The 70,618-nt window shown below is 48.8% G+C and overlaps 6 protein-coding genes across 8 annotated transcripts in view; 4 read left to right on the top strand and 2 right to left on the bottom strand.

The window, feature by feature from the left end:
- LOC122375025 (serine-rich adhesin for platelets-like) overlaps positions 1–4,699 on the top strand; it is a gene marked incomplete at its 5' end in the record, with an annotated part of 5,930 nt that extends 1,231 nt beyond the window's left edge. The window contains 2 exons of the mRNA XM_043354166.1: positions 1–1,075; positions 1,472–4,699. The exon at positions 1–1,075 is cut by the window's left edge and continues 1,231 nt beyond it. Of these exons, the coding sequence (XP_043210101.1) occupies positions 1–1,075; positions 1,472–4,192 (3,796 nt within the window). The remainder of the gene's footprint in view (positions 1,076–1,471) is intronic.
- Positions 4,700–7,934: 3,235 nt separating this feature from the next.
- Positions 7,935–9,628, top strand: LOC122375023. The gene is made up of 3 exons (XM_043354163.1): positions 7,935–8,169; positions 8,588–8,683; positions 8,836–9,628. The coding sequence occupies exons 2-3, from the start codon at positions 8,617–8,619 to the stop codon at positions 9,528–9,530; spliced, it is 762 nt and encodes a 253-aa protein (XP_043210098.1). The 5' UTR covers positions 7,935–8,169; positions 8,588–8,616; the 3' UTR covers positions 9,531–9,628.
- A 2,247-nt stretch (positions 9,629–11,875) lies between these two features.
- LOC122375022 (cell wall protein DAN4-like) lies at positions 11,876–17,861 on the top strand. The gene is made up of 2 exons (XM_043354162.1): positions 11,876–12,272; positions 16,488–17,861. The coding sequence occupies exons 1-2, from the start codon at positions 12,206–12,208 to the stop codon at positions 17,483–17,485; spliced, it is 1,065 nt and encodes a 354-aa protein (XP_043210097.1). The 5' UTR covers positions 11,876–12,205; the 3' UTR covers positions 17,486–17,861.
- Positions 17,862–19,725: 1,864 nt separating this feature from the next.
- LOC122375024 (ATP-dependent RNA helicase DDX42-like) lies at positions 19,726–41,280 on the bottom strand. The gene is made up of 12 exons (XM_043354165.1): positions 41,149–41,280; positions 39,099–39,335; positions 38,288–38,477; positions 37,728–37,828; positions 37,264–37,366; positions 36,791–36,931; positions 36,266–36,422; positions 35,482–35,621; positions 30,390–30,519; positions 29,912–30,010; positions 19,925–20,060; positions 19,726–19,729 (listed from the first exon to the last, which is right to left on the bottom strand). The coding sequence occupies exons 2-12, from the start codon at positions 39,302–39,304 to the stop codon at positions 19,726–19,728; spliced, it is 1,407 nt and encodes a 468-aa protein (XP_043210100.1). The 5' UTR covers positions 39,305–39,335; positions 41,149–41,280.
- A 3,340-nt stretch (positions 41,281–44,620) lies between these two features.
- On the top strand, positions 44,621–49,368 carry LOC122375021 (uncharacterized protein PB18E9.04c-like). The gene is made up of 3 exons (XM_043354161.1): positions 44,621–45,003; positions 46,185–46,400; positions 47,553–49,368. The coding sequence occupies exons 1-3, from the start codon at positions 44,817–44,819 to the stop codon at positions 48,383–48,385; spliced, it is 1,236 nt and encodes a 411-aa protein (XP_043210096.1). The 5' UTR covers positions 44,621–44,816; the 3' UTR covers positions 48,386–49,368.
- A 137-nt stretch (positions 49,369–49,505) lies between these two features.
- Positions 49,506–64,029, bottom strand: LOC122375019 (protein IWS1 homolog). Of its 3 annotated transcripts, none has more exons than XM_043354159.1 (12): positions 63,945–64,029; positions 63,295–63,361; positions 61,952–62,251; positions 60,894–61,611; positions 60,228–60,446; positions 59,711–59,932; positions 59,152–59,364; positions 58,468–58,630; positions 57,897–57,987; positions 57,529–57,640; positions 56,830–56,987; positions 49,506–50,817 (listed from the first exon to the last, which is right to left on the bottom strand). In XM_043354159.1, exons 2-11 carry the CDS (start codon positions 63,354–63,356, stop codon positions 56,865–56,867), a joined length of 2,223 nt encoding a protein of 740 aa, XP_043210094.1. In that variant the 5' UTR covers positions 63,357–63,361; positions 63,945–64,029; the 3' UTR covers positions 49,506–50,817; positions 56,830–56,864. The 3 variants fall into 3 exon arrangements, with proteins under 3 accessions (XP_043210094.1, XP_043210095.1, XP_043210093.1); XM_043354160.1 differs by having other exon boundaries at positions 63,295–63,363; positions 63,948–63,981; XM_043354158.1 differs by lacking the exon at positions 63,945–64,029 and adding an exon at positions 63,634–63,792.
- Between the last annotated feature and the right edge of the window lie 6,589 nt (positions 64,030–70,618).

Here is a 70,618-nt window from a genome sequence, read left to right as displayed (position 1 = left end):
TACGGAGCCTTCCACTTCCGAATCCACTTCTCAAACAAACACTGAATCCTCCACTTTAGAATCGACCACTCAAACATCCACGGAGCCGTCCACTTCGAACTTGACCACCCAAATCTCTACGGAGGCTTCCACCTCGGAATCAACAACTCAAACATCGAAGGAGTCAACCACTTCGGAATCTACACCTAAAATATCAACGGAGGCTTCTACTTCGGAATTCACCACTCAAACATCCGCAAAGTTTTCCACATCAGAATCGACGCCTAAAACATCTACGGAGGCTTCCACTTCAGACTTGACATCTCAAACATCCACGGAGCCTTCCACTTCAGAAACGACAACTCATAGATCCACGGAGCTGTCAACTTTGGAACCAACACCTCAAACATCCACGGAGACTTCCACTTCAGAATCCACAATACAAACATCTACCGATACTACCACTTCAGAGTCAACCACACAAACACCCACGGAATCGTCCACTTCAGAATCAACCCCTAAAACAACAATGGAACCTTCAACTTCCGAATCGACTTCTCAAACAAACACTCCAGCCTCCACATTAGAATCGACAACTCAAACATCGACAGAGCCGTCCACTTCGCAATCAACCATTCAACCAACCACGCAGACGTCCAGTTCGGGATCAACACCTCAAACATCCATGGAGACTTCCACTTCGGAATCGACCACTCAAACATCCACGGAGCCTTCTACTTCGGAAACTAGCACTAAAACATCAACGGACACTTCCACATCACAATCGACCATTCAAACATCCACCGTGGAATCCACTTCAAAATCGACCACTCAAACATCTATGGAGCCTTCCACTTCGGAATCAACAACTCAAACATCCACGGAGCCGTCAACATCGGAATCAACCACTCAAAAATCCACAGAAGCTTCCACCTCAGAACCAATGACTAAAACATCAACGGAGGCCTCCACATATCAATCAACCACTCAAATATCCACAGAGGCTACTACTACCGAATCGACCATTCATATATCGACGGAGGCCTCCACATCGGCATCGACAACTCAACCATCCACGGAGGCTTCCACTACGGAAGCGACCGCTCAAACACACGGATGCTTCCACTTTGGAATCCACTATTCAAACATCTACGGAGCCTTCCGAATCGACTTCTCAAACAAACACTAAATCCTCCACTTTAGAATCGACCACTCAAACATCCACGGAGCCGTCCACTTCGAATTGGACCACCCAAATCTCTACGGAGGCTTCCACTTCAGAATGGACAACTCAAACATCGAAGGAGTCAACTACTTCGGAATCAACACCTAAAACATCAACGGAGGCTTCTACTTCGGAATTCACCACTCAAACATCCACGAAGACTTCCAAATCAGAATCGACCCCTAAAACATCTACGGAGGCTTCCACTTCCGACTCGACCACTAAAACATCCACGGAGCCTTCCACTTCAGAAACGACAACTCATAGATCCACGGAGCTGTCAACTTTGGAACCAACGCCTCAAACATCCACGGAGACTTCCACTTCAGAATCCACAATACAAACATCTACCGATACTACCACTTCAGAGTCAACCACACAAACACCCACGGAATCGTCCACTTCGGAATCAACCACGAAAACAACAATAGAACCTTCAACTTCGGAGTCGACTTCTCAAACGAACACTCCAGCCTCCACATTGGAATCGACGACTCAAACATCCACGGAGCCTTCCACTTCAGAATCGACAACTCAAAACCCCAGGAAACGTCAACATCGGAATCAACCACTCAAAAATCCACAGAAGCTTCCACTTCACAACCACCAACTAAAACGTCAACGGAGGCTTCCACATCTGAATCAACCACCCAGAGATCCACAGAGGCTTCCACTCAAGAATCGACCGTTCAAACATCGACAGAGGCCTCCACATCGGCATCGACAGCTCAACCATCCACGGAGGCTTCCACTACGGAAGCGACCGCTCAAACATCCACCGATGCTTCCACTTTGGAATCCACCACTCAAACATCTACGGAGCCTTCCACTTCCGAATCCACTTCTCAAACAAACACTGAATCCTCCACTTTAGAATCGACCACTCAAACATCCACGGAGCCGTCCACTTCGAACTTGACCACCCAAATCTCTACGGATGCTTCCACCTCGGAATCAACAACTCAAACATCGAAGGAGTCAACCACTTCGGAATCAACACCTAAAACATCAACGGAGGCTTCTACTTCGGAATTCACCACTCAAACATCCGCGAAGACTTCCACATCAGAATCGACGCCTAAAACATCTACGGAGACTTCCACTTCGGAATCGACCACTCAAACATCCACGGAGCCTTCTACTTCGGAAACTAGCACTAAAACATCAACGGACACTTCCACATCACAATCGACCATTCAAACATCCACCGTGGAATCCACTTCAAAATCGACCACTCAAACATCTATGGAGCCTTCCACTTCGGAATCAACAACTCAAACATCCACGGAGCCGTCAACATCGGAATCAACCACTCAAAAATCCACGGAAGCTTCCACCTCAGAACCAATGACTAAAACATCAACGGAGGCCTCCACATATCAATCAACCACTCAAATATCCACAGAGGCTACTACTACCGAATCGACCATTCAAACATCGACGGAAGCCTCCACATCGGCATCGACAACTCAACCATCCACGGAGGCTTCCACTACGGAAGCGACCGCTCAAACATCCACGGATGCTTCCACTTTGGAATCCACCATTCAAACATCTACGGAGCCTTCCGAATCGACTTCTCAAACAAACACTAAATCCTCCACTTTAGAATCGACCACTCAAACATCCACGGAGCCGTCCACTTCGAATTGGACCACCCAAATCTCTACGGAGGCTTCCACTTCAGAATGGACAACTCAAACATCGAAGGAGTCAACTACTTCGGAATCAACACCTAAAACATCAACGGAGGCTTCTACTTCGGAATTCACCACTCAAACATCCACGAAGAGTTCCACATCAGAATCGACCCCTAAAACATCTACGGAGGCTTCCACTTCAGACTCGACCACTAAAACATCCACGGAGCCTTCCACTTCAGAAACGACAACTCATAGATCCACGGAGCTGTCAACTTTGGAACCAACGCCTCAAACATCCACGGAGACTTCCACTTCAGAATCGACAATACAAACATCCACCGACACTACCACTTCAGAGTCAACCACACAAACACCCACGGAGTCGTCAACATCAGAAACAGCCACTCAAAAATCCACAGAAGCTTCAACTTCGGAACCAACAACTAAAACACCCACGAAGGCTTCCACATCTGAATCAACCACTCAAATATCAACAGAGGCTTCTACTCCAGAATCGACCATTCAAACATCGACTGAGGCCTCCACATCGTCATCGACAACTCAACCATCAACGGAGGCCTCCACTTCGGAATCAACCACTCAAACATTAACAGAGCCGTCAACTTCGGAATCGACGACGCAAACATCGACGGAGGCCTCCACTTTGGAATCGATCACCCAAACACCCACGGAAGCTTCCACTTCTGAATCGACTACACCGACACACATGGGATCCTTTGAACCAGAATCAGTTGCCATTCAAGCTGCGCGAGTATCTCGTATGCTAAATTTGCTGCGTAAGCTAGCAGAGTCCGACGAATGTCCGACACCACACCAGGTGGATCAGACGCTGAACGAAGCCAGCCGAGCCCTAGAAAAGGTGGCCAATGAAGAGTTTACACAAGAAACGCTGGACGAGCTCGTTAATAGCACCAGTAATGTCAACACCACAGTCAACTGTGTTCAAAGCAGTCAGACTGTGCTAACGGGGGACCAGAAGAATTCGGTACAGGTGTCCATCAAGAACGCTGAAAAGTCCGCCGACAAGGCCGACGACATTATCGACAACATCGTCCAACCCGACGCCGACGCCGCTGCCCTCGCTGGCTCTCAGCTCTCCGTTTGTGATCGCTCTCATCGCCCTCAGCTGTTTGCTGGCCGTGGGCACAGTGGTGGGCGTAGCACTGACGGTGCACCGTTCCGTGCGCACCCCGCCGCGCCGCCGGCGACCCCGGCCGACCGTCACGGGCCGGGTCAACGCCGGCCACCGGCCAACCAGCATGCACACCACCGAGCTGGACGATGGTTCGGCCGGCCGGTGGCGCGCGCCCGTCCCCGAGCCTGACAACTTTGACTTACTTTACCACGGAGCCATTCCACGGGCGCACTTGGTCGATCGGCCAGGCATCGAGCCGTAGCAGACATCGCGACGAGAGTTCTACATATAGCGCCTGTATAACATGTAAATGCATAACGTCTACCGCGCAGCCCGCTGACTGAGGGGCGACGAGTGGGTCAGCAGGTCCTGGAAGTCACTCGGTGATGTCTTGTAGAATGAAGTGATCGAGCAGTGACCCAGTGACAGTAGCCGTCCAGTGACTGAGAACTGACTCAGTGATAGCTGAAAGGTCGGATAGCAGTGACTATGCGCTGATTAGAAGTAACGGAGCCATTACAGCACGGTGATTGTAGTGACCGATCGGTGAATGGAAAATGGCATCCACGGCAAAGAATGAAGCCAACCGCGGTATAGGCTCACCGACGCATGTGAGCCCTGCTTTATTGCCGACGCATGTGAACCTCGCTGTATTGTACTATATTGAACATATATATAATAATCGTATGAATTCGTACCAGTGCTGTTATGGCAATAAATGAGATACCCAACAAGCAATGCAGTAGCTACAATTGCTATATCGAGGCGTGAATGATTGGAGTAAAGAAATGGGGTAGGAGGGAGGCAAAATCCGTAACACGAAACGTTACGACACGCATGCCAAGGTTACCCAATATGGTTGAAGCCAACTGCCAAGGTTACCCAATATGGCAAGAAGTATAATCAAGCATGGACATAAAAACCTCACAGACCGTTCTAGCTCATTGTCGCAAATTGACGTCGTTGAATTACTGAAAAGTTCAAACAATACATACTGATTATTTGCCGTATCGTTCAAACACTATTTGTCAGAGCAAATACAAAAACTTATAGGCAAGACACTGCAAGCCAATCATTTGCAGCGCACCATTACCAGCCCCAAACTGCCACTCATCCGGTCAGTTCGGGGTCGGCGTTACCGGGGAGCTCAGCCTCTGGTCCTGTCGCCCCGCCCTGACACGGTACCACCTCAGCGACCTGACGCGCGGCACACTATCAGCGTGTATCTTATCGAGCGGCCGCCGAGCCAGTTTACAACCCCTATCATATCCTGGTCGAGGCCGAGCTCTCATCATGGCATGCGTAGAAGCTGGGCCCGCTGAGCCACCCGCGGACTCGCGCACCCAGAATGGACACTACGACAGCATCAAAAGGCGGAACTATCGATGATAAGCTACACTTACTTGTCTTCATAGAAAATGATTGCTTGCACGCAGAAACTCATAATGTGTATGACAGGCTTCGGATGAATGGCGTAATGACTTATTTCATTCAATTGATTTCGTAAGCTGATCCTACTTATAGGCAATCCAGCCTCTAGGTCAAGGCATAGGAACCAAAATGCGCAATTGATAAGCATAGAAACCTTGCAATAAATTGGCATAAATATACCTACACCTGAATTTATCTTATTTTATATGTGCACTGCGCATTAACCTGAGATCCAATTCTCTCCCTAGTCCCTTACAAAGATTAGTTAAATATTATCCCAATAAGTACCAACCTAGGGACAAGAGCAGAGTCCTAGGCATTTTTTCTTTATAAATTTAGCTTGAATGTTTGAATGGACGGATTGACAGAGCCGGAGCCCACGCTAAGCAGAGCTTGTTGCGTAGACCCCGACCCCTACCGTCCGATCGCGCAATTCCGGGTAACGGGAGGATTTATATACCAAAATTTAACGTGCCCTTCAAAGCAGGACACGGCCTGTCCCACTCAACTGACTTCAACTGGCTGCGGCTGCTCCCACCAACCGCAGACCGTCCCCGTCAGGAGTCTCAAATATCGAGCGCCGGAGCGTCTCGAACCCGTGCTCTCACTACCGGGAGTCCAATGCTCTACCAACTGAGCTACGGGACAGGCATTACATCATTACCCTAGCCTAAGCCGTCCTCTTTCTCGTAGGGTCAGCGGGAAAAGTCTCAGGTGACAACGTATTGACCATAGGTAAGTATTTTGGTTTCTCAGCTCATACAGATACAGCAGGGTCAGTCCCTACATTGTGTGCACCAGTGCCACCTAGTGTCGATGATTGAAAATAGATGTTCCGAGCCTCTCCGCTAGGGGCAAACGGGATACAGCAGCTAAATTATTGTAAAAACCAATTACACGCAGTATTCGGAATCAAGAACATGCATGATTTTGCCCGGGCATCGTGTGTAAAACAACCACGTTACCTAAAAAAGGGGTGTGAGCTTAATGTCTGGGCAGGGCCTGACTCGGTACCCACAGGGAGTACTGGGGTCAAAACTCAAATGTCCATTCACTCGTATTTGCAGCGACTAGGGCGCTGGATATGTTCATTGTTCGCTTGTTTAGTAGTTGACCCATACATCTTTGCTTTCCTCAGGACAAACCCATCCACACGCACCCCATGCCTTTATTTATGGGCTGGCGATCACTCCCACCATCCAATCTGGGGTGAGGGCAATTCTTCGATAAACGGTCACCCTCTCCGGGTCAACCGTTTGAGCGGCAGTGCGGGCTGTCCCATCCGGACATTTCCGTCCCACCGGGACAGTCTCTGCCGCTGCGGCGCGCCGTCGGTAGTTCGGACAGTCTGATGTCTACAGTCTACACCCTATCCTATATCATCCCATAGCTCCGCAGTGACCATTTCAGGCCAAAAGAATCCGCACCCCACAAAAACAAACAAACAAGCAGTTGGCCTAAGCATAACGAATTATTCGCTGGCCGCTTAATTATGCTCAATTACGAAGCGAACCCATTACGTTAGTCGCCATGCAAAAATAGTATGCGCCTAAGCGTAAGATAAGTACAGAAAGAAATATTTAAGAATGTTCGCTTGGATGTGCTATCAAGCAAATGCGAATAGTTTGGGGTGAGTTTATGTGACAAGTGCTCATTCCGTCACACCCAGCCAGTAGCGACCCCTACATCGGTCGGCACCAGCCACCTACAGGTCTGACCAAGCGACAAAATAATCGAGATAACGATTCCCAGCACATTTCCTGAACATTGGCTTCATAAATACACACAAACAATAAACAAATATTTCAATTTTACTGTGGGGTCAATCACTTGGTAGAGCGTTGGACTCCTGGACTCCTGGTAGTGAAAGCCCGGGTTCGAGTTGCTCCGGCACTCGGTATTTTGAGACTTCTGACGGGGATGGTCCGCGGTTGGTGGGAGTGGCATTGGCCGCAGTCAGTTGAAGTCAGTGAGTGGGGCAGACCGTGTCCGGCTTTGCTAGCACGCTAGCTTTAGAATTTACATTCTCCTGCGACCCGGTATTGTACGCTCGGCAGGTAGGGGTCGGAGTCTGCACAACAAGGTCTGCTCAGGTAAAGGGATCATTAACATCGAGCCTAGCTTTTGTTAGATCCAGTAGAGCGATGAAGAATAAAGCACCAAATAACTCCGAATGGGGGACAAATTTCCATCCGGACACCGCTGCCATCAGGTGACAAGGTTTAAATTTCCACGCTAAATCATGCAACCTTATCAGGTCAAAGTCAAAATGAATAGCAAATACAATTTGAGTTGAAATTATGCATTAGTAATAGCGTCACTCGGGCATTTATGCAAAATGTGCATTCCTGACAAGTTTACTCATTGTAGTCTGATCCATCCTGACAAGCAATGCTGCTGGCCACCGCACTTAATTCCAGGACGTGAAGGGGTTTCAGTCCCAATTCTCCCGCCCCCATATCGGCTCACCGATATCGCTATTTGTCTCTACCCAGGAGGACTTCAGCGAGTCTGAGTCAGCACCCCTGTCACGGGCGCGGGCGCCTATAAACCAATCGCGTTCACACCTATCTTATCAAGATATTCGGAAACATTCACAGAGATAGGAGCGTGCTGCCTTGCGTCGAGTCAGACGTCATACTATCCTAAATCGCGGTGTCGATATAGGAGGCTGTCGCCGACGGTCCGGCCACAGTGTCGATCTGGCCGGTGACCCGTGGAGACCAGCAGACCAGGTGAGAGAGAGAGAGAGAGAGAGAGAGAGAGAGAGAGAGAGAGAGAGAGAGAGAGAGAGAGAGAGAGAGAGAGAGAGCCAGCTCAGCCACCCGGCCGAGTTGGGGCAGGTTTCCACACCTGACACATATACCAGCTGAGGGCTGACGTAGCTATTCTTCAAATAGCATTGGACAATACCTTCGATCCACTGCAATGTGCGTCATTTTTCTTTTTAGCTTAAACTTCAAAATACATACAATTAAATTAAATCGTACATATTTCACATGTTACATATGTAATCCACATATTTATTACAATTAAATTACAACTGTTTGCTTTTCCAATAATCTATCAGCTTCAACCCACTAGTGTGTGACCTATGCAGCTGCCTCCCCATGTTGAGCTACATGGGCTGAAGCACCATTTCCCCGTTCGCAGGAACCGTGCGAACTCTCGCTGCCAGCGCCATGGGTTCACCAGGATGTAGCCGGCAGTGCTCGGCCCTGCTCTCCCTCCTCCTGCTCTCCCACACCGGTGAGTGTACGCAAAGTAACCAATAGAAACACTGGTAGATGGTGTAAACGCGTGTGTATCCGTGCGTTTCCCTGGAATGACTGCTACAGTCTGTCACAAGTAGTTAGCTGTCTATCCGAGCTGCGTCCGACACCCTTCTGTTTCTTTGGCAGCCTCAGCGGCGCGACTGTCGGCAGAGGCCACAGTGAAGCTGTCGGAAGACTTCAATGTCCTGGCTGCCATCGAGACCGAGGTGAACGCCATGAACACGAACCTGCAGGAACTCTCGAAGGCCATCGACAGCGTGCCCTCGCCGACGGACGAGCCGTCGCCGACCAGCGAGCCGCCGACGGACGAGCCCTCGCCGACGGGCGACTCATCCGACACGGTCGAGGAGGGCCTGCCGCGGCTCGTCTTCGCCCGCCGCTTCCTCACGCTGGAGCTGGAGACCAAGACTGCCGACAACTGCAACCAGTATGCTGACATCGAAGCCACCGTCGACGAGGCGCAGGACGCTCTGAAACTGGTGTCCACTCAGCAGTTCTCTAACACGACCCTGACAAGCCTGAAGGCGAGCAACCTGAAGCTGACCGCTACCACCCAGTGCGTTAGCGACAACAAAATCACACTGGACAGCGCAATGAAGGAGCAGGTGAAGGCCTCCATCACGGAAGCCGAGACGGAAGGCGAGAAGGCGTCCGACACCGTCGACCAGTACGTCAACCCGCCGACGCCGGCTCCCGCGGACGACTCCGGGTTCCGTTCGGCCACCATCGCGCTCGGCGTGCTCTTCTCTCTGGCGGTGGTGGCCATCGCCGGGCTGGCCATCTATGCACAGCGCCAGAAGTCGGGCGGACACATGAGCTAGGCGGCCTAACCCTCACCCATCATCAGATCGACATCAGGGGGCGACGAGGGCCGCCACATCGCTGATCCCGCCGCGGAACTGGTCATCAGGCGTACAGAGTTTGGTGACTCGGACTGACAGGGTCGAACCCAGGGTGCACATGTCGCCAATGAGTGCAGTACGTCGGGACTGGGGTGGGATGAGAGCTGCTCCAAACGGGTCTCGACGCCGGACGTGCAGGTCCTCGCGGCACTCCCGTCGGTTCCATTCCGACCCGAGCGGCCGCGGTGACGGTGCAGCGTCCAGGGTGACCGTCCAGGGCGCGATGTGCTTTCCTGATTCGCCGAGAATACTGTGATGCGTCTGCGCCGGTTGATTGCTTTGAAAATATGTGTTGCAACTGCACCAAGTGTCGCTGCCAGCTTGAATGAATGTTTGTGATAACATTTAAATAAATTATTCAAAAAAGTACTGACTGTGAGCTGAGATGAGCTGAAAATAAGAAAACAGACAGCCAGGCATTATAAGCCAACAACAAGGGGTCCCACAATGTATCACCTATGTGTGTGTCATAGAAAACGCCATCCTTGTCCATCAAAAACTAACTATTCGTTCAGAGAGTAGTTATTCTGAATAACAGAAGCCTTGAAGTCTAAGTAATATTGCATTTAGCATTTAATCGATATAACCAAGCGATACTCAAACGACCCTGCTATCTCCGGAAGGAATGTGATTAATCAATTCATCATACACCTTTCAATAGTTCAATAGTTTCAATAGTTAGGACAAATAGTTATCAGAGCGAACAGCTAGAGGCGGATTGTATTGGAAGTCGCGACTTAACTGGCTCATTGTCTAATGTCTATTACGATTGGCCTTGGTTAATCGCATATGACGCCCCGGACGGGAATACAAGACGCGTTCCGTATACGAGTTGGCCGCCGCCTGCGGGTCGACTGTGCCGCGCGACAGCAGTGTACTGCGGTACAGTCTACTACTCCTAGCGCTTTTCTATTTGTTGAGAGGCTATTGATCCTCTCTCTCTCTCGACATGGAGAGGCCATCGCAGAGCTATGGGATAATAGGATAGGGCGGAGACATTGGACTGTGCGGACCACCGACGTTGCACCGCGGCGGCAGAGACTGTCCCGGTGGGACGGAAATGTCCGGATTGGACAGTCCGCTCTGCCGCTCGAACGGTCGACCGGGAGAGGGTGTAGGACCTGTCCTCACCACCGCCTCTCTGGTGGCGGTCTTCCAGGACAGCAAGGAAAGCGTGGGGGCCGGGGGGGTTCGAGTGGATTCACAAGGACGGATGTAACCCTCCTATCGCCGGAGTGGCGGACGCCGGGCCGGGCCGGGACGGAAGGTGCGGTCAGATTCGTGTGGGCTGCCTGTTATCGCTAGTCCTTCCAGGCCTGCTGTGATAGTGTTTGTTTGCATGACCGTTTTGAAAACGTCACTACTTTGGAAAAGTTCGCCATAGGATTTCAGAGGGCGAGTAAAAATACAAGTATTGATAACATAAAAGGATCGAGCACTTCCGAAACAAGTGTGTAGGATTTAAAAAACAGATTAGCGTTAATTAGTACAACTTTTTGCGTTGTTCGATGGCCAAATGGCAAAACCTATTCGTTCGATCTGCGTATAGGTGGCGCCAGTGAGAGGCATTCCGGCAAAACCTTCAGCATATGGGCAAAACGGAATGCTGATCCCACTCCACAGAGTCAGTCGGTAAAACATTCGCTATTCGCCATAACTGATTGAACTGGGGCAAAACCTTTGACGATTTGGATAAATGCTTTATGCTGTTAACAGAAGGATCCTGTGTTTCCACAAATCCAGCTGTTCAAACTCATCAATCAATCATCAATCATCAATCATCAATCATCAATCATCAATCAATGAATTCATTTTACTTCATCATCAATGACTTCATTTTACTTAACAATGCTACCAATGGCACTACAAAAGGTGCGAAAAAATACACGAAGGTGTGACAACACCACGCACTTAAACTCAAACTGGAGCGAATACGTTACTCATTTCAAGTTCAGTAAAATACGCATGGCTGGTCATCAATTAAGAACGACGCCAAATGCGAATAGAGAGGGTTTGTCAACTCGAGATAGTTGAGTACTGTGCGAACAAAGTCAACAAATGGGTAACTAGCAGCCCCGAAACCCTTGAGCAACATCAGGGTAACCGGTTAAGTCGCCTGTTCTTTAATCTAAAAGTCAAAGGTGGTGATAAAGTTGTAACAAACTATCAAAAGATAAAAAGGTAAAGATATCAATAACAATCAGAAGTAGGTAATGAGAAGGTAAAAAGTAGTTACATATATAAGATTACGAGGGCAGAGAAGTGCAGTTTGTTTGATGATCACTCAGTAGCATCACGGCCACAACCCGCTGGCGCTCCTAGATAGACATATATGATAGCGTACATATCCGGCCAATCCGTAGCACCCGTTTCGATGATCACTTTCCCACTGGTGGGCCATCCAAACCCATCCGTCTGTCTATCTAATCACGCTCTTCAGTTCGACTCTAATGGACGATTAGGGGACCACATCCGGCGCGGCAGCCGGTGCCACCGTCAGTTGCGCTCGTCGGTCGCCGGCTCCCGGTCAGCTGGATCCGCCGCCGTCGCCCGGGTCATACACAGCTCACCGAGAGGCCACCGCTCGGGTCACGATGGTTTCCGCAGGACGCCGCCGGCCCTGGCTGGCTCTCATCCCGCTGGCCCTTCTGCTGCACGCAGGTGAGTTGGAAAAAAAAAACACAGGAAAACTACTTATCCTTGTTAGTCGACAATGAGGACACGACGGCCGGACGTTCGGCGAAAGGAGTGTAAGTTGTAACTGCAAACATAACAATGACGCGGTGTTCGGGATAGTACAAATATTAAAATATGAAGGTTAAAATCTGCTCTCACCGTACCGTTATTATCACCGCAGAGATTAAATAGGTTTGATTTAAGCACGGAGACAGCTGCAATCAGCTACTCTTTATGGCGCATATGCGTTAAAACAAATTTTAACTACGAGTCCCCCCCCCCCCGAAAAAAATATAGAGTTCATTTCGGTAGTTCGAACGGGTTATTTGCTAAGTTGGGCTACCGACGCTTATCAAGATCTTATCTCTTTAGTCTGCTAATTCTTATGCAAGATCGATTCAATGCAACCAGAGTCAACCATTGAAGAAAGCTAATAATAAAAAATAAAAGCTGAAGCCTCGAAGACAGACCAATCGAGGGACGGCTGGCAGCTCAGTAAATCGAGTCCCGATAGTGGTTGTTACAAGACCAATTGCACAATAGCGCCGTCAAGTAGTCAGCATGGGAGCGTAGGAGCTAGGAACGTACTCAGTGGGCCCCCGTTATCAATCACATTGGGACCAAAACTCCACTAAACGAATGAGACAGGTGGAGTGCAAAGGCATTGGCGAGCTCCTCCCTTTGGCACCCTTTAGAAACTGAAGAAACTTACCTACAAAATAAAAACATGGAAAGAAAGAACACATCCTTCTATTGTTGAAAAGTGAGAACACACATAAATATTTACGATACTTTTACACAAAACATTCATAATCTACACCCAACCACACAGTGAGTCAGGTAAGGTTATTTTACATTAGGTAAGGTTACGTCAGGTTAGAATAGGTTTTGTTAGTTCTGCTTGAAGTGTACCTGATTTTTGGCATTGAATGATTGTATGAGCAATTTTCTAGATTGACATGGTTTCTGACAACATGGTGTGGCTCTTATTCAATTTTGAGTCTAGGGTGCAAAAGTGGAATACCACTAAGTTATTCATTAGTACAACATATGCGGTAGGTGGACCGTGGATACATACATAAATAAAAACAAGGAAAATAAGAAATCGTGTTATTTCCCAGGCTTCCCCGGCACGATCTATCAAGAAGTCCTATTATCGATGGATGCGACTGATTGATGATGATGATTTGGAGTGAAGGGGCGCACCAGCTGCGAGGCTATATCGCGCCCATTTCTTATTTGACTTCCTCAGTGTCGGGCGTTAAAAATCACCTGAAGGCCGGAGGCCGCAATAAACGAAAAGAGGCGAGAAGAGTCAAGCAAAAAGGACTCGTCACCTAAGACTGCTCTCAAAGAAAGTTGGGCTCCGCGCAGGCCCAGAAACTTCAGCCGCTCAGCTTCCAGTCTTGGACACTCCAGAAAAACGTGTCGGACGGAAAGTCTGTCGCCACATCTCGCACAAACAGGTCTTGGGCCGACGCCAATAAGGTGTCCATGGGTACCGAAAGTGTGTCCTGTGCGAAGCCGACAGAGGATGACCTCCTCTCGACGCGACTTGCGTGACGCAGACAGCCAGGTTGCCAAACCCGGTTTGATGCGTAGCAGCTTGTTTGTCTGACATTTGCTCCAAGCCTCCTGCCACTTTCCGCGGAAGAATGAGCTCACCGTAGGGAAAAAGTCCCTGGCCGGTAGAGGGAACCGGCGGGAGCAGGGCTGCCGCGCCGCATGGTTCGCAGCACGGTCCGCCCGCTCATTGCCAGCTATACCAACATGGCTGGGAATCCAGCAAAAAGTCACTGAGGTACCCTCTCGGTCGAGAGCCGTCAAACGGAGAAGAATCTCCTGTACGAGGGGGTCAAGTGGATAGAATTGTGTCAAGGACTGGAGTCCGCTCAATGAGTCGGAGAGGACAAGATATGACCGAGCGGGATGAATCTGGATAAAACATAGAAGTTTGAGGACGGCGACCAATTCGCAGGTAAAAACGGATGCATGTTTAGATAAAGTAAAACATCGCACAGCGTCGCCGCAGACGAAGGCACAGCCAGCACCGAGGTCCGACTTGGACCCATCGGTGTATGCCACGGCATGGCCTGAATATGATTCAATATGTTCCAATGCCTTCGCCTTGAAGGCCAGAGGCAGAATTTGGTCTTTCCGTGTGCCTGATAGGGTTAGGTCCACAGAGGGGACAGATAACCTCCAAGGCGGTTCAGGCAGGATAACAACTCGCATGATGTCCCGAGTGCTTAGGCCACAATCTCGGAGGAGATCGGCCGTTCGGGTGCAGAAAACTCGAGAGCGGCTCCTCTCGTCGCCATCAAAGACTGCTAAGAGCGACCTGGAGAAAGCCGGTCCGTGAGCAGGATGGGAAGGGAACTGACGAAGTTTGATGGCGTATCGCATGCCCAACATCTGCCTTCGTAAGGCCAGAGGGGGCTCGTTCGCCTCAGCTAACAAGCTGACGACAGGAGTAGTTCGGAAAGCACCAGTCGCAATGCGAATCGCTGCGTGGTGGACAGTGTCAAGGATAAGCTTGGATGAGGATGCAGCGTTGTCATAGATAAAAGATCCATAGTCCAGACGGGACCGCACCAGAGACCGATAAAGAAGGAGTAGCGTACTACGGTCAGCGCCGTAGGACATGCGAGCGACACACTTCAGAATGTCAAGAGCTTTAAGACATCTGTCACGGAGACACTTTATGTGACTTCGGTAAGTGAGTCGACAGTCAAGAGTCATGCCAAGGAACTTGGCCTCCGCAACCACTGGTATGGCTTCACGGTAGAGCCTCACCACCATGGGTGCAGTGGGGCGACGCTTACGGGAAAACTGCATGCCTACCGTCTTTGCAGAGGAGAACCGGAAGCCGTTCTCCTTGCCCCATGCCTCCACTCGAGCAACTGCCATCTGCAGCTGTCGCTCCATTGATCGAGTCGACGCCGCACTGCACCAAATAGCGAAATCATCGACGTAAAGAGCGCGGCCGATGGCTGGAGAGAGGACCTTTTCAATGTCGTTGATCATGACACCAAAAAGCGTCACGCTGAGCACACCGCCTTGTGGGACTCCATTAATCTGGGCGAACCGCTCAGATAACTGGTTGCCCACACGAACACGGAAGAAACGATCACCAAGAAAACTGCTTAGAAAATGACCCATCGTGCCTCGAATGCCTAGCTTATGCAGCTTCTGTAAGATACCGAATCGCCAAGTGGTATCATACGCTGCTTCAATGTCGAAGAACAAGGCGCCTACTTGACGACCTTGTTTAAAATTCGAGCGGACAACTGAGTCAAGAGTAAGAACGTGGTCGACAGTACTCCGGTGCTTTCTAAAACCACACTGAGAATTGGCAAGAAGTCCGTGCCGCTCCAGATGCCAGGTAAGTCGGATATTCACCAGCTTTTCCAACAGCTTTCCAACGGCGGATGTGAGCGCAATTGGGCGGTAGTGCAGAGGGTCCAAACCGCTCTTCCCTGCTTTTAGAACAGGGATGACAACTGCCTCCCGCCAGGAGTTTGGGTAAACACCCGTCATCCATAGGAGGTTGAACAGCTGAAGGAGAGCATCCAGAGCAACCGGAGGGAGATGGCGAAGCATCTCATTGTGGACAGAATCCGGGCCTTCTGCGACACATTTAAGACAGCTTATAGCTGACTTGAGCTCAACCATTGTAAAAGTATCGTTGTAGCTCAAAACGTCGGAGGTGCTAAAATTGACCCCAGAAGCTTCACAAGACGAGCGGTGCCTGACAAAGGATTCGTCGAGGGACTCATCACCACACCGCCGATAGAGGGCGCGGCCTATCTCCGAAGCAACGGCGTTTGGCTCCATGATGTCCCTTCCATCCACCTTCAGCACGGGTAAGGGTACAGAGGAGTGCCGGCCCGAGATGCGCTTTATGCGCGACCATACTTCGCCGATTGGAGTAAAACGATTAAGAGTGCTGACATATCGTTTCCAAGATAAGATCTTGGCCTCTTTGATAGTGCGCTTGGCAACCGCTCTGGCTCTCTTAAAAGCTATCATGTTGGCCGTGGAACTATTCCGCTGAAAGGCACGGTAGGCACGCTTTCGGGCACGAATTGCATCAGAGACTGATTGAGAGCTAACCAAACCGGTAAGCTCCTGACAATTCCTATTTCAGAAATCCCATCTCAGCGCTACGTCCACTGACGCTCTGTCACTCCGTTCCAGGCTCGGCGGCCCGTCTAAGCGCCGCTGCGCAGGACGACGAAGGGTTCGACATTCTCGCCGCCATCAAGGACGAGGTGGATACCATGAACACAAACCTGGATGAGCTCTCGGCAGCCATCGATAGTGCGATGACCACGACCGAGGCCCCGGCTCCAACGACCACCGGGCAGCCGTCACCCACTCCAGCGCCCACCACCCAACCACCGACCACCACAACCACAGAGGCGCCGACAAAACCGACGACGACGAAGGCACCGACAGAGGCACCGACAACCAGGACACCGACAACTACGGAGCCACCCACAACCACGGAGGCACCTACAACCACGCAGGCACCAACCACCACGGAGACACCCACAACCACGGAGGCACCTACAACCACGCAACCATCGACCACCACGGAGCCATCGACTACCACAGAGGCACCAACAACCACGGAGTCATCGACCACGAGTGTCACATCAACGACTGGAGGGGATGAAAATGGCACGAATCTTTCAGGTAATGAGGACGTTGACGTTTTACACAGGCAGATCAGAGATACTAAGCAGCGTGGACTATTGGTATCCAGACGTCTTCCCAGTCCCAAACTCAGCGACGTTCCTTGTAGTAGCTTTGCAGACATCCCAGCTACGCTGGACAAGGCACAGGAAGCGCTTGACCTGGTCGCCCAACAACAGTTCGCCAACACCACCCTGGAAAAACTGCAGGCCAGCAACACTGATCTCAACTTCACCACCTCCTGTGTCGAGCGTAAAGAAATCAAACCGGACGACAGCACGGCGATAAAGGAAGCCATCTCTGCGGCCGAGACGAGCGGCGAGGCGGCCTCTGACACCATCGACCACGCCAACCCGACGACGCCAACTCCTGAGGACGACTCCGGGTTCCGTTCGGCCACCATCGCGCTCGGCGTGCTCTTCTCTCTGGCGGTGGTGGCCATCGCCGGACTGGCCATCTATGCACAGCGCCAGAAGTCGGGCGGACACATGAGCTAGGCGGGCCAGAACCCAGCGCGTGGCTCCACCACCCCCACGGGCATCTAATCGGCCGACTCTCGGCTGTCTGGAGGGGCGCGGAAGGCGAGGTTCTCCTATCAAGAAACATTCGTAGAGTAATCCTTGCGGACTATCTCGCATTCAGCTTTGTATCGGCGAGACGCTTATTGTGCTTTGTACTGAGTGAGTGTAAGCGCAAGTCGGCTGTTTGACTCAGAGAGTGGGTCTCGTGTTTGTTGAAGCGTTGTTGACTTCCGCTCGTACTGTGCCTGCCCACCACAATCCCGCAAAGCGAGTGGTGTAAATTTACCATTACAATTGCCATAAAGCTTCAAAATATGAACAAATGATGTCAATAAATCAAACAGTTACACCATATGCACCTCCTACTAACTTCAACCCCGGTGCCCACACTCCGACTTTGGATCGCGGGGCGGCGTAGGACCCGTGCCATGTCTGCGCGCGGTACGGGGCGGGTCACCACCGCGGACTTATCAGCACCTATCGCATCATGTCGACACGATCAATACCTGCCCATATCGCGGGCGGCGAGCGGACCACCGGCAGCTGACTGGTCCTCCACGCCACCGCAAGACATGCGAGACAGGCGTGAAACCAGCTGACACACGCACTTAGTACTACTCCATGTTTAAATAGTCAGACCGTGCAATAATAAAAAACGTTTGTTAGTACCTAGGTCGCCCATGCATCGCAGCATTCATTCCCCCTGCGTTTGGCAAGTATGGGGAAACCGCTATCTTATCTGACAGGTCCGGCCTGATGGCCGTTAAACACTGCTGGAGGGTTGTGGGGGGAGGAAAGGCGAGAGGGGGAGAGGGAGGAGTGAAACAGAGAAACAGAGGCGCGGGACTTTGGAGGGAATGGAGGTTTGCCGGGGAAGAGAAACTTTAGTGAAAGGCTAGATGACGGATGGGAAATGGGGGATAGAAGGAAGGGAGTTGGAGAGTGTGAAGAAGGAGAGAGAAGAGAGGGAGAGAGGGAGAGGGAGAGAGAGGTAGATGAGAGAGAGGGAGAGAGAGAGGGTGAGAGAGAGAGAGAGAGAGAGAGAGAGAGAGAGAGAGAGAGAGAGAGAGAGAGAGAGAGAGAGAGAGAGAGAGAGAGAGAGAGAGAGAGAGAGAGAAGATGGGAAGTGCTAATAAAGAAAATCAGAGAAAGATGAGGCAGAGGAACACACACCACGCCTTCGTTCAAGAAGTGCTTGGCTGTGGTATTCGAGGAACGGCTCAAACTTCTAGACAAGTGCCCTAGTTCGCGACGCGACCAGACAGGTGTGATTAACAACACCCATTGAGCAATACCATCTGATGCAATCAATGCCGCATTGCCAAAGTCATAAGATCAAGCCATCAAGTCATTACCAGCATCTTAATCCTGCGCTAAAGCCCATTGCGGAACCGAAGTACTTCAGTCTAGATGAGATGGTAGATTGGTGGCGTCACTTTACACAGAGAGCAAGGAGCTTGTCGTCTGAAGTGTGAGCAAAAGCGGCACCACTCCATAAACCACCACTCTTGGGATCCCCAAGACCCGATTTTTTACAGTTAAGTGTCTTATAGCAAACGTGGAGCATACGCTGTGGGTGGCCGCTTCAACTTGATGCAGCAAATATCCGTCCTCTTGTGCGAGTGCCAAGTATATAGTGTTTAATAGGGTTTGTTCCAGTCGCACTTCCTAACACCTCTAAACTCCTCTAAGAGTGCTTCCCTGTTGGCTGTTACAGTGGCAGCTTTAGCCCAGCCAAGGAGGGCCCTGCTCCAACCTCCTCTATCTTGCTCTTGGAGGAGTTTAGAGGTGCTAGGAAGTGCGACTGGAACAGACCCATAGCCACACGCTACAACTGGCAAACTGCCGTACGTTGGACTTGACAGCATTGACCGAAGTTACGCTACAGACATTCCGTAAATGCTGGATATTTTTCCGCATTTACGTCATCAGTGACATGAAGGTGCCCGGAATCTGATTGAGGCGAATAGGCATTTTCCAACATCGGTGCAATTTAGTGCACAAAATGCCTGCACCATGGATAACCAACATCAGGCTGGAGTGGGTGGGTGGGGGTCGGTGAAGCCACTCGCTAGGGGAGTGTTGGTGGTGTCCCGGTATGACTACAGAGCCTGAATGATGACCAGTGATCGCACAGGACAGTACCTGCATGGTGGATACAGAATCGCTAGAGAGGGGACCGTTGTTACCTGTCGATGGGTCAGGGGTCTCGAGCATTATCTGCACGGTGCGCGCAGGGTCGGAGGGGGTGGAAGGGTCAGTTAGGTCACGGGTCATGGACAGTACCTACCGGGGTCTGTCGGCGAGGGTCCGTTGGGGCCTGTCGAGTGTCCATGGGTCAGGGGTCACGGACAGTACCTGGGCCTGTCGGTGATGGACCGTTGGGGCCTGTCGGTTAGGTCACGGGTCACGGACAGTACCTGCACGATGCGCACGGGGTCGGTGAGCACGTCTCTCGCCAGCCGTTCGACGCGTTTCTTGAACGTGGCACTGAAGAGGAGGGTCTGCCGGTCGGGCCGCACGTGGTCGCAGATGGAGCGCACCTGTGGCTCTGGAGGACACACAGACACGGGGGCGCGTCAGCGGACACCGGGAAACGTACCGGTCACTTCCCGGGACACACCAGACACCAGACACGTCGTACAGCACGTCGGACAGCACGTAGTCTTATCAAATATAGGGCTAAAGTGTGTTACCTACCTTATGGCTATGATTAATTGTAGGGTTGCAATGCTCTAGCTTACGGTTATGACTTATGATTAAATGCAGGGTTATGATTATGGGATATGATCCAAGGGTTATGATTAAAGGTAAAGAGCAAAGTATTCACATTGAAGTGATTTCCTGTGACGCATTAACCCGCGAGTTGCTGGGGGGGGCGTTAAACGCCCTCACTTTTTTCGCCGGGCCATAGCATAAAAACGGCGCGCCGCAGGCGCGCCAAATTTTGGGTACCTGTAGAGAATTGATTGAAGTTTATTGTGACAAAGTTTCAAAAATATCGGTCGGAAAATTTTTGAGATATCGAGGTTTTAGTGACGTCATGATTTCTGAGTTTTCGACCAAAAACGGCATATGTTCAAAAAATCATATAAAATCACAGAATAGACATACAGACATGCCGTAAACGCCATTAGACTGCCAATACCATGGTCAATCAAATGGTTATCTTCGATTATTGATTATCGTTCCGCATTTTCAATAATCTTGAACTGAATCTTGGCAATTTTTCGTGACTACTTCACGACCATGATACATGAAGTTCTTAAATTGAACTTTTTGAGCCAAACACGTACACATATGATAAAATGAATGTCACCATCGTGTTCTACGTCCCAAATTACATATAAAACATGTGTCACAGGCTGCGAATATCAGTTTTGATTTTCGGGGATATGTGCCTACCCGGTTGACCTGACCTTGACCCTGACCTATGCTTGACTGACCCCTACATGGAGCTGACACTCTTGTAGGCCTTATAAGATGGATTGTGCACCGTTTTGACAGAGTTTATGGCGAGAGGCGCCCATTGCGAAGTCCTGAAGTCCATGCTACTGAAAGCCCGATTTCAGGTGTTTGACCTGACCTTGACCCGACCTGTGACCTCAAAATTCAACTTTAAAGTACTCATCTGAAGTGTCTCGTCGCGCTCTTTCGTTTGCCGCCTCGTGCGTTTCGCTGCGCCTATTGGTTCTCGAGTTATCGGCTGGGGGCGTTTAACGCCCCCCCCCCCCCCCCAGCAAACGGTGGGTGGCGAAATACCCCAGCAACTGCCGGGTTAAAGTACAGCCCACTGCTAAAGTAATGTGCGGTTTTACCAATCTCAACGGATGGCTTTGACTGTCGATTTTTTAAAGGTAGTGTGCCACCTTTGAAAGATTTCCCATTTTATTTTTCCTAGGATAAGAAGCTTCTGTTTTTACCTAATATCGCAAAAAAAAAATCAAAAATGGGCCTGGAATAGTGCCTTTTTCGCCTAAAAGTTTATCGGTTTTTCGATATGTATAACAACTGTAGTGGGCTGACCTGCAAACAGGCGTCGGCCACAATCGCGAATGCGGCACACATGTGACAATAAGCAAAGGTCATTATAGAGTTACGAAGTACGGGAATGAGTTATCAGCTGTCTAATCGTAGACAACACAATGTCGAGCCTTAAACTGTAAGCCTGTATTGGTATTGTTTCTTTTATTTGGCTGTCGAACATTATTTATGGTTTGAAATATGATTTTATGTAAAATAATTGATACGAAAAAGCCGTCTCTTAAGTTATGACCCCATTTCACCACACGCAAGTGGCAGAAATGACAATGATCAGCTGACGCATTTTTCTTGGCCGAAGTCAGAGCGTGCGGCCCGACGCACCACCACCGCACCACAAAGTATGAGCAGAAGCCGCGCCCAAAGCCAGGGCCCCGGTAACGTGAGGTAGCCGAGTCGGGGCAGCGTGCGCTGACCCAAGCCGGGGCCGCAGCTTTGGGCGCGGTCTACCGCATCCCCGCGGGCAGCCCCGGGCTATCACATGACACCGGGAGGACGTGCGGCCCCGGCTTGGGTCAGCGCACGCTGCCCCGACTCGGCTACCTCACGTTACCGGGGCCCTGGCTTTGGGCGCGGTCTACCGCACCACCTAACAGGCGTGTTCGAAACCGCAGGAGATGATGATGAACGGGTTTATCGAAACTTGATTGGATGAGCCTATCGGTAATAGCGATTTCAGTGTGTGCATTTATTGTTCATAGTGGTGTGAAATGTGGTTGGGGTACGACCGACAACCCGTCGGGGCGAATTTCGCACTGGGGTACTCAAAATTTGAAGAATTTAAGACGTTTCCATGAGTTTTGAAGGTATGGATAAGTTCTAAAAATCCGGATCTCCTTATCTGGGCCATTAACTCCATACGGTCCAGGAAAGCTGGCACACTACCTTTAATGCGGAGTGATCGAAAAGAAGACGTCAATAGATACAGTTGCAGCTGCAGGGGTAGCGATACAGGTTAGCTACATTCAAAGTTTCATTGTGGTCGGGCTAATCATTCCTAAGCTTCAGAAGCAGAACATACCCGGAACTGAAACCGCACATTACTTATGATGTGGACTGTACCTACAATCAGCATCTGATCCTCTACTCCTATGACACGGCACTAGGAGATACAGGTCCTCGAGTGTTCTCTCCAATGAGATCAGCGTCTTATTCCAAGTGACCGGTGTAGTTCCCCGCCGCCCAGAGGATACCGATACAGTCAGGTTTATCTGAGACCACACCTTGATGTCAGGGATAGCATGAGAAGCACGCACTTGAGACCACACCTGGGGGGGGGGGGGGGCAGAGGTCGTGATGGGGGCGGAAGCGCTCTCTCATTTGACACCGGGGAAATGGCACAATTGTAAGGTTACCTCAAACCCCATCTGCCAGGCTCGAGCAATCCGCAGCCATTACTAAATCGTCCTTCGATCAATTTTCAACCATAAAGAGCACCTTCGAGCTCAAGCTCAGCCTCGGCCAGAACTGCCAGCCTGCAAAAAAAAAATATATTGAAAAGCTTCGTAAGATGGGATCGTGCCTAACGCCTGAGATAAAGAATCTGGCCGACTTTCTGGCTGAAACCTGGCAATTCTGCCATAACAGCATTACTACTGTCATTACTACTACTAATTTACTACTAATTTTGGAGGTCTCCAAAATTTGGAGGAACATTTAATGTTCTGAAAAGGTTATCCCTAAAAGTGAGCCTAAGATGAAACAAACCATATAACGCAAATCCCAATGCAACCACAGAGCCTACAACTCTGTGACCTTTCGCCTTGACCTTAGGCTGATGTCTGCCAGACCTTACACACTCAACATCAGCATTACAGCGATCAGTGCCAGCTCACTGGCGCCAGGGAATGCGGAATCGGTGAGCGGCCGCCGTCATAGCCGTGTGTGCTATAATCGCCCTCCTCACGACGTGGGCGGCGGGCCCTATCACTGCGCGGCCGGTCCGGCGGCCGAACGAGCGGTGTGAATCGCGCACCTGAGCGGTCACAGAGGCGCCGCGCCGGTCGATAGTCGCTGTGGGTGGCACATACCGCCGACATCGGCACCGCACACGGTGTAAATCTGAATATACCATACCCTGTATGTAATACAGCAATATGTTGTACAGCGGTACCCTGTATGACAGCGGATCACTGGGCACGGCGAAATCCAGCGAAAAGCAGCGACAACCATGACGGAAATGTCGAACAGTGTGAAACAAATGTTCGGTGGACACAAAGCCAGGAAATCACAGTCGTATGGTCGTTAAATTCATCGTACAGTCAGCATTGTATACGTTAATAATATTGACCCTGACCCCTGCCAGGGGTCAGAATCTGTCATCCATTGCTTTGGGTACGTGTGCACCGAACAGACTCGTCATTTCAGGACAGAATGATCATCTCTAGTATATCAACGAGCGGTGTTTCGGGTTTCCACTGCTTATCATTATCGGGGCTGCGGCCGAACGCGACATACGCTATAAAGATATCTCGACCAATTCGCGAAAGGACTTAACTGGTACCTGACATCTCACCTGACTCACAGAGCCATCCTCCGGGACGAGATATCGGCACATTGCGCAATAAAACTGACTCCGTGACAATGCCACTCATCTGTGGCACTTGCAACAAAGAACAATTTCGCGGATATTGACACCACCGAAGCAAGTGAAGTGATGCTACTCAACGCCTGCTAAGAAATAATAATTCCGAGTTAAAGCCGGCTTGAAATATCTTCCTTTTCCACACCACTCCTTCCACCCTATAATTAAATAAATGAGAAAGTCGCATCTGCGAAATCTAACTATTGCGACCTTATCCGGAAATGCGCTGTCTCAGACTCCTGTTTCCTCATAACCCACTGTTATCCCCACTTCCCATTTAATCAGGACTTTCAAAGTGTTCTTTTAACCGCGTGTCGACCGCGTCACTGCGTGCTGTTACTCTGTGCAGCCGTATCCGTGTTTCTCATTTTTTGTATTGTCTTCCTACCCCATCGCCATGCCTAAATTTTCATCTCTGTGTCTGCAGTAAACCCGTTTCCGTCTCCGTGTCCCCGCACCCCGTCTCCGTGCCTCCGTCTGTCTCTGTGCTTCTGTATCCCCTCTCCCTGTCTTCTGTACCCACATTACCATGTCCCCCTACCCTCGATCAGTCTCCGTGCCCGACTGCGATTACCACTGCCTCCTTTCCACCGTATCATTGCGGCGGCGTCCGCCCTATGTAAACGGTGTACCGAGATGGCAGACCACGATACCGGCTATCTGTCCTCGTGATCACCTGATAGTACCCGCATCGCCACACCCAACCCCGCCCTATTCCCACATCCCCCCTCGGCCCAATTCTGTCCCTAGACTACCCCAGCTCACCCTGACCCTCGTCCTACCCAATGCCAGTACCCAATCAACATGTCACGCCCCTGTAAGAGCGCAATGCACCAACGGAAAGATGGTCCGCAGAGCAGGTGGAAACAATTAACATTTTGCTCGAAACACGTCAAAGCAGTAAACCTCGGATAATCTCACTTATCCTTGATCATGGCTGATCATCTGTGATGCATTTGTGGGCGCTGATGGCCTCACATGACCGTAACCTCGAAAGCCTTAACCCTCGCCCATGTAGGGGGGGGTTGGTGCAACCCCCCCCCCCCTGAGGTTTTTCGGAAATAGTGCAAAAACGGCGGCGCGCAGCGCCGCCAAATTTTGGGTACCTTATGGGGCAAACCTTGCGCATCTTTTGATAAAAAAAAAAATTTGACCGGGTCATGTCAGGTCACGGAGTTATGACGTCACAAAGGGAACAGCCTCCGGCCGGATTTTCACAAACTGAGTGCCAACGCCCGAGGTTTCCTGCCGGTGGTACGGACATTGGTTGATGGATCGTGATGAAACTTCCCATGCATGTTGGGGCAAGTATTGGCTATCATATGGTATAAGAAGCTTGACCGGGTCAGGTCAGGTCACGGAGCTATGACGTCACAAGAGGAACAGCGTCCGGTACTATTTTTGAAAAGCGCCCGAACCACTATTTTGCTAATTCTTGTCACCTCAATGGGAATATGCAGCAATATTAGCTTCTATAGGGAGCAAATGGACCTTCCAAATCCAAAAATACAATCAGATTTCAAAAATTTAAATTTTGATTTTTCGAATTTCTGCCGCCGACTGTGACCTTGCCGACTTCCGGCGCTCCCAACGCGCCATTTTTAGAGCTAGGGAAACGAAATACATACCAAACGATAGAGAATTGATCAAGGAACACGATAGTGAAGGTTTCAAGTCGATATCTCCCACCGTTTTGCCGCAATCGCCGCGGAAAGTTGAAAAAAAGTCTATTTTTCCGAAAATTTGACCTTTGACCGGTCAAAAGTAGGTCAAATGTTGACCTAGGACCAAAAAATATACCACCAATCGCGAGATCTCGGCGAGAGCAATCCGTTGGTCTTTTCCGCTAAGCTTTACGACGCTCCGTTTTCAAACGCCAAGGGGGGGGGGGTCGCACCAACCCCCCCCCTGCATGGGCGAAGGTGGCAGATCGCCGTTTACGGGCGAGGGTTAAACGATCTCAATGAACGCCATTGATGCATCTTGCTGTAGGCAGATTGCAGAAACATGCCTACACTAAGAGGCAGGGGAACTTACCCATATCACAAAACCCGCCGATTTGAGCCATTCATATTTCATAATTCTGACATATGACCCCATATCTCGTTGACATGACCTGATCCGACAACAGAACACCAGGCTATTTCTCTTCATATAAGCAAAACTTACCCAACATTTTAGTCCTATCCATTTACACCCTCAATAATTATTGGGGAAACAAGTTAAAATTGTTAGGGAATTACTTTATATAGTTAAGTTTTACGAGAGTTTTATAAACACTTGAACACTTTGGGGGATTTTCATGGTGATGAAGGTTGGACTAGATATTGATCAACCCTTAGATATTATATGGTAGATTAGTGAGGGTTAATGAACCTGAAAACATATCCAAATTAGATAATTAGCATATGTATAATTGCACTTTACAGTCATTACGAATTCAAAGCTGCAACAGCAGCTGCTTCCGATTTGAAGAGCAGGATTTTACATAATAAAACCTTGCACATATCACCATAAAACTTATCAACTTTAAAAGGCTAAATTCACTTAATCAGCAGTGCAACAGCGTCATGACGATAAAAAGCCACACAAGATCACTATTCAAACCATAGTGACCCCATTTTTTGCGTTCAGCAATCAGCAGGATCTGGTGCGGGCTCTCCATTTTATCAGAGCTGCTCCTCAACACACCCATAACTCTGTGACTGAGTCATTAAACGCCAGCGAGCGACCATTGAGCTCTCCGGGTACACTGTTGCAACACAGGCCACTCGAGGCGGTCTCTCGGCACACGTCATATCACAGGTCGGTGTGAGCAAACATCCTTCTAACGGCACGTGCAGAGGAGAGCACGATCCCCTCTTCTCCTCCCTCCAATCCTAGAGTTCGAGATGGCGAGGCGGACGCACACTAGACCTTTATCAGACTATTTTACCACTTCAACAGACATGCCATGGCGTATTGCGTGTCTCATTGCAAGCCTATGTAGTTAGTATCATAATTCAAAAGCACGATATCACATTTATCTGAACGGACTACTACTGCGAATGAGCTACTGATAACCACTTGCAGTTATACAGATGACCACGCATCTAGCTTTCTTTTAGTATACCGTATACAATTTATCCATACCATAACTGTATGGATAAATTGCATTGCATCCATACCATAGTGCATTGCATCTATGTAACTAAAATTGTAACTAGGCCCTCGCTATTCGATACAGCGCTTCCAAAGGGAGAAGTTCCGTTGTACTTAGCAGAGGCTGGAAAGGCCAAAGGTGGATGATGGGAGCCGAGAGCGTCAATCCTGCCACGCCCTAAACCATCCGTATTCCGTGGTCATTTCTCCGAGGTCCGTGTGAGCGACAGGTTCGGAGAGCGTCATCCTCATTTCGTCGGGAACGGACGGGGGGGGGGGGTTATAAGGGTGTCGACTAATAGGTCTCGTTCATTAGTGACCACCAAGGGACGTGGGAAAGGAGTCAGGGAATATGGACAGAGAACGAACACTTCGTCTGACCTCCCGGGGTATGTCTAACAGAGATGAATGTAGCGATAGTCGGGGCGGTCTGTAACAATTACCCCGCTCGACACATTCTGGACCATGTGCAGATGTCTTATCCAAATAAATCCGGGATCGTTTAGCGGTGCGAGTGTCCCTCTTCTCCGATGAAGCCCTTACAGAGACGGAGCTCGACACTCCCTAACCCCCCCCCCCCCCGTGATGCTCCTCAGACCGCTGATGCAGTCGTAGATACCTACTCCGATAAATCAGGCGGCGGTAGAGCAAATACGCCGATCGCCCTGCTATCGCTCCATCCCTATCCTTACCCTCCCCTCTCCAGGGCCGAACGACACAACGATTCCGTTTACTGCAGCTTGAGGGACTCAACTGGCTTACAGAAACTTCACAGATAACTGTACCCTGACAGATAAACCCAAGGTAGTGTTATGGACGACACACAACGGTTTCCTTCAGTTGCATCACTCGTATTGTGATAACGTGCCATTTAAATATTCAACACTTGAAATGTAGATTCTGTACCATGAAAGATCATAAGACAGCCATCATAAGAAAGCTTTCTTTCATTGGGTGCAAGAAGATGGATCGCACCGTAACATGCGAAACAAAAATATGTCATGCAAAAAGGGCTAATGTCAAAGCTTACATGTAATGTTATTTTAGGGCCAGATGTTTTAAACACCTCTCCTCCCAACTATCAACGATGGATCAAAATTATGTCAAATCTTTGTCAATGCCTGATTCTGTAGCGTGTCTAGCATTCTTAAAGGGACTCTCCCACCTTCAAAAAAGTTAATTAATTGGCATAAAAGTGATGTCGCTCGGTTCAGAAAGAGCAAAAACGAATATCTACCAAATATCACCGAAAATTTCACCGGTTTTCAAGATATTACACTTTAACTTTTGTTTAGGTACTTTTTGCGACCCCGCTGTTCCTTTGTCGTCATTTGGAAGCAATAATTTGGCATCCTGAAAGTGCGGCAGATGTTGCGCGCAAACAACATATACCACCACTGTTTCACAAAGATGGTAGAATAAGATTTTAAAATCGCTAGATCTGAGCAGACGTCACAAATTCAGAGGGGGCATTCATTTCAAATGCATTAGACCCTCTGAATACAAAGTGATGCAACTTTGAAACTAAATATCTCCGAATGAAAGCCTTTCTCGATGTTGTAAGTGCCCAAACTGGTAAGTGCAAGCCAGGGACCCTCAACTCGAACTCAAAACTAATTTTAAGGTAGGATGGTCACTTTAAAATACCCACACTAATACCGAACAGCATTGATCATCAATGCTGCGTCAGCGCTTTTACAGAAACTAAGCGAACTGCTAGCGCCTAGCGGTGTTCACCTTAGCAGGCTTCTGCGGTACTTCCAACGGTGCTTCTCAACCAGGCAGTAGACCAATCAGTGCGAAGTGTCATGAACTACCACATCTCCAGTAGTCTATGGAAGTGTGGATACTATTTGGTCAGTTTCTACTGCATTTTGTAGATAACATCGTCAGAAAATACAGCTAAGCAGAAAAAGCAGCACCAGCTCCAGCAACAATCCAATGAATGGCCACTGATACCAAGCATAACCATTTTGTTGAAGAAAAAAAATATATATCTCGTAAAATTATCTTCATCGAATATATGCCAATGACAGGTCTCGCGGGTTTTAGCGGCAGGTTTTGCACCTACGAAATTTAGGATACCTCATGTTATATCTTCGTCGTCTTAAGCGTGTTGAAGATGCGATCGATTTGCTCGTTCACAAGCCTGCCATTATCGTATAAAATGGCTTCATCGTAGATTGATTAGTTTCTGAGATATAAGGGGAAATATAAAAGGGCAAAACCTACCGCTTAATTTCGCGAGAGCCGTACTTGAGTTTCGACATAAGTGTGATGTCAAGAAAAGACATAAATGAGAGAAGATGAGAGCATAGCACTCATAAAGCATGTTCACGCCCAATCGAAAGGCGCCGTCTGTTTATTGGAGCTTTTGGGCGCGCCGACTGCAAAGGTCAATTTGCGCCAAAAGAAATGTCCCGTCATTCTGGCCACTTATAGCGTTCGATATATCAAGTACCTACCGTATTATTTGTATCACCCTAACATTCCGGAAGTCTCTTACGCCTAAGAGCCAGCGATTCAGGAATGATCCGCAGCGATCTTTGCCGCCAGTAGCTCCTTAGATCACCGATAGCGTCACCAAAAATAGCGCCAAGGCTCGCCGGATGGGATCATCATAGCATTCTACTTACCGAAGCCCATGTTGAACATTTTGTCGGCCTCATCCATGACTAGGTAGGTGACGCGCAGCAGGTTGGTCGCCTTCATCTTGATCATGTCGATCATCCGACCTGGAGGTGGTGGTGGGACGCGTCAGTGGCTGCAGTGGCGACTGCGACATCAAAGCGTCACTAAAACACAGCGGAATTTGCAGCTTCCGAACAGTTATCACGTGCAAACACTGGAAAGTGAGTGGCTAAAGGGAGTAGGGACTTCGGTACCAAACACTTCTCGATTCCAGGTACGGAATAAAGACATCCTAAAAATATCCGTAAACCCAAAATAGTAATTAAACATCAATTCGTGCTCCTCAAAAACATTTGTAACGCAAACGTCCCTTACAAACCGGAAACATTCCCCATCAAAGCTTGGAGCTTATATAGACTCTCCGTGCTTTTTAAACCTAGCAGCTTTCCAGCGCAGAGCACTGGAAGTTCCCCGGCGACCGACCTGGCGTGGCGACGACAATCTCGGCGCCCGCCTCCAGTGCCTTGGACTGCTCCCACTTGGAGCCGCCGCCGTAGCAGCATACCACGTGGATGTTGTACACCTTGCCGAACCGCTTCGCTTCCGAGTAGATCTGAGGGAAAAAGGAAAGGGGTCAGTTCGAGTTCAGAACTAGATGAGTGTGGCATGGGGTCAGCACGGTATCACTGCGAGGCAGGACGGGGTCAGGCTGGGATCGGCAGGGATAAATAGGGTCACTTCGTGTCAGCAGATAAAATCCACAGGAAGGTGTGTCTTTTACAATTGTTGTCTTATGTCTTTTGCAGTGCAGCATATCATAAATACAACATTTAACTATCTTTCGTCACAGATACACAATAACATTACATCATCTCACCTAAGTTTGACTGAACGTTGCGTCACAACCTAGACCGAATAACTGGAAAATACATGGAAAATAAATGGAGAAGGGACAGGTCCACCGGTCTCGGTAATGCGCGACTCCACGACCCCAACGATGTATCATTGACCATCTTTTATCATTTTAAGTCAGCAAACGTTCGACATAAATGTGTTCATCATATACAGCCAGTAGCAGGCTATCATCGTGCACTCTTACAAAAAAAAAAAACTAAAGCGGTTGATACATTTTAAAAATACCTGTCCATGGTCCCAAAGCTCATACAACAGAGAACTACTAAGTTGGCAGCACAGCGAAGATAAAAAAAAAATATTTAGATGATAACTGAAAGGAATGCGGGAACCAAAGACCAAGTAAGGTCACATCGGCATCCTGTCCAGGGTGAAGGGTCGATGGTTGTGATTCCACTCCATATTTTGGCGCAGTAAAACCCTTGTAACACAACACTCGACAATCAGTTAGTGGCGGTTGGAGTATGAAAGCTCACTCTTCTCACAGCTATCGAGATGGCCGATTCGGGGGGAGTACCGGCAGGGGTCCTATCTGACCGAGCTCACTGTTCTATTTGCTCTAAGTTAACACGGTGTCAAGATACAGGGAAATGGGACTGGCTGAACAATAGAGGTATTACAACAAGCAGATCGCAAAAAACGACGTTATTTGGCTTCAGATTACTCAAAAATGTCTGAAACATGTCAGCAGAATCTGTCAGGCTACGAATAACTAAAGATAGCTAGATTGTTCGTGTTGTATGTAGAACAATCACAATCGGAGCTTTGTTGGTGGGACAGCACACCTCCCTTTTTCCTTTCCTACATAGCCTAAAAAGCCTACAACGAGATGATTTATTGGGAGGTATACGGTTTTAACAATGATTCCTGCATAGCTTTATTATGAAAATCGTTAACTAAGATTACCTAAGGTCATGACAGAACTCACAAGGTCAGATAAACTGTTATCACAAAAATGGCATATGTGATTACGGAGCGAGCGAAGCGAGCGTAGTCTTTCCTTAGATTAACGGAAATTTCTGAGTATGAGCGGCCGGCCGGCCGGCCGGCCGGCCGTGCGGACGCTTTTGCGAGGCTTATATCTCAGCAACCACTTGACCGATTTACACGCGGTAATTTTTGTAGGGTAGCTTCATTCCTTCTACCAAGTATTGGACTATTCCCAATGCATGTGGGTGACCCCTTATGCACGTGCCACGTGCAAAACGAAGAGGTGTCAGTTTTGTAATTGTTGCAATATCTCGGCAACTACTTGGCCGATTGCGCTGAAAGTTGGCATCAGGGCTGCGGAGTCGATGGATTTTCGGCGACTCCGACTCCGACTCTGACTCCGGCTTTGAAAAACCAGCTCCGACTCCGACTCCGACTCCGGCTTTGAAAAACCAGCTCCGACTCCGACTCCGACTCCGGGCAGAATTGTCGACTCCGACCGACTCCAACTCCCGACTCCGACTCCGCAGACCTAGAAGGGCTGCGGAGTCGACAGATTTTCGGTGACTCCGACTCCGACTCCGGCTCGGGTTTCTAAAATCGACTCCGACTCCGACTCCGACTCCGGTCATAACTGTCGACTCCGACCGACTCCGACTCCGACTCCGACTCCGACTCCGCAGCCCTGGTTGGCATGTAGGTAGGCACCCACTAGGCACTGCATATCCATGTGCCAGAGTTGGGGTGCTGCTGCACGTGCGCACGTGCAGGGGTCGTTTCCAGATCTCGAGAACGGCTGGACCGATGGCGCTCAAATTTGGTACACGGTTAGGGACCAGTTAGTAGGGTGCCGTGCACAAGTCAGTTGGGACCCATTTTGCACGTGCGCACGTGCAGGGTGCCGCTCCCAGATCTCGAGAACGGCTGGGCCGATTGTGCTCAAATTTGGCACATCGCTAGAAACCGGTCAGTAGGGTGCCGTGCACAAGTCAGTTGGAGGTACCCCTTCGAAATTTCGCACGTGCAAGACTCACCCCCTCGCTCGCTCCGTTAGTCGCCCCAAAAGGCGCTATACTGGTAGGTATCTGCCTCGCTCAGCAATTGATATGCCAATTATGTTTGATGGGAGTCATAACACATAATGAAGAGTGGATCTCAAATTTTGTCGGTAACCTGTATTCGAAAAAAAATCAGCCCCATTTGCAAGCTCAAATTAATGAGTTTATCGTTTGGCACATCTGACTCATAAAATACAATACTTCGATCCACATACCTACGAGTGTGGTGCCTCAAAATCACAAAGCGAATCACCGTTCGAAGCAGCTCTTTCATCATTTGTCAGCGTAAAGAATATGTTATGACCAACGAACAGTGTTCCGATGACAGGCCCATCAAGGCATCAGTGATTGTCAATGATAAAGCTGACGTAATATAAAATCATGACACATTTGCTGACGGATACCGATAGCTGCTCAATACTGTACAGCGTACAGAATCAGTGGGTGTTTTCGTCCGAATCCGTGAATCCGTTTCGTCCGTGCGTGCGTCTTCGATGACGTGAATGATTTGCCACAAAACCTGTCAAACTTTCCTGGCAACTCTCCGTCCGAACTCTATCGTCACTCCGAGTTGATCTTTTCTCCGCGGCTATCACCTTTACGGCTCTTCCCAAATCCCATATGACGGAACTCCCTGCCGGTTTATGGCTAAATTACTGCCAGGGTCGCGGCCGGTGACGTGTGGTGTCGACCGCACTGAGCCCGGCTTCGCACCCGGGTGGCACGGACTCTGATATCGGCACAGGACTGATAGGGGCGGGCGCCGCGGCGACCCTGCCCCGACCAGGCCCCGGTCCGTGAATCAGCAGAGTACAGCGTGCTGGGACAAGGGGAAAGAGCGCCAGACCGAGACCAGGGAAATAAACCAGTAAAATCTCACGGAAGGGGTTAAGTAGCGTGTCACTAAAACGTTTGTTTGTATACGCCAAAAGATTACGCCACGATCCAGCTTCGGCCATGTCAGCAGCCGTGTTCAACGTTAATACAGCCTGTGTTCAACTCAACTGCTTTAGGTAGATTCATCGTACGAGGTAGAATGCATTTGAGTAAGCGTCATAAATGACCTATCCAAATGGACCACTTCGTGCATACTATAGACTTCAAAGACATCATAGCCGCAGAAGCATAACACAAAACATAACCATGACAGATATGATGTGACGGATGGCAAACCTGTCATTGCTACCTTAGAGTTCTGAATCTGAAGTAGCATAATGTTTTAGAAGGATGCGGGGGAGGATGCCAATCAGTAACAAAAACGTGTCATTTTTTCCTCTTTCAACACGTCACCCAATTAACGTCATCGGCTATAACCGACGTCAAAACAAAACGATGACAAAAGCTGGTCAGAAATAAACAATATCAAGTACGTCATAACCTACGCAATACCACCTCTCAGAGCTAGTTATGTACTTAACTGGGAGATCCACAGACCTACGTCACGGGTTTGAGCGTACACCAGAAGTCTCGAGTGGTCGGACAATGTGCGAGGGCGTCTGACCTACGGTGTCGCCATATGAGGCGTCATCTCGCGCCGCTCAATATTATCGGTGTACTTAATCTTCATTCGTCATACGCAAGATCTTCAAACGTCTGCGTGGCGGATAAAAACCAGTCGAGTGGCGCAATCATGAGACGCTGAAATGACGTGACATAAGTGAGCTGTGATTTGAAGTTCGATGAGAGACTTATGAAACAACTTAGCTATAATTGAGGATGGCACCCCAATATTAAGTTCAGATGCCCTTGCACAAAACACAGCCTCTTGAGGTTTCGAGTTCACACTCAAACTTGTGGCGTAAGTATGTGGTGTCTCCTAGACGCTTGGGCAGCACTGATACACTACACAACACGGCGTGTCAATGATTTGCCTTAGTGTTTCCTCCACTAAGCCTCATCACACCCTATCGGTTTTCTACACATATGCCCAACCGAGGCGAGGAGAAGGCGATCCTCAGAGCAGTTTCGTCCCCAGTTGAGCTAGAGCTTCGCGGAAAAAACGAGTGTGCTGGTCGTCACGAGACGCAAGTGACTGCCCGATTTCAATGTACCAGGTCCCTGCGAGGTCAGGGAAACTGGCAAACTGGAAACTGGGAAACTGGAAATGATCAAACGGTCGGGTCTGGGGCCTAGCCTAAAGTAAATAACTTCGGTATGCATGATGACACGGCAATGGCAATGGCATGACACGGCACGGCACCGCGGCAACCGAGCTCATCAAATGAGATGACGCCTGACACTAACCTGTCTGTGAACTGTTGTGAATGTAACAGCCCACTGACCAATGACAGCTCCATGACTGACTCGCTGTGGCAGCTGAAGCTCCCAAGAACCAGACAGGTTTCATAACCATGCGGTGACAGTTTTACTGAGCTGCTGTGAAAGCTCCAGTGACCTGCTGTGACAATTCCCACTGACCAGAGGTTTCACTAGCCTGCGGTAACAGTTTTACTGACCTGCTGTGACAGCCCTATGACTGGCCTACTGTGAGAGCTCCCAAGGACCACAGGTTTCACTAATCCACTGTGACAGTTTCACAAACCTGCGGTGACAGTTTTACTAACCTGCTGACAGCTCCAGTGACATACTGTGACAGCGCCATGACTGAGCTGCTGTGACAGCTCCCACTGACCAGAGGTTTCACGACACTAGCCCACGGTGACAGCTTTACTGACCTGCTGTGACAGCTCCCTGGTGGGTGCCAGTACCAGACCGATGGGTCCGTCCCCTGGCCGCAGCTCCGGCTGGTCCATGATGTGTACCAGCATCGGCCACAGGAAGGCGGCTGTTTTACCAGAGCCCGTCTTAGCGATACCTGGCGGCGGCGGCGAGAACCAATCAGTAACACGGTGTAATAGAACTGCGGCATAGCAGTGCTGAGGGAGGGGTGTGTGATGTAAGTAACGCGCTTCGTGATACATCATTCTGTCATTTTGACCACCGGACAAAAACAAACCAATTTTACCTCTGTAGCAGCAAACAACCCAATTGCGCCAGCTAGCCACCGAAATCCAGTATCAGCTTTGAGGCAAACACCTATTCCATCGTTGATTAAATGCAAACACATGCAAAACACTAAGCGAGACCAAGCATTGCTTACCAGTACAAATCAATATTTCGCCATTCTGATCCGGTCAAGCTCGGTCATCTTTTCCACACCATACTCAATGGTCAATTTTCCGTCAGACCTTCCCGCCTCTCCCCTACTGGATTGTTTGCTGGCGTACAGGGCAAGTCGACGGCAAGCAACCCTACATAAGTTGAATCACACCACAATCCCCTATAGGATTATTTATTGGTGTGGGGAATTTCGACGCGGGTAAGCTCCTATAAAATTAAATACACCTACTCCCACCCACCCAGCCATACATCCCACTCCCACAGCTAAAGTTTTGTTCGCTAAGGTTTAGGGACAATCCGCGATCAATAACATTTTTAAATAAAGAAAGCGATGCGTACCGATGACATCCCTGCCGCCGAGCGCCACAGGCACCGCCTGGCTCTGGATCGGAGTCGGCTGGGTGTACTCCATCTTCCTGATCGCTTTCATCAGACTCTCGTCGAAACCGAAATGGGCGAACGATGTGACCGGTCGCGCCGGCAGGGGGCCAGACACCTGCCGGATAGACGCGCAGTCGTCAGTGGTAAAAACGATTGCATGAGGGGCGAGACAACGGACGTAATAGACACAGAATGATGGCGACATTGCGTAATACATACATGGTTAAAGTGGGAGAGCCTGTGGGAGTATGCAGTGCGAAGACTGTTAAGACACACCATGTTGCCGCCGACAAGAACGATCTCCCATTATGTCTCGTGAGAATTAAAACATGTTTTGCTTACATCGACAAGGAAACCCCATCATTGCCTCATTCTAGCTCGGCAGAGGCGGAAACAACCACTCCCCTCCCTGACCTCCGGCTATGCCCGCCTGTCACTCGCCGCCCATGGCTCCCACTCTCGATTCGCGGCTGACGATCTCACCTTGATCCCCAGCTTGTGCCTGAGCTGGTCGATTTCCAGCAAGGACAGGGCGCCGATGTCATCCGGCTCGATGTAGAAGTTTTTGACAAAGTCCTCGTACTTGAGTTGAGTGTGGTCGATCGGAGGCAGCGGGTCGATGTACTGCAAACAAGAGGGAAAAGAAAGAGACGGGACAGGAAAGATGTCATAAAACTGATCTCAGTAGAGGGATGAATTAGCATATGACAAAAAAAAACGACAAACGAGCCCAGCAGCTACTGGAAAGAATCTACCAAGTCCATAGAATCAAAAGAGGTCAAGTGTTCGAGGCTCGAATTTCGAAGCTCGAAGTTCGAGATCAGCTATGTTCAGATCGAGATCAATTTCACAGATCAGCTGTGTCGCTATTCATTAACTGCTAAATCAAGACAGCCTTTCCTCAAAACACTTTACAATCAGCACCTACACATCCCACCTTGACCCTAAGCACCTACCTTGGATTTGACAGGCACGATGGGGTTGCCCTCGGCGTCATACTCAATCTCCTGGTCCGATTCGTCGTTGTGGGTGCCCGCGTTCGGGTTCTCTTCCATGTACCTGCAGGTGGCGCACCGAGGGTCAGAATAGATGACGCTACTGTAAGCTCAGCTCCAGCCTCTAGTGGAACAGCCAGCAGGTGAGATGAGGAAGACAATGAAAAATACCTTAGACGGAACTGAAAAAATGTGCCAATCGTACTGAAGTTAACACCATATATTCAAAAAAAGAGCAGAAAATGCAAACGCACATCATACAAATACCATGCAGGCTCAACCGCACAAGAAAACGACTGGTCCCTTCAAAAAACGGTCATCCTCTTATATTTACACGTGTAACGTTGTTCTTACATCAACTTAGCGATATACTCAGGTTCATCCGCTTCGTAAAAAAAAAACATCGGAGAAAGGTTATCACCAACCTGAAGAACGACTCGTGGTCGTCCTCCCCCTCGATGTCGTCTCGGACCCCCTTCGCCGGCGGTTTCTTGGCACTTGCCTTTCCGCCCTTGCCTTTACCGGCCTATGAAGAAAGGACGATATTCTCATAGTGCAGGAAAATGCAGCCAGAAATAAATTGAAACCAATTAATGCAGCTGCTAGCAAGCATCTTTAGATTTTGGCCCCTGGAAATGGTTATGTGCAAAATACAGCGTCTCGGATGACAAACCGTGACGCAAAACTGAGACACAAACATTTAGTAAGCAATTGAGCTTGCCCAGTTACGCAACGAAGAGATGCCTTCACAGAAGTCGTAAGTGGCTGTTCCTGACTTACTACCGGCTTAATTCATAATGTGCAAACTGAAAACTAGCCACGTAGATGAAGCAGAACCTGAGGCAATGACTAATTCACCTAACCAATGTCAAAGTAGCCTTGTCATCACCCCGTCGTCCAACTCCGCCCACCTTCCCCACTCCATCCCACCTTCTCTCCCTTCCTCTCTCCCTCTCCCCTTGCTCTCCCCTCCCCTCCCCCGCACCTGCTGTTCTATGGACGCCATGAACGCGTCTAGTGTGTCCTCCTCCGAATCCGAGTCCTCCTTGGCAGCGGAGGCGGACCCGCCTCCCGCCCGCCTCCGGTCAGAGGCGGAGGGGCTGCCCGGCGCCGGGATGTACGCCATGCCGGCGCTCGACTGGCCCTCCTCACCCTCGCCGTCAGAGTCGAAATACCTGCGTGGGGAGGGAGGGGGGGGGGGTGAGACACTGGGAGTGGGATGGATGAAATACATTGAAGGGTGTCCTGCAGTGCAGTGGTAGGATGGAGTGCAGCTGTGAGTGGGTGTAGTTATAAATTATCTTGTAGCATTGTGGATAAAGCGGATAATGTCTTGGCAAGATATGACGATGGTGGTTCTAAATATTGAAGTAGCTGATCTGTGCAATCAAGCAAATTCAAAATAGGTAACCAAACCAGATGCCAGGGAGGATAAATTGCTCAAGTCACCACACTTCATCATTTAAAGGTGTCACATGCATTTTGACACCCAGCACTAAGAGCATAGCCCGGGGACGAGTCTAATCTCACAACCAAATTCAACTATTGTCACGGATAACGGGAACGAGCTACATAATTCCTCGTACACATTTCTCATTAACGCATCCAAAAACAATTATCTGAACACACAAGAAAACGATTCTCATAACAACTCCCAATTACGACTCATAAGAGAAAAAGGAAAAAGAAAGACAGAAAGAAAGGAATATGGAAAGAAGGCAAGAGGGAAACAGAGGCTTGGGCCGCTAGGCATCCGAGCACCCCAGGTCGTTCAGTCCTCCGTCCCCGTTACTCACTCCTCCTCGGTACGTATTTTGCGTTTGGGCGCGTTGAAGTTGTAGGTGGCCAGCGCGCCGCTGGCAATGGATGACATGGTGCTGTAGCCATGCTTGCTCTTCTGGGCGCCCGGCGGCGGCGGCTGGACGGCCGCCGGTCGCGGAGGAGCCGAGGAGTAGTTGTAGTTGTAGTTACGGCCGTACGCTCCAGGCTTGTAGTTACTCATGGTGAGCGAACTCTGTTTAGTCTCACTCACTCTGTCAAAAGATATACATGTTGGTGATGAAAGAAAAAGTCAGAGAATAAGCAGAGCTTGATGTGTAGGCACTTATCTTCACCATCTGATCGGTATAACATGCCATAACGGTATTTGTGGCATCATATTAATGGTGTAACGTGCCGGTACTTGTGGATCGCGTGCAGTTATCGTAGAAAAAAAGGCTTCCATTTTCCACTTGGAATTAACGTGATTTGATTAAATTCGGCAGATTCACTCGAAAATGGTGATAGGAAATGGCTTTTCTGCAGGTTCTGGGCGTCAATATCAGCTGGCAATTCAATAAATGGATTGTGATTGGTGTTTTGAAAGAAAATTGTTAAAAGATTGAATTTAATCACAATACACAAAGATATTTCATTTTAAAATAATAACTTAACCACAATTAGAAAAACCATAAACCAAATAATAAAAATAATGACATTTTAAAACCCCGGTGCTGCTTACATTTTTTGGTGCGTCTGTTTCAATCCGCCAAATTTGCCAATCAGTTTCACCTTGTATTGTAACTATGCGATTTAGAGTCACCAGTGCATCGTGCACCGAGTGAGTGTAGGCCTTGTGTGGTTAAAAAACATCTTATGCCTTATTTTTTTCATTTGAATGCATGGAAAAGATGTAGTGTTCTGATTTTATGACCATATATGGTCATCACCCCGCCCACTCCAGCCATTGATTGGTTGATCAAATTTTAGCTTGGCGCCTCGTAGTTTCCCAAACGGTAAATATTTACTTTAGGACCGGCACACTTTTTCAAAGGGAAATTTTCGACAATCTTCCATTATTTGACATCCTAAATCCAGAAATGATGCTTACATGTCACCAAAACTGCAAAAAGTCACACAAAAACTTGATAAACTCCAGCCATCTCACCCCGCGTCACGCAACGTACACCGACAAAATTATACGAATGTGGCGATTACAATCTAAACAACGTGTTTGCGCCGTTGCCATTTGCGAAAAGGAAAAATATGTGCATCTTTAATTCAATGAAAATGACGTCATAACACCAAAAAAATACATATTGGCGAAATTTAAATGGTTAAAAATTGGGTGATATGGGGTAGGATAGCAAATTAAACACGGAAAAAATTTTCAGAACATAACCTAACCTTACCTAACCTGACCTACTGATATTTGCCTACCCGGGGATAAGGAAAAAGTTGCTCGCATGAATAGATTGCAAGCAATGGTAGGTCAAATATTTTTAGGTTAAGTGATTGTGCATTAGGCTTCAGGCCTTCGGCCTGAAGCCAAATACACAACCACTTAACCTAAAAATATTTGACCTACCATTGCCTGTAATCTCTCCTAAGGCATTGCCTTCGGCACTGCCGCTGCTTCGCGACGAGAAATTTCATGACGTCACTTTCCTCACAGTTGAATAGCATCGTTAATATGTATCCACTAAACCTTGGAACGCAGTGCGTGACCGGTGGAGTACGCACTCGGTGGGGATCTACGGCGGTGACGGTAAATATTGTATTGGTGCATTTTAACTTATTTGTGCCATGAATGACTATCAGCTATGAAATCAAAAGGTCAAATTATGTCATGCGATATGCTTCTTACTATCACTTGGGGTTCGCGACGAAAGTAAAGGCTGCCGGTCCTAAAGTAAATAAATACCAAAATTAATATAGTCGATGAAATTTGAACATTGAATAAATGCATGCAAATATACCTATGCTTACCAAAAGTGGTTAGCTTAGCAGTCTCATTCGTGACTGGAACTCGAATCAAACCACGCACCAAGCCATTTTCACAAATGGATTTCAAATTCAAGCATTTACCTCAGTTTAATACAGTAATATCATCGATGTATTATTGACATTTGCTCAAAACACGCGTCTACAGTTTGGTCCTTTTCAGTTGTGTTCTATCTATGCCTTTCTGAAACAGGAAAGCCTGTCCCTCGCTTTACCATTTGTCGACAACAGAATTCGGACCCGACTTTTTCAGCTCATTCACTATTTCTACGCTTACGAACACATTTTATATTCTAATCGTCTCAAGCGCGCTGAAATTATAGTGCTTCCACATAACTAATTACGCTGCCATATCTGCTTTTCCCTTTTTAGAGCCATAAATTTTACTGAAAACGTAAAGTTTTATCTCCGCTAGTGGTTTAATTCGTTATTTTCAATAGCCTTTACCCATAGGCGCGGGAGCCGGGGGGGGGGGGGGCAGTGGGGGCAGCTTGCCCCCCCCAACTCTGGGGCCGTGGGGGCGGTGCCCCCACAGCTTTGAGACGGAATACCACACTTTTTTTGCAAATGTTTTCTTTTTTTGTTGAAAAAGCCGAGGGATGAAAAACAAGTGGCCAAACCGGTGAGAAAACTAGATTTGGGGGTACCCTAGGTTGATCTCTATTATGGTGTGCCCCCCCCCCCCCCAGTCGGAAAGTAGTTCCCGCGCCCCTGTCTTTACCCTTCTCTTGACTTTACATAACTGAGGCCGCATGCCCCTCCATAGTGACCGTTTGAGTGTCTGCCAGACTGGCCGTGCCACGGCCCGTGGCTGGGCGGTCTGCCGCCCCAGAGTGGAAATCCCGTTCCATTGAAATTGACTCGGCCCACTGAGTCCCCACTGAGCAGTGAGCCACTTTTGCCCTGAGTTAACATCATCTCAGTGAAGTCCACTCAGACCCTATTCAGCCCAGATTTGGCCCCAAGTTGACCCGCGCCCCAGTGTCAGTCTGGATTTTCCACGACCTGGTGTGGGGGGTGTTTGAACACCCCCCCCCCTTCTATCTCGGCTCCTGGGCCACGTAGCGACACGCGGTAAGCGGCAATCGAAAGAACGTCAAAAATAAGGACGAAAACACTTTGTTCATTTTTTGGGTCAGGTCAAAGGTCAGGTCACCAGAGGTCACCAAAGGTAAAATGTTGACTATTTCAACATTTTGGAAACTGCCAACGGCTATCTCGGGAACCGATAGAGCTACAGCGCCGCAGAAAAGCGCATTCGATAGCCCTTTTACAGACCCTTTTGATAAATGCTCTCAGATTTGACCTCAGGTCAACGGTTTAGCCTCCAGAGGGCAAAAACTCCAAAAATAGCCGTTTTTACGAAAATCGGTTTTTCGGCGACAACTTTTGACTCAAAAAAAGTCATGACATTACTTTTGCCAGCATCGTGTTCCTCTCGTCGAGACGCGTCGAATGAACTATAAGTTGACCTTGAAAGGTCAACTTGAAAATTTAACCTCAGGTCAAGGTCATGACCTGACCGGAAAAGGTCATGTTGCATATCAGTCGATCTGCAACGTCGAGCCAAACACATCTAAGGCGTTTTCAGCGCTCTAGCACGCCTCTATCAGAAGTTATTAGCGAAAAACTGTTAGATTCTGTTCGTGACCTGAGATGACCTCGGGGACATAACGAGGGGTCGCAGTTGCCATTTTCCGGTTCAGTGTGTCAATTTTACCTACATCTCGATGTTTGAGAGTGTCTAGAATAGCGTTCGTGCAAAACAGACGCTTTTCAATTTTCTCCCGTTGACTTATAATGGAGAGGCCGCAAAATTGACCTGACCTTAGGTCACCGATATCAAAATTCCGAGATATACATTTTATAGATACTGTTACCCTCATCAATCGCTGAAAGTTTCAAAGTGATCGGTCACTCGGTGTAGCTATGGCAGACATTGAAACCTTTTATGAGGTGAGGTCACTTCAAGTGACCTGGTGACCTGACCTTGAATGACCTTGGTCTGAAATTTTCACAACATGTGTGGAATTGATGTATGATAAGGTGTACCAAAAACGGCGGCGCATATCTGCGAAAAACCGCAGGGGGGGGTGTTCAAACACCCCCCACACTTGGGCGCGGGTTAAATTACGAAGGCAGCCCAAATTAAATTGGGGATACTTCGGGTCCTCGGATCCACTTGAAGTTCGCACAGTGGTGTGCGAATTTCTGAGCCCTTGGGGTTGGCCCGGTAGCAAATACGTGGCCAAAACCATTCGGTTTCAGTCTTATCCGTCCGTCTGACCCTCAGAGGTCAACATAGTGAAAGGTCACGACCCAAAAATTTGCACAACATACCTATGCACAACACAGCATCTGCACATTGGACCTTGAGAGCACTAAAAAAACGACAAAACGACTCGCCTTTATATTGATATACCGTCGACTCGACGGTATATCAATATAGAGGCGAGTCATTTTGTCGTTTGTCGAGCGGCTTGGAAAGCCCCATGGGCCATTATACACAGTGCTTTATTGACTGCGCACTTGCAACCCCAATGGCTCGCTTTGTTACGTGAGTTTCAAAAAGATCCGAGGCGTTCCGAATCTCAACAAATCCGGGCTGAGTCTTGACTGAATTGAGCATACCTGACTATGACTATTATGCCTATGACGAGCATACCTAGCTGATAATAGGTATCTTAAGCTCAGACATAGGCACGGGAACCGGGGGGGGGGGGGGGCAGTGGGAGCAGCTTGCCCCCCCACCCCCACCCCCAACTCTGATGCCGTGGGGGCGGTGCCCCCACAATTTTGAGACGGAATACCTACCGTAGGTTATTTTTGCAAATATTTTCTTTTTTGTGTAAAAGCCAAGGGATCAAAAATCAGTGACCTAAAAGTAAACTGGTGAGCAAACTAGGTATACCTAATTAGGGGTACCTTGGGTTGATCTCTATTATGGTGTGCCCCCCCCCCGGCCCCCCCCCACATACACACACTCTGAAAGTACCTAGTTCCTGCGCGCGCCCCTGGTCTCAGATCGTCTTTCTCACTCGGCATCTCCCCTCATTTAAATCATGATTTTAATTAAAATGGTTGATATCCCTCTCTCATTATTGGATATTAGAGCGAAAGAGCATAAGCCGACAACCTACAAGCAACCAAATCAACCTACCAAAATGAAAACAAAAATGAGTGACAAATAAACAACCAGATTTTTAAAACAATTCCCAAGCTCTAAGCTTTCCTCACCAACATATTTACCTAATTGACTGTTACCAAACCTATACCTACCTACCTAATAGGTAACAGGTAGGTACGACCTAATAAATGGAAGAATGTCGAACAAACAAGTGGAAACTGGAGGTCATACTTGATACTAATCAATCTACCTCCCAATTCTTAGAATCGAAAAAAAAAATTAAGAACCGGAGATAGCTGAAAATTAATTTTTCGGGCACGACACGTAAGCAGCTCTATTCATCGTGCTAACAAATTAAACCCCCAAATAATGCATCACTTGAACTAATCTACTATCATTATCGGTCGATCGTCGCGTTACAATATCCAAAGTGGTGTAATAGGTATCTGCACCGATACATCAGCTCAGTCCCGCCCCGCCCTGTTCGGGAGCGCCGTCCGGTCCCGGTGCCGGCCGCGTCTGTTGGTTGTTTCGGTCGCCGGGGCGGCGGCAGCCAGGCACCGGTCCGCAGCCAGAAGGAGCACCCCGCGGACCAGGCGCCGTCCCACTCCGCCGCCGTCCCGCCATGGAGCTGCCGGTGCTGCCGCTGCTGGCGCTGGCGCTGCCGGCGGGGGTGCTGGCCAGCTCCCAGTACCAGCTGGCTCTGGACGCTGGCGTGCCGTTCCCGCCCCACAACTACCATATGAGTTCGGCGCCGGCCAGCTCCTGGAGCCTGCCGCTCAGCCCGCTGCAAAACTTCACCACGTCCCAGTGTGAGTGACGTATGTATGTACGGATCAGGGAGTAGACAGTAGGGACTCCCAAGCAGGGCACCGGGCGGGGGATGGTGGTGTGAGGAGACCGAAGCGCATTATCTGGAGTAGCTGGAAATGGAAAACAGGCGGGTAAATGGTAGCGGGACGGTTTACGGCATTCAGTGAGAGCGTCGAGACGCCGAAAATCGAAATTACGTGAAATCGTTACAGCGATGCAGAAAGTATCGCTGTATGTCTGCCTCATTACGAGGAATGGGGCTGAAACTAAAAATAGGACTATATCGAGCCAAAATCAGCAATTCGTCTGCCTCAAAACTGCAAAAATTTCAATCTTAGGTCAATTAAGGTCAGGTCGCCAGGCCACATTACATGTGTTCGTCGTCCGTCCCTCTAAAAAGCGAAATGATGGTCAACCAAGCTAATTTGATTATTTCAAAGAATATTAAAAGCATTCAGCGATAGGCGAGGCGACTAAATCCATACAGCTTAGGTATATCTCAGCTTTTTAATATCGGTGGGTGACCTAAGGATCAGGTCAATTTTATTTCACCCTATTAGATATGCCAATGGAGAAAATAAAACTGCGCCTCCTTCGCAGGTGCGGCTTTTCCCACACACAAGCATCTTCAGAAAAGTTTATTTACAAAGTTTTACTGAATACCTACAAAATCTGAAAAGTGCACCTGCATGACCCTTCATTTTGCTCCGCATGGTCATTTCGGAGGGACGAAACACTTCGAGTGTGTTCATCACAACAAAATAGGTCTGCTGAAGCCCGTGAAGGCAGAAGAACATTTTCCGTGGTCCATCGCAGGCTATCCGGTCCGTTTTAGACCATTCGTGACTGACCAGTCCCTTTTAAGTCGACTTTAACTGTGGTTCGTTTAAGTCGACTGAAGGTGTGTTGTCTGGTTGGGTTGACTTAAACGGTTTCGTACGTTTAAGTCGACTATATAGTTGTTTTGTGTGGTCCGCTTACATGTGGTCCGTTATCCGTTTGGTCCGTTTATAACTGTGTTGTCCGCATACACTATAACTGTGGTCCGTTCTAGGACTTAGGTTGACCGTGACTGTGTGGTCCGTTTTCAGTTCATCCGTGATTGTTTGGTCCGTTCTCGGTTCATACTGTGTGGTCTGTTTTCAGACCATCCGTACCGATTGATTTGTCTCTTTTCCAGGTCAGTGCACTGTCCGGTGCCTGTCCGATCCGCTCTGCTTCAGTCTGAGTCACTCCCTGGAGGGCGAATGTCAACTATTCGCAGTCCGCGGCGCCCCGACTGACACAATTGACACCACTGACACTATTGACACTACCAGCATTACCGGGACTGATGGCCCCGACACCCAGCAGGTCGTCACTGACATCCTGACCGTCCGAATCCGAGACAAAATGGGTGAGTCCGAGCTGATTTCCGAACCGATTACGGATGCACGGCTCTCGCGAGATTAAAGGGACTATCCCACCTTTAACATGGGGTTTGAGTTGAGATAGCCAAGTTTGCGGCGAGGTTCAGAAACCACTATCTATCTAGGTTGCACCCCCCGCGGCCTCTTGGTGTTGAAGAAATTCGTTCCCTTCATTTGAAAATGGGCCTTGTACAAGGCCCTATCTTCAACATGGAGCGACCGTTAGTGTGACGTCACCTCGTTTAGTCATTCTGATTTAAATGGGTTTGTTCGTTGAAAAATCGCTTAAAACTTGGTCTGAACTTTGTTGTGGTGCCTACAGAGTAAAAAGAATCAGCTTTATGACAGTAATGTGGCCTGGGGAAGGAGGTAATTTTGGGCTGTGACGTCACATATTTGAAAGTTTGTGTTTGGAATATGGGAAGCCTAAGATGTTTAATGAAAAATAAATGCCAGAACCGTGTTCCTGGTCATCCAATCTATAAAATCGGGCACAATTTAAATGGTTTTAACAACATTTTAGAAGGTGGGATAGTCCCTTTAAGCGGTAGGTTTTGCACTTTTACATTTCCGGCTATATCTCAGAAACTAATCGATCTACGATGAAGCCATTTTGCACGATCATGGCCGGCTTGTGAACCAACAAGTCGATCGCATCTTCAACACTTAAAAGCTTAAGACGACAAAGATATAGCCTGAAGTATGTACACTAAATTTTCTAGGTGCAAAAACTACCGCTAAAACCCGCGAGACCTGTACCTTCAACACGAATGTAACGCATGTTGGTTGGGTCCGTGAGCAGCGGTCGTTCGTTAACGATTTCCTTGTTACGAGCGCTGTAGTTTGGTGGAGAAAACAGCTATTTACGAATCAGCGCGGAATAATGCATAGTCAGACACTGCCTCCGATAAATAAGCACGATAAATGAACCTAAGGAATGATAAATAATATAAACAATAAATGAATAAGTACGAAGCTGCAGTATCTACTTTCATACCTGACAGTATTCATTGTCATTACCGTTGAATAAAAGTAGTTAGGAGTTTCAATCAAAACAGGCAAGTGAGCATGCCTTATCACAACAGTCGGATCACTCTTTGTTATATAACTGACCGTCCACCTCGTGTGGTTGTTCACAGCGCGCCTGGGCGACTTCTGCTTCAGCTCGGAGGAGTGCCAGTTTGTGGTGGAGGGCTCAGAGTGTGTCGGCGGCCTGTGCCACTGTCCGACCGGCACCGCCCCCGACCCGGAGCTGGAGCCCACCGCCTGCCTGGTCCTGGCGGCTGCCGCCGGGACGAAGACCGCCAGTGGAACGGACTCGCAAACGACCACAGTCGACTCGACGACGGCCGACGCCGCGACTGGACAGACCGCGGTGGATGAGCCGCTCGTGGCCCAGGAACAGGGCACTGCTGAGCTAACTACTACCGACCAACCGACCACAACTAGCGAGACCAGCAGCGCAGCCACCACCACGACTGTACTGCCAACTACCACTGCACCGCCAGCGACAACTTCTGAACGGCCGACGACAACCACAACCGAGCCGCCAACAACCTCTGTGTCATCAACAACAACCGCCGGGCCGCCAACGACAACCACCGGGCCGCCAACGACAACCGCCGGGTCGCCAACGACAACCACCGGGCCGCCAACGACAACCGCCGGGTCGCCAACGACAACCGCCGGGTCGCAAACAACAACCGCCGGGTCGCCAACAACCACTGCGCCGCCAACAACCACTGCGCAGCCAACAACCACAACTGCACAGCTAACGACCACCGGGTCGCCAACAACAACAGCTGAACTGCTAACAACTACTACGCCGCCAACAACCAAGTCACCAACAACCACCAAGCCTCCAACAACCACCAAGTCACAAACAACCACCAAATCACCAGCAACCACTACTGAGTCACCAACGACCACTGCGCAGCCTACAACTACCACTGAACGGCTCGGCGTCAAATGAACCCCTTACAGCATAAGGGCTAGCGATCCATCTACGCATTTGCCGGAATAGCCAACGAATCGAATGCTGTTCGACCCAACCCTAACAGGTCTACCACAAGGGCGCCACAACAATGCTATACACGCTACTTATCACCAATATCTCGACAACCGCTGCTTCCACAACCAGCGTGGCGTCCACCACTTGACCACAGCAACCACGTCAGCAACCACCAAGTTAAGTGTTTAAAACGAGCAAACCACCAGGAAGCTGCCGCCGCCAGCCACTTCTAGTCATATAGTTCGCAGCAGATCTCTTACCCAGCGCTCACAATGACAATAGCAGGACTAGTTCCAACTCCGACCACTACACCACTACACTACTAGTTCAAGTGCTGGCGCCTGGCTGTGCTGTAGGTACAAGTCAGCCATTTGAACAGCCGAAAGTATGCGTTCTTGAACCTCGAGCAGCATTCATTCGCATAATTTTAGTCTCTCTTTTCCTTACAAATCTGCGAATGCCGCCCGCCAATTACGGCAACGGCGCGGCGCACGAAAACCTTCACCCTGACTTTGCCGATATTTGACCGGGGTCCTGTCCATGATACTACGGCCTACCCGGGCGAGGCGGTCCCGTCAACTGACTCGACCGAATGGGAGAGGAGCGTCATTTGTGGACGAGATTAACGATTACCGTCTACGGATGATATGAAAATGATAATGGACTAATAACGGTGAGGGCACTAGGAAGCTAGCAATGGGTTCCCCGGTTGCACACTGTCCAGCAACTCTTCAGTCTCATCCTCGTTGTTTTAAGAATCCAAAGTCTTATTGTATCGTCGCTACACCCAACAAGTATCTGGATGTGTGGTAGCTGTACCAGTAATATTAGATCAGTATCAGAGGTGTGTTATCTGTTTCGTCAATGCACTGCGCTTGTTTGTTTTAGTTAGTACAATGATCAGCTTAGGCGGATATTTTAGTAGCAATAAATAACGAAATATACAGCTTCTTCCTGATAAGAAGATATCATTCGTGTGTTACTCGTCATATGAACGTGCAAGAAATCTCAGATGAGAACAAACTGCCCTACGCACAGAACACACGTCGTAACATTCGCTTAACGCACCAAACGACCGGAACATCGGCTATCGCCATTTATTTCGCTCAGAAAGAGCCCCCATCCGTACACGAAGCGCCAGCCCAACAGCACTCAGCTCTGAATGGCCATACAACAGACACCGCTTGGCCACAGGCACCGGGGGTTCAGTCCTATCGGCCACAGCACATTAGACCAGTCCAGTATGTGGCTGAGACACCTGGGCTCAGTCTCGTCGACACACACACCGAAGGTCTGTATTGACACTAGCCACAAACACACCGGGTTCGCGGCAAAATCAGACAATATGAGGGTGTGTTCAATGTGTGGTAATAGATACTGGGACTTGTTCCGGCCAGCCGACAGGCACAGAACGCCAGTTCGGGACCACAGCGGGACATCGGTCTACTCAGTCACAGTCGCAGTACAGTCACAGTCACAGTCGGAGTTCACTCATAGTCACAGAGCGACAGCAAGTACTCCCCGACCGCCTCACTCAGTTCATCCATCGAGACATATCGTACTATGAATCACACAGCACAGTCCGGCTCAACTCATCGCACTATAGATCACACAGCACAGTTGAGTTCCGCTTAACTCATCGCACTATGGATCACACAGCACAGTTGAGTTCCGCTTAACTCATCGCACTTTGGATCACACAGTTTAATCGGCCCGACAAATCCAACCCTAAAACACGCAACTCAGGCTAGCTAAACTCATCGTACTCTTGAACTTACGCTGAGTTCGGTACAGCTTAACTCATCTCAGTAGATCTGCGCAGTTCAGTCCGATCAATTGACAATTCATCTCACTCCGTTCCGTAAGCATCTAGTCGATGCTTCTTTCGCAGTCTCTCTCAACTGAGTCGAACGCCAGGCCTAGGCCCGAGGAGCAGGCACCTCCTACCCTGTTCTGATGCGATTTTTGGACTAACAAGACCGGGTCCTGGCTCACCACGTCTATTGACGGTTCAGCTCATGAGGGGACGGGCCAATGTAGGTAACACAGCTGGTTTTTACCAGTTCAAAGCTGGTTTTTACCAGCTCATAGAACACAACGGCGGGTGCAGAAAACAATCAAAGAAAACATGGCCAAAACCGACACAGCGCCCCGCTTCTCCGGTGGAGTCACACACAGCACTGGTGACGTCACACAGACACATTGATGACGTCACTCACACTAAGCCGATGACATCTCACACAGCCGCAATGGTAATGTTCCGCATCGTCCGGCACAGCATGTGGTCGCCTGGTAAGTGAACTCCAGATTTGAGTGTGTGCGACCGGAGTTTCTGGCCACGGAGGCCACTTGAGCGGTATCAACAGGTTGAGGAGGATCTCAACAGTTTAAACCTGCAACGGAGAACAACGAGTGAAAAAGTACTTATTCAGAAGCAATGAAACAGTGGATGAAAGGCGGTCAGTTAGCTAGGCAATGTCCGATCAGCTTGAAAAACTACACAAAGAAATGACGTTCTCTGTAATTCGATTATCTTAATCCCAAAAGCACATAGGACTTCGTTGTTCGTCTTTAAGTATGATTATCACGCACAAAATTTCACGCTAAGCTGCAATGAATATAATTGTGCATTTGGTATCTGTTAATTTTTTTCTGAGATGATGGCGTCAGGGATCGGTACCTCAAAAAGGAAATGTTAGCTATGTTTCAGGTAAAAGAGATGAAATATTCCCACCATTAAAATCCATATTTTCTTTAAAATTGTCGAAAATTGTTGGCTCGGACAAAGGTGATTGTCATTAATGACATATATTGCAGTCCTCCAGAATGAAAACAATACAAAGATCTTGATGAATTAACACGAGGTAGAAGTGACACAGCGAAATGCTAGTTAAAAACATACATCAAAAAGTGTGACGGCAGCAGAAGCTTATGACCGCTGTTAACCCAGACAGCATAGGAAACCACTAGCGTTATAGCGAACTAATTGCCAGACGATAAATCGCCAGATGTGATTTCTTTGAATCAATATCGAGCATGGCCATGAGCATAAACTAGATCATACCACCACTGAAGCCAGCGCCGCATTCATAAATCGTAAACCGACCCAATTATTAGTGACCATTATTCCGTGATTACTGATTAGTCATTCATTCTGTTTGCGATCGTACTTTGCCATTAGGGACCCTGTTTTTGTTTAATTTCGTTGGAATATTGGAACGTATGACCGTCAAATGCACTGCAGTAAGATACAGCCAGCTGACGTATAGCCGACTACAGAATGATGTTCCACTTTTCACAGGCAATTATTTGCCTGAAGTGGTAGGCTGTGCCGCATCACACGGGCTGAGTTCACAAATTATAACTTTGTCCCAAGGCTCACAATCGAAACGTTAATTGCGTGATAAACGGCACAGCTTAGCGCTCCGGTCATCTGATAGCTTCTGAGGGAGGAGTGGAACATCATTTTGTAGTCGACTATACAGCAAACTGGCTCGGGTAGGGGAGAGTGGGATAATTTGGCCGGTGGTGTAAATTGGCCGCCCCCACCTGTACGATGTCTAATAAAAGTGAGTGAAATAGCTCTAGTCTCTATTCATTTGTCATGGGTAGGAATAACTGGAGGACAAATGTCAAAACTTTGCCCCTCGTAGTTTTATTCAAAATTAATAAAACGTTAATTTCATTAGAAAATGGTAACTTTTGCTTCTATTTACAAAGTTGTATAACATGTAGTATTTGGGCTAAAAACGAATTCAGACATTATAGCGCCATTCTTGGGGGTGTTCAGCGGTTCCAAGAGCAATTTCATCTAATTCCGTATAGCCGTGATGACCTAATAGACAAAAAATTCCGAGTGGCAATATGGGGTAATTTGGCCGGGACTAGCGGGGCAACTTGGCCGGTGCGCTCATGGTCACTATGCTGGGACGGCCGAGTTTTCATGGTCAATTGTACCATAAATGACATGATTCATGACCAACTTTGACTACTTTGATGCCTTACTTCCGACTGGTCAACTGTAAGAGCATGTGACGTCATCAAAAATTACCAAACGTTTTTTTGCTAATAATCCTTACATAAAAAGGGTACAGCCGCACAAATGGCCTCATTCTGTTCAGCTCGCCAAGGCGCATCGAATGATATGCATGATGACCTTGAAATCACGTGACCTTGAGGTCAAGCGACCTGAGGTAACGTGACCTGAGGTCAACCTTCGACCTTGACTTCTCGAGTTCAATACATATATGTTTCGATGCGCTGACGAGAGAATTACGGTGGTACTCGAAGTTTTGGCCTAACTTGATTACTTCAAAAGTTATTCGTAAAAAACTGTCTTCGCATCTAGAGCCGCTAATTTGGCTATTTTGACCCCTGTGACCCCTGAGTCAACCTCCAAAATGCGGCAAAATGCGTCATAGGACACACGTCAATGCTGAATCTGAAGCTGACTCGCAATATAACAGAAAATCCCGACCGCAAACTAACACCGGCCAAATTGCCCCACACCCCCGGCCAAATAACCCTGCTAGTGGGGTAATTTGGCCGCCTTGCAGACCTTTGTAATACGTCACAATTTCAATATAAGTAATTACTCTATCATTTCAAGTTCACTGTACAGTCTGTCTTAAAAGTACCGCGCAAAGTGACGGTGGATCCATCAAGCCTGACCGATGAAGGACTGCCAAATTTGAGTCACCGAAGCAATGGACATCCTCGTCCATTCCCCAGCTCCATTGGTTCGGTGACTTTCAAATTTTAGCAGGCCCTTCCTCGGTCAGGCTTGATGGATCCACCGTCACTTTGCGCGGTACTTTTAAGACAGACTGTACAGCAGACATGTGCATGGATCCGAGTGATGGATCTATGATCTCAGTGGATCTCGAAGCAAAGTACAGGTTGGGATCTATGATCCCACCGGATCCGGCGTGAAAAATACATCTTTGATCTATAATCTCATATGATCTGACGATAAATTAAGAACATGGATCTATGATCTGAGTGGATCCCACCAGGCACCACATTTGAAACCATGTTTTAAAGGGTTTATACGCCAATAACTGACACAGAACTATGCATTATGACGTGCGATCGCATAAAATCACTAAAACAGAACGTTTGTGAGTTGAAACAAGTGCTTTTTTGGGGATATATGCGTTGGCAAAAAATAAGTGAGGATCCATGATCTCACTGGATCTCAAGCAAAAAATTAGACTCGGATCTGTGATCCCTACGGATCTCTCGATAAATTACAGAGCTGGATCTATGATCCCGTCGGATCCGAGATCAGGATCCGTGGGATCAGATCCCAGATCCATTTTCTCGGATCCATAGGTACACATGTCTGCTGTCCAGCAAAGTAAAATGAATGCGACACCTACCAGCGTTGAGAATATGCAGAAATGTGTCGTAAATTTTAAGTTACATCGTTTTCTAAAAAAAAAAACGGCCAAATTATCCCAACCTCCCCTACCTTTTTCTCAATCGAATATTGGTTACAGGTATCGCACAACAGCCAACTTTACAAACATAACTTAAAGGTAGTGTGCCACCTTTGAAAGATTTCCCATTTTATTTTTCCTAGGATAAGAAGCTTCTGTTTTTACCTAATATCGCAAAAAAAATCAAAAATGGGCCTGGAATAGTGCCTTTTTCTCCTAAAAGTTTATCGGTTTTTAGATATGTATAACAACTGTAGTGGGCTCACCTGCAAACAGGCGTCGGGCAACAATCGCGAATGCGGCGCACTTGTGACAATAAGCAAAGGTCATTATAGTGTTACGACCATACGACGTACGGGAATGAGTTATCAGCTGTCTAATCGTAGACAACACAATGTCGAGCCTTAAACTGTAAGCCCGTATTGGTACTGTTTCTTTTATTTGGCTGTCGAACATTATTTATGGTTTGAAATATGATTTTATGTAAAATAATTGATATGAAAAAGCCGTCTTATAAGTTATGACCCCATTTCACCACACGCAAGTGGCAGAAATGACAATGATCAGCTGACGCATTTTTATTGGCCGAAGTCAGAGCGCGCGGCCCGACGCACCACGCGTATTTGGAAATTCCGACCTCGACGAGCATCAGAAGCCACCTAACAGGCGTGTTCGAAACCGCAGGAGATGATGATGAACGGGTTTATCGAAACTTGATTGGATGAGCATATCGGTAATAGCGATTTCAGTGTGTGCATTTATTGTTCATAGTGGTGTGAAATGTGGTTGGGGTACGACCGACAACCCGTCGGGGCGAATTTCGCACTGGGGTACTCAAAATTTGAAGAATTTAAGACGTTTCCATGAGTTTTGAAGGTATGGATAAGTTCTAAAAATCCGGTTATCCTTATCTGGGCCATTAACTCCATACGGTCCAAGAAAGCTGGCACACTACTTTTAAGGAAATACTTTTTATGTGACGACACCGGATTTCCACAGTAGCGTAGAGCCAAAAACATCAGCACTTATTATACAATACATATCCATTGTTTTGTTCGATAATGGTTTCGCAGAAAGTGCTATTTCTATCAAGCTTCGAACAATTCCCCTTTCCTCAAACTCAGGCTTATTAAAGAAAAAAAGAACGGTCTAAAAACGACACCTATATGATTTAGCATGACACAGTAAAGGATAACAAAACAAAATATATCAAAGTAAATAAAGCATAAATGTATGCCTATCAATTTGAAAATGGTTCAATGACTCAGTGTCCATTAAATCCGGGAGGCAAGCGTCACTTTTGTGATATAGGGTCGCTTTGATATCACATACCGTTGCAGTCGTAACATCTGATTGGTCGTTGTGCCCTGCGGCGCAGTGACATCGGGCCATATCCATCATCGTTCAGCTGCCTGCCCCCCCCCCTCTGGCTCAGACTCCCCCCCCCCCTGTGGGCGTCTGAGCACTGCAAGGACACTGCCAGTACCACAGCGGCCTCATAGGTCCGGGCCGAACTGTGATAGGCTGTGCTGTCAGCTAACAAAGGCGGCGGCCCGGGCGGACAACACAACACAGCTCGGACAATTAGCCATTGACAGTTGGCGGCCATTGCGACTCTGCTGGTGGCACTGAGGCCGCTTTGACCGTTTACCGTCCATTATAGTAATAGGCGTGCAGCGGACAAAGGATTGGCCAAATGCTATGAATGCATATTGGCTATTGCTTATGAAAGCGACTTTCGGGCTTGATGTCAAGGCACGAAAGCTACACCACGTCTGTGAATTTCGCACAGTATGCTAATGAAAGCCGGCTTGCAGCATACTGCCAGCACGGAATATATAGTCTACGTAGAGTATATACTCCGTGCTGCCAGCATTCATGACATTCATAAGGTAAGCGTCACGGTTCAAATCCAAACAGATAGGTATCGTAACTTAAATACCAATGTGCTAGTCCATGTGCGCATATGGTCTCTAACTAAGTTGCGATAGCCCCAAATTGTGATAACTGTGATCTTAAATCACATGCTGCCGGGGAGAGTTTCACATAATCTTCATCACTTCAATTGCAGTTGGCTGCGCCTGTCCGGTATCAACAAAGGACCCACGATCCGCGCGTGTCCAATCAAAAATCAAATTATGGATTTAGAGACATAATAATCGCTGTGCAGAGTAAAAACAAGACAATGAAATTGACGCAGGCAGGTGTTATCGTGATGAGCCCTGTTCTTGTTATCATTATGTCCAGGACCACTGAGTCTAAACAGACCGGCTAGGCAATTAGTCGGCATATGAACAGAAATAATAAGATTGCAAATTACACAGGTGGATGAAAAATACCCATAAATACCTATAATATAGGTGAATTACGAGAAGCCTATATAGTGATATAAGTGAAATATAGCGGTCTATGATTCCATTAACAAATGGCAGATTCAAATAAGCCTAGGTTGTCTCTTTTACTTAGCAAAATAAAATAATTAAGCACCATACAAATCTCTCGCATCTCTTTTTATATCTTTGGCAGCTGTTGCTCTCTCAGCAGCAAGAGACGGGCACCTACCTGTAATAGCAGGAAACACTGACAGCAATGACCAGCTTTGAGGCGTCGGACCGTATGATAGACCGTATGACAGACCATAGGTACTGCACAATGCATACAGATGCCAGCACAAAGAACGCCCACGACCAAGACGAGCAGCGAGCGGCCGTCGGACGTTGTCGGACCTACCTATAGAATTTGTCAGGCCAGGCGACACGCAGACGGCACCTGGCCTGCGTGGTGCCGTCTGGGTAGCGCCGGGCGACCATCAGGGGTAAACATCGATTGTGAATACAGCCACACAAATAACCCGTTACCCGTTACTCCTACTCCTACCCTTAACCCGTGATAGTGAATACGGCCACAGAGGCTGGACAGGAGACGGCAAAAGGCCAGCGTGGCCGGGATATTCACCAGACCTACCTATAAACGTCAGCACGCGACGGGCAGAGGCGGGCTCAGAGCGCCATCTTCCGTCCCTCTATGCTGATCTGAACGGCGCGCTGCATCTTGGCTCGCCGCTCTCGCTCCTTGAAGGCGCGCTGATGTCGCTCCAGGCGGGTCACCTCCTTCTTTGTCACCTGTTTTCAGAAGAGGAGAGGAGAGCGTCAGACAAAGAGAGTGGGGGGGGGGGGGCGCCCGGACTACAGTGGTCATCGGCGACAAAGAGAGTGGATGAGGATACAGTGCATACGTAGACGGTGCTTAGGCTGTGAGTCAAGGGAGGACCTCGAACATAGAGACGGCGAAAGACAAAAAGAGGCCGGGCCGGAGACACAGTGAGGTGCGTAACACCTACCTGTGGGATACAGGGGGTCCTGTGGGATACAGGGGGTCTGTGAGGCACAGGAAAAGAGGCGCATGATACAGGATGTACAGACGGACCTGCCATACCACGCACAATTCACAGCGTGGTCAAGCTGTCTCCCCTTGTCCCTTCTGCAGCAAGCAATTGCCGATCAGCCTCTTTGACATGCTCAGTAGTTAGTTCAGCCCGTTAAACAGACCACAAAGCTTTAATTCCAACATCGTCTACCACAAAATCATCGATTGAATCGATTGAATTAGGTTGAATCACTCAGAACTTAATACAGGAAACGGTAGACTTAGCGAATGACTCACCGGCGCACACTCTCCGGTGTTGGTCCATTTGGGTCGGTTGACGTAGTCTTTGTCGGACATCCTGGGCACTCGGGCGCGACCCACCCAGCCGGGATCGCCCGGTCTCAGTACCCTGAAAACGGTCAGGTCGGGTCAGAGCAGGTTGGGTCGGGGCAGGGAAAGTTAGACCAAGGCAGGGCAGGTCGAGTCAAGGTCGGTTGATCCGGGTATCGCTGGATTGTACAATCTGCGGTGGAGAAAAAAAAACACACACAAACACATCCCATCCCAATAAAGAAAAGAACGAAACAATCCCGCATGCACATGGAAACAAAGAAGCACACATACACACGAAGCACAGCTGGTGCCGTTGCGGTTATACGACTCACTTTTCCTCGAGCTGTTTGGGATCGCGGTCCTCCCGGGGCCGCTTGCTGCTCTGTTCCATGTCTCGCTGCTGCCGCTCCTCCTTGGACATGGCTGCGGGAATAGAACAGACAGAGGGGTCAGAGAAGGGATAACTGCAGGGTCTGATAGCCGCTCCTCGTTGGACATGACTGTGGGAACGGGATCGAGGCAGGTCAGCGGGACAACTGTAGGAGCCGACAGCTGTGCAAGAGCCACAGAGATGGCCTCAGAGCTCAGGTCAAGCACATGTTTCCACATCATCAAACAACGGCTGTTACGTAGTATGAGAAAATCGTACGACGCATTAAAACATACATAAGCGTATCGAAAAAGTACCACAGAAAATAGAGATATTACGCTATCTCATGATAAGCGAGAAAAATGGATTATCATGGCGTCAACTACCAGCAAAATGAATGACAAAATATAGTTTTTGAAAATGATTTGACAACTGCATCGCTCCCACTAGAATCAGACCTAAAACATGACAAGCATAATACCCCTGGAATGAAAGCAAAAGCTAATGATGAGACACTAGGATACGCTACTCACCTGTGAAGTCTGTAGTGAGGTTGAAGATGGGCCGGGACCAGGTGCTGATCAGCTTGCCGGCCAGCGTGCGGTTCTCCTTGGTCTCACGCGGGTGCTTGTAGAGGTACATCACCGCCTTGCCGATGCCCGAGGACTTGAGCAGCTGTTGGTCCGGCATAGGGAACTGGTGGTGCGGAGACGCCGGGGTCAGGGCGGTCAGGTTGGCAGGGAAGACAGTGGTATGAGAGGGTAACATGCTTCGAAAGACACAGACTTTCATTTCAGCGACACCCGACATTCAGTTACTAGCGTCACCTGGCATTGATGATTGAAGTATTACTGCAAACACTGCCACCTCTCTAATTTCCTCTCGATGTTGTTTAGCTGCAGGAGGAGACCCTCCTAGCCCTTTCCACAGCTGTCCTTTGTCCCATACAATCTTTCTCGAACGGTTTCCATCCACCCCACTCCTCCTCCCTCTCTAGCTGTCCGTCCTAGCCTCATCCAGCCGCCGCTGTCCTACCCAGCCCTCCTAGGTGTTGCTCGTCTGGCACGGAGCCACCATAGCCATACATCTCCCACTGAATTTCACCGCCTAATGCTGAGCCCCGCCCATGCCACTCAGATCCCCTACAATCAGACAAATTCATCCCATCTCACATTCCCCACCCAGTCCAAAGCTCTCAATCCCCAGTCCTCTCTCACCGTCTGTAGCAGGCTGAGCACCTGCTCCCTGATCTTCAGACTGGGCAGCGAGCGGTCCGGCATCGGCGCCAACCAGTCCGTCAGCACCGAGAGCACGTTCGACTCGAGGAAGGCCAGTTGAAGATCCTGCTTACCCAGCTGAGACATGGCCGTCTTCAGCATAGATATTTTACGGGTGGCTGGTTTACGGTTCTGGTTAAGCTCACGATCGTCCTGGGGTTGTGGAGGGGAGGTGTGGTGTCAGCGTTGGGAGATGCGCTAGGGTAGCACTGCAAAACAATGGAGGTGGAGCAAATGAAGACAGGTATACACAAACATTGCCAGAGGACAACAACAAGTATCGCAGAGCATCGGCATTGAACAAAGCGCTCCAGTCGTGAACGTCCACGAGACATTTCAAGTCAAAAAAGAAAAGTAATGCAATCGGTCTATCTAGATATTTAAATCACGATTACTATATTATAGCCACTATCACAAATAATCTCATGTCTCCCTTATCCCTACCCCTCACAGCAGCTGCAGTGCTGCATCCATCCACCATACCCACCAACCAGCTCACCTCTGCCGCTTCCCGCATCTGACGAATCAACTGCATAATCAAATCATCATTGTCGTTGATGATGTCGATATTCTTGCGTTTGCGGCGTCGCGAGTTTTCGTTCTTTTTGCGCATGCGCATCAGCTCGAAGTCGGACATGCCGGTGTTTTCAGTCTCTCCATCAGCGGCTGTGATTCCCTCGTCCGAGTCGGAGTCGGAGGGAGGCGGAGCGGCCGCCGCCGGCTGGTGGCAGAGGGCTCGAGTCAGATACAGCTGGCATTTGGCATTCGCAGCTTGGACATCTATCAGCACAAGGTGGACTCAAATACTGAATCAATGTTACTGACAAATGATTGAGAAAACACCAAGAGGAATTAGCAAAACAGTTAACAAATAACGGATAGTCAGTGGCGTCGACCATCGTGACGACGCGTCTTTCATTTCCCGACTTTTCTAGGTCGACCCACGACCACAAACAACAAAAGACCACCCGGAAAAGTTACAGAGCTGCAGACCTCTATTCCTCAGGCTGACTCACCTTTTCCTTGTCTCCGTCCTCGGCGTCGGCCTTGTCTCCGTCTCCGGCGGTCTCCTTGTCTCCCTCTCCCTCGTCTCCGGAGGCGGCGCCTCCCTCCTTCGCGCCGCCTCCTCCCTCTCCGTCACTTCCCTCACTGTCGGACATGATTCGTCGCTTTCGCTTCCGTCCGGCAGTCTCAGTGTCGGAGCCGGCGTCGGAGCCTACCTTCTTCTTGGCGCCCTGCGAGGAGCGGAAAAAGGCAGAGTAGTGAATACCAATCGGTGAATCGGCGTGAAAGTAACCACCAGTTACTCCCCCTCGCAGCAGCCACGGGGGAAGCTCATAGAACACCGCTACGTGTTGGCTGCATAAAACGGAAAATGATGCGGGGGAAATTAGCTTCGCAGCCACTGTTCATGAAATAACTGCTCACGGCCCCTTCAGCTTTCGACTAGCTCCCGAAGAAAGCAGAACTCAGACCTGATGTTAAAAATAAACTGTGGACCGAGAAAAAGGGACAGAAATGCGAATGTTTAATGAAATGTAAGGCATTCATGCCCGTCGGGAACATCTAAGAATTAAAACATTGAAAGCATAAGCATCCGGTCAAATGTAAGAAGGATCTGGGGAGCAAACTACGGACAATTAGTCCAGAAATGCAGCTGACTGCAATGGAAGCCCACTGACCGTTTCGCCGTCGGAGTCGGAGCCACTGCCGGCGCGGCTTCTCTCGTCGTCGCTGTCCACCACCGACTTTCGCTCCTCGTCTCCTGACGCCCGGCTGCCGCTCCTGCTCCTGCTGCCGCTGCGACTGCGACTGCGGCTCTTGCTGCGGCTGCCGCTGCGACTCCTACTGCGACTCCGGCTGCCGCTGCTGCTCCTGCTGCCGCTCCTACTGCGGCTTCTGCTGCGACTGCCGCTGCCACTGCGACTGCGACTGCCGCTGCGACTGCCGCTGCGACTTCTGGCACTGCCGCGGCTCTTCGGCCGGCTGCCGCTGCGGCTGCGACTGCGGCTGGCGGCGCTGCCTGCCGCACTGCGGCTGCGACTGCGACTGCCGCTCTTGCTGCGGCTTCGTCCACGACTGCCACTGCGGCTCCGGCTTCGGCTCCCTGCCGCACTGGCACTTCGGCTGCGGCTACGGCTCTTACTGCGACTCTTACTGCGACTCTTACTGCGGCTCTTACTACGACTCTTGCTGCGACTCTTACTGCGACTCTTACTGCGACTCTTGCTGCGACTCTTGCTGCGACTCTTGCTGCGACTTTTGCTGCGACTCTTGCTGCGACTCTTGCTGCGACTCTTGCTGCGGCTCTTGCTACGACTTTGGCTTCGACTCTTGCTTCGACTCTTGCTGCGGCTGTTCCTGCTCTTACCAGATGCGGCAGAGTTGGCGGAGCCGCTCCTGCCAAACAGGAGCACACACAAGGTCAACCGACTGACCAAGAGACAACAATCACACAACATTGTGATAATACCGGTGTCATGTGCTGTTGATGTCTGTACAACGAAAAAAGCTAGATTTTATCAGCCAAATAAATAACATTCGTCACTCGTCAGACATACTTCAACAGCTTTGAATGTATCTTAGCACTTCCCAGGCTGATTAGGTTCTACTGTTTCGAGGGTATGTTCCTTCTACCATTTCTAGTAGCATCGGTCCATTTCCTTCTCCATCATCCAAGGCACAGTGAGCATCGAGTAGCTGCTCAGTGGCTGGTTGTCCCGCTCCCCCTTCCACAGACCTGGAGCGGGCGCCGGCGGCCGACCGGCGGCTGCCCACCGATCGGGCCGAGCCGACCGACATACGGTCATCCTCCTGTTCCCCGGCCGGCTCCTTCGTCCCGGCCGGGGCCTCCTCCTCCCCCTGGGACGGCATCTCCTCGTCGGAGGGCGCGAACGCCTCGTCGCCGCTGTCGCCGCCCGCGTCACCGCCGCCGCCGCCGCGGGCCGGGCTGCCCGCCTCGCTGCCCGACCGGCTGCCAGCGTTACTGCCCGAGCGGCTGCCGGCGTTACTGCCGGCGGCACTCGCGGCACTGCCAGGTCTGGAAGACAAAAGTGCTTAAGTGCAGTCAATTGGTGGATATATAGATGCTCCGGTACTTATAAGCATATTGGATGTATGTTAAAAAATAAGAAGCAGAACACTTGTGATAAGTGCAGAAATTTTTAGCAACACAAGCAATGTTGCAAAAATAATGAGGGATGCCGGATGAGTTCACAAGAAATGCACCAACACATCATAAACCCCATACAGTTTCAAAACTCTGTCATGATTACCCAAAAATTACTACAAAAAGGAACAGAGCAAGAGATATATATGTCAGTTTGCGTGAGTTTTGGAAAACTAATTTTCAGTTTTGTTCCCAGGAAAAAATATTGACTTATAACATGGCCTGACAGATTCTGAGGTCATTGTGGCACCACATGTCTTTGGAAGTTGTTTTGATAAAATACAGAAGCTAAAAATTTGGGTAATGGTAGAGCAGATGTCACACAAAGGTTTTGCAACCAAGGAAAGGCGCTATACCCAGAGATGCTTCTTTCTAACCAAACCAAAACACACTCAACCTAACCTGACCTAACCTAAGCTACAACCCACAACCAGAAAACTTGCAACCTTCAAGCTACAAACATATAACCTAAAAACCTACAACACCTCTTCTTGCTTGGAAAACCTTTGTGTGACATCTGCTCTACTAATGCCAAAATTTAGAGTACCTATCTCAGAAGCCAGAATATTGATGGTTCCCAGCAAGATCATCCAAGTGCTCTTTTCATAGTTTTATAGCTGTAAAAACTTCTGGATTGTCTGTGAAACAGATCAATCAGGGCACTTTTGTGCTTATTATCTCAGCACAGGAAGCAGCTAGTGGCATGGGACTTCTTGCTTACTCTTTGAGCTGATTTGTCTGGAAAAAATATCAATTTTCAATAAATAAGAAATTGAGAATGCTCTTGCTCCAAACCCTTGATAAAGGCATTTCAATTTCCTAGGAAATATAAAATATTTTGAACCTGTTGATCAAAAAATATCCTTTACTTATGATGCTTGGGTTGGAGTGCAGTAGGTATAGGCTCAACATACCTGTTTTCTTCCTCACTGTCAGAGGCTGACTGCTCACCACTGCTTCGCCGGCCCTCAGACATGGTGACTGCAATCAAGGAAACACAGGAAGTCAGAAACCTTGCTTCACAATTTACTGTCTGGCCATGCCGCACTGCATTTTATAAACAAAGAAACATCCCCCTTCTCCTTGGGTCAGCCATCACACTTCAGGCGATATTGAAACCAGCGCCTTTAGACAAAAATACAAGCATGTAAGACAGCAGATATTCAATTGAACTTCATACTTTGTATAATTTATACATAATTAATGCCAAGATTTTGATTAAATCCTAATCATAATCAAATTCATAAAAATACCTTAAATAAATGCACAAAACAGTCTTACTGTTTACAACAACCCAAATATGTAAGATCCAATGAACATCATAGGAAATCGAATTAGCATTACTGATAAAACAACAAATGAAGATGAGGATTGCTTTGGAATTATTTTGATTTCAGCAGCAGCACAGCTGCGCAGGCTGCGCATGGTGATGATAAACTGAAACAGGTGGGCAGCATGGCAGCATTACACTGTAATTGACTGAACCGATTGGCTTGTGATCCCAAGATTAAGCTTTAAAGCATATTTTCATAAAACAATGGCGAATGAATTTCCTCCACTTAACCTTTTTTTGGAAATCCGGCAAGAAAATCACACAAATTACACAACAGCCGCGCGCGCACCCGTCCAAAAAATTCTCAGAAAGATCTGTTCTGCGCCAGGATTGTACTATAGCTGTGCTTCCAAATTGCTTCCACATCGCAATTCGTAAAGGAACTTTTTCGTCGTCTTATTTGGGCCGTGGTAATACTTAGGTATGCTTACTTACTTATAATCGCGGAAGTTAGAAAGGCCACTTGGCCTCTGGGATCCGGACTTGTCGAGCTGTTTGTCTGTATTGTGTGTGATGTTTCAGTCTTATGGGTGAGTCATGTGCATGAAGCGTGCCCAGTGGGCAGTGACTGTCGAGCCTGGCCTTGAATGCAGTGGTTTCCGCATGCGATAGGATGAGCGATAAACGATAAACGGTAATTATCGCTGTTAAGTAAATCGGTTATCGTTATTGTTTATCGCTAAATTTTCAAAATAATCGCTCATCCACTTATCGCAAGTTACAAAAATTATGAATGATAAACGATAAAATGTAAAACGGGATGATGAAAAATGGAAGAGGATCGACAGTGTAGGCCCCGCGACAGTATGTGTGCGCAACCTGTTGCCATCTAAGTGTATAGATCTGCAAATAAACTTCAAGTACACTTATTTAAGCTGTATTTCTTATCACTTTTGTTATCGCTGTTAAAAAACAATTATCGTTATCGTTGTATCGTTTATCGTTTGTTATCGCTGTTAACAAAACAATTGCCGTTATCGTTTTATCGTTTTATCGCTATCGCTGTTAATTTTTTGCAAATTTTTATCGTTTATCGTTTATCGTTATCGCAAACCTTACTTATCGTTTATCGTTATCGCAGGTCTGAAAATTAGTTATCGCGGAAAGCACTGCTTAAATGAGTCGACTGAATTAGGCGCATCAACAACAGTCGATGGCAGCGAATTCCAGTCGTTCACGACTCTCACGCTGAACGCGTTTCGTCTGACTCTGGAGTTGGTCCTGGACTTGGAAAGCTTCCATGTGTGTCCACGGGTCCGGGACGTCGCTGCTCGCGTAAAGAACTTGGACGCGTCAACGTCAACTCCCCCGTGGAGCACTTGGTAGATCGACGTCATTAAGCATTGGTCATCACTGTACACTAAAAAATAATCACATTATTTCAAAAGAAAAACAGTAAGGCTGTAGTTCACAGGGAAACATGCAACGACTTCAAGCGTTGGTAATTTATTATTGTTACATTTTCTCCATGTGGCCTAGTGGATACAGGATACTGGATAGTGGATAAGGTTGTCTCCTAGCTTGGTCGCACTCAGCTCGCAGCCGGCGAAGCTCCACGTCGTTTGACTCGCGATTCTATATTCACTCAGCTGGCAATCGGCCCGAGAGGGCCACGCTGGACCGGGGAGGACCGTGTCGCCACCGAACTGTGACACGCAGAATTTCCGATATTCAGATTATCACCGTGGCTAAGGTCTGGTGGTACGTGGCGTGGTATCATTCGCAACAAATATCGTTTAGCATGGCGCCCAGGCCCGAAAGCCACCCATCCAGCGGCGTATTTAGAAAATCGCGAAGGGGGGGGGCCAAGGGTTTGGAGGGCGCCACCTCACCCAAGGAGGGCGCCATACGGTCGCGAGATAAAAAATCGCTCAGTGGGGGTTGGGGGGTTGGGAGGCGTTTTTTACCATGCCACCAGTTTTTTTTTTTTGCGTAACCTCGTATAGGTCGTGCTGCATTGATTTTGCATCGTGTGTATTCTTTATACTCCAGGTCACAAAAGGTCAAGTGTTCTTGAAATGCTGCGCCGAAGGCGCGCGAAATTTTTGAAAACAACCTTTTCCTCCGCTTTTTAGGCACGCCTTTTATACGATCACTGTTCAAAGCTCCTCTCGCTCTTGTACCAAATTTGAAGGTGTAAAAAATACCTAAGGTTTGGTCGGGCCGCTGCCACACAAACTGTACAGAAAGCTTGGCTCATGGGTGTCGATGTATAAAAGTTTATTGGCGGTGGCATATCTACGCACCAGATCACCGTATCGGATTGATACCGGAGCGCGAGATGCGTAAACATCATCCAAATTACCTCAGACCAGCCTTCATAGCCTTCTCACAGATGCATACAGTGTACCCACATAACCAGTTTCAATCACCGAAACTTCAGATGCCTGCTGTTGCGCCCGAACCTGTTGACAATACTTAATCGTAATCCATATAGATGCCATGATGCACGTAAAGTAGGATCAATCCGTTAAGACCAAAGACGTGTTTTATGCATCGTAGAGCGTAGATAGTTTTGGTAGGTATAGATACTTCATTCATTGTGCTGAATGCACGTTCATTTGTGGCAGTTTTCACAGGCAAGACATCAACTATGTGCAATAGAACGACTAAGTTGAAAAACATGCCAAAGGAGTAAATAAATGGTAGGAGGGCAGCGATCAACGGATGTTGCCAATAGGTAGAAGGGCTGCGATCCACAGGAGGGCACTAATAGGTAGAAGAGCCCCGATCAACATCCCGAGTTTCGACAGTAGGGCACCGATAGGTAGGAAGTTGGCGAGCAGCAGGAGGGCGCCAATGGATAGAAGGGCAGCGATCAACAGGAGGGCACCAATAGGTAGGAGGGCGCCGATCAACAATCAACAGGAGGGCGCCACCAGGTAAGAGGGTGGCGAGGAACAGGAGAGCACCAATAGGAGGGTGGCGATCAACAAGAGGTCGCCAATAGGTGGGAGGGCGGTCATCAACTGGAAGTCGCCAATGAGCGGAAGGGTGACGATTAAAATGGGGGTGACAATGGTGAGGAGGGCGCCTTTGCTCAAGAGGATGACACGAACAGGAGGGCGTCTGTGCGGAGGGCGCTGGTCAACAGGAAGGTGCCAGTGGATAGGAGGGCGGTGATCAACAGGAGGGTGCCAGTGGTTAGGAGGGCGGCGATCTACACGAGGGCGCCAATAGGAGAAGGGCCCCGATTAACATTCAACAGGAAGGACTAGGGAACCAATAGGTAGGAGGGCGGCACTGAACAAGAGGGTGCCAAAAGGGAGAAAGGCGGCCTTCAAAATTTCACATGAGGGCTCAATAGGTAGGAGAGCGCCAATAATTATGAGGACGCCGATCAGCAGAAGGGCGGCAATGTGTAGCAGGGTGGCGACCTACAGGAGGGCGCCTTCGGGTGAGAGGGCGCTTATTTACAGGACAGCGGCTTACATAGGCGACCACCGTTACGCTTAGAGAGCTACAGCCTACAAATGTGGTTGGAGGGCGCCCGAGGGAGCCCTCCAACCGTATTTGGAGGGCGTATTTGGAATGGGCGTCCTCCGAGGGCGCCCTCCATCCGTATTTTCCCTGTAAACACATTCGCGATTGGAGGGCGCCCTCCAGTCGCGATTGTTTTTCGATTCGATTATATCACAATCGCAAAGGGCGCCTTCGGCGCCCAAGGGGGGGGGGGCCATGGCCCAGTGGGCCCCCCCCTGCCTACGCCCCTGCACCCATCCATCCGTTCGGACCAAATTTAAAAAAAGTAATTAGACGGAGACCATTAACATAAGTAGGTACTAAGCACATAGTTACATAGGCATGAAATACCTATGTCAATTCAAGTGACCCACAGTTCACCACAAAGGTACCCGGCAGCTCAGCAGTTTGGTTCACCGTTTGTTCCATGGCCATTGACCGTTGAGCACCACCTTTTAACCGTTCGGTTCAGTCCGTCTGGTCCTCATTTGGTACATACACCGTCTTGTTCATCGGCCACCGTCTGGTCCAGTCTGGTCAGTCTGCTCCGTTCGGTCCTTCTGGTCCAGCCTGGTTCAGTCTGGTCCTTCTTTTCCAGTCTGGTCCATCTGGTCCAATCTGGTCCATCCATGGCCTGTCCGGTCCGTCTGGTCGAGTTTGGTCTGCCTGGTCCTTCTGGTCCAATCTGGTCCAGTCTGGTCCTTCTGGCCCAACTGATCCATTTGGTCCATCTGGTCCAGTCTGGTCCAGTTTGGTCCACCACCAGACGTCCTTACCACCTTACACCCGTTCCGTAGAAATGCCGGGCACGGTCTCAGCGGTATAGCGGCCATTCGGCAGCGAGCAGGCCAAGTAAATTGCGGCCGTCTAGCCCTGGGGCGGCCGTAACTCGCGCATTTGTTCGGCACACGCTGGATTTCGTCTGTCATGACCCGCCCGCTGGTTGGCCACTTGATATTCAAAGACGCCGCTAAAATACAATGAGTGCGACAATTTATCGGTGCCCAATGACGGCCGGGCACGCTGCTTTGTGTGCTGCCAGATCCGGTGGATAAGAGCGGCCAGATTTACAGTGATGGCAGATCAGTGCTAAGCGGAATTTATGAAGAGCCCAGTGTTTGTGGGCACATAACTCGATCGGCAGCCTCCGTGCTCAGCAGTCTCGGCGATATTATCGGGGGTACGGAAATGCCCCGGGGCGAGCCGCACGCCAGGCGAGGAAACGCAGCCGATCTCAAAAGTGGAAGGGTTCGATAGTTCTAGTCTACACTTATATGAACTGGTTAGGGTTCAATGGCTCTATAATTATACTTTCCTTGTTTTTAAGAATTCCGGAATTAGATACCCGAGGGAGTAAAGTTGCCACGCTGATTTGATACCTCATAGTCGAAAGGTGGGCTACTAGAACCAAAAATTGCTGTGTTTGTAAATAAATAAGTGATTTGAGGGCAAAAAATGCCCGGATTTAAACTTCTAAAATTATTTTGAACATAAAATATTTCAGTTTGAGGGATGTTAAGGCCTCAAAGGGTAGGTACTTTTTAGGTATTAAATAAGTTCCTCTGCGAAAGTTCCGTCGTGAAAACGGCCAATATATTTCAAATAAGTTCGACAGCTGTATAGAAGTGTTGAATGTTTCACAGCGCGGTCAAATAGACGTAAAATGTGATAGACATGATTTTAACCGATACGGAGTCTACAATTGCTTCAAAGACGGGTGATCAGGAGCTCGACTTGTTGGCTGGATTAATTGAAGTTCCACGGTTTGACCAGTGCAGAGGTGTTGAACATTCCATCAATTCAAAACATGCTTATAGCAATTGACCTAGCACAAGTGGCCGCAAAGGTTAACGGGTCATGAGCATTGGGGGCATTCAGTTTTAACATTAAATCCAATCTTTGATTGAATATTTGGCGTCCAATCTTTCAGCACCGGCTACAGGGCTATCAATATTGGGATAAAAGATGTCGGCTATTGGCCTATCGGAACAGTGGTGAGCTGCTGGTGAATTGTTGACAGACTGACTGAATAGCGGAGGTAATTCAAAATGAAAGTGCTGATTTGACACTGGACAATGAATGGTTGAAAATGCAAAGTGACTGGTAAGTAACGTGGACAATCTATGAATGAAAATGAGAAATGAGAGAAAATGAAAATGAAATAAGACGGAGTCTGGTCGACCACCACTCAACACAACAGAAATGAACTCAACAGCTGTGATGCCTGGGCAGAGCTGGGCCATCTTCCGCGCCGTCCGCAGGTTAGAATTTCTGCGAGTTCTGACAATCTTCGTTTAGCGGCGACGTGTACCCCAGAAATCAGCACCAATTTCCGAGTCCCTGATGGCCTCGACAGGCAGGTTTTAATTTACACGGCGACAGAACTGGCGCATCCTTGGAGTCGGCGCGCAGCACCGCTCTGTGCCAAGACTGGGGCGGTTAATTATTTTTGACTGACTATTTGCATACGGAGTCCGACGTCTGTAGGCTGAAGTTTCCAGCATTTCGTCTCGAGAGAGGCGCCACAGTGCCTGGTCATTCTTGGTCGAGTAAAGCTGTCAATAGGCATATACGTAGCCGATTTATGTTAAATCTATTTTTCCACATGCACAATGCACAATGAACAATACATATGGGTCGAGTAAAGCTGTCAATAGGCATATACGTAGCCGTAGCCGATTTAGTTAAAGTCAAATTTTCCACATGCACAATGCACAATGAATTGTACATTGCTACGTAAACGTAATTTTGCTAACGTAAACGTAATTGCTACGTAAATTTTTAAAGAAACGCTATGCTCGTTTCAATGTAGGTAATGTTACAAGAAAGAATATCCTAAAATGTCATCGAAGCGATACCCACTGCTTCTAAATTAGGTATCATCCATTGCTAGGACAATGTACCTACCTATTATTTACCAATTACCAAGCAGACAAATCACAAATGTTTGAAAAAATGTGTTTGCGGCACCATTTAACAGGTAAATTGATGGAAAATACACATTTGAGCTTTTTCAGACAGAAAATGCATGCATTGCCTGCACTCTGTTGCGTATTGGGGTCTGATTTTCAGTGGGAGACTGCCGCCATCGCTGCAGCAGCGACCACCGCTTCTCTCGCTCCCTAATCGGCGCGTGCCTAATCGCCTGTCGGCCCCTATTGAAACGATAAACACCGGGCCAGCAGGTTTATGTGCGCCATATTTCGCACGGCGAGCTCGTAGTTTTTGCGCTCAGCCGTTATTGGACAGGCCCGCGCGGCGCATACTCAATGTGCGACCTGTCATCGGTGTGGAGCACGGGCTGAACCGAGTTGAACCGAACTGAACTGAACGAACCGAGCCTGGGGCAGTTTCTCCACCCGATCTCCGGCCGCTGCGGGGGGCGTTTTGAGCCGCCCGCGGCGGAGCGCAGGGCGCGCGATGGTTCCCGTTTGTCATTGGCC

This window comes from Amphibalanus amphitrite, unplaced genomic scaffold (assembly GCF_019059575.1).
Source record: "Amphibalanus amphitrite isolate SeventyFive unplaced genomic scaffold, NRLGWU_Aamphi_draft 001759F_arrow, whole genome shotgun sequence".
Classification (NCBI taxonomy): Eukaryota; Metazoa; Arthropoda; class Thecostraca; order Balanomorpha; family Balanidae; genus Amphibalanus; species Amphibalanus amphitrite.
This window is presented reverse-complemented; position numbering and strand designations above follow the sequence as displayed.

Coding starts and splice junctions, on each gene's coding strand:
- LOC122375024 (XM_043354165.1), bottom strand. CDS start 39,304: ATGAGTAACTACAAGCCTGGAGCGTACGGCCGTAACTACAACTACAAC. Junction 30,011..30,389: donor GATTGTCGTCGCCACGCCAG/GTCGGTCGCCGG, acceptor CACCACCTCCAG/GTCGGATGATCGACATGATC. Junction 20,061..29,911: donor AATGTTCAACATGGGCTTCG/GTAAGTAGAATG, acceptor TGTGTCCTCCAG/AGCCACAGGTGCGCTCCATC.
- LOC122375022 (XM_043354162.1), top strand. CDS start 12,206: ATGGTTTCCGCAGGACGCCGCCGGCCCTGGCTGGCTCTCATCCCGCTG. Junction 12,273..16,487: donor GGCCCTTCTGCTGCACGCAG/GTGAGTTGGAAA, acceptor ACTCCGTTCCAG/GCTCGGCGGCCCGTCTAAGC.
- LOC122375019 (XM_043354159.1), bottom strand. CDS start 63,356: ATGTCTGAGGGCCGGCGAAGCAGTGGTGAGCAGTCAGCCTCTGACAGT. Junction 59,933..60,227: donor AGGACGGAGACAAGGAAAAG/GTGAGTCAGCCT, acceptor CTCTGCCACCAG/CCGGCGGCGGCCGCTCCGCC. Junction 59,365..59,710: donor AGATGCGGGAAGCGGCAGAG/GTGAGCTGGTTG, acceptor CCACAACCCCAG/GACGATCGTGAGCTTAACCA.
- LOC122375023 (XM_043354163.1), top strand. CDS start 8,617: ATGGGTTCACCAGGATGTAGCCGGCAGTGCTCGGCCCTGCTCTCCCTC. Junction 8,684..8,835: donor CCTCCTGCTCTCCCACACCG/GTGAGTGTACGC, acceptor TTTCTTTGGCAG/CCTCAGCGGCGCGACTGTCG.
- LOC122375021 (XM_043354161.1), top strand. CDS start 44,817: ATGGAGCTGCCGGTGCTGCCGCTGCTGGCGCTGGCGCTGCCGGCGGGG. Junction 45,004..46,184: donor AAACTTCACCACGTCCCAGT/GTGAGTGACGTA, acceptor TCTCTTTTCCAG/GTCAGTGCACTGTCCGGTGC. Junction 46,401..47,552: donor CCGAATCCGAGACAAAATGG/GTGAGTCCGAGC, acceptor GGTTGTTCACAG/CGCGCCTGGGCGACTTCTGC.